The 65,481-nt window shown below is 42.7% G+C and overlaps 1 protein-coding gene across 1 annotated transcript; it reads left to right on the plus strand.

The window, feature by feature from the left end:
• The first annotated feature begins 29,133 nt into the window (after positions 1-29,133).
• Positions 29,134-60,691, plus strand: FRMD1 (FERM domain containing 1). Its single transcript, XM_026085100.1, has 13 exons — positions 29,134-29,229; positions 35,279-35,369; positions 45,033-45,112; positions 47,164-47,240; positions 49,182-49,368; positions 51,901-52,056; positions 54,010-54,075; positions 54,280-54,348; positions 54,539-54,713; positions 57,089-57,424; positions 57,564-57,692; positions 58,424-58,503; positions 60,404-60,691. The coding sequence occupies exons 1-13, from the start codon at positions 29,134-29,136 to the stop codon at positions 60,689-60,691; spliced, it is 1,830 nt and encodes a 609-aa protein (XP_025940885.1).
• The last annotated feature ends 4,790 nt before the right edge of the window (positions 60,692-65,481 follow it).

Consider the following 65,481-nt stretch of genomic DNA (forward strand, 5'->3'; position numbering starts at 1 on the left):
CCCCCGGCAGAGGCCTGGCAGGAGCTCTGCGACGGGCAGGACCCAGATGTTGCTATCAGTATGTTATCCTACCTGCCTCACCCATGTGTCCCCACTGGGACCCCTGGGACACAATCAGATTTTTAGAGGCTTTTTTCAGAATATTTTTCATTTTTGTTATTTGAGTATGGGACTGGAGAGCCTGCTGTACAGCAAGAGAGAGGAACTATCCTTTCAGACCAGTAACCCAGCTCTGGACACAGTTGAATTCTTACCCATTGCCTTTCATAATTCAGCTAAGTCTACAGCACTGCATCCTCAAGAGACATGGCTTGATATTGATTAGAGGCTTTGGCTGCAGGGAGCCAAGACTTGGTGTAGATCTAATGCTGTGTTAATATTAAAAATACATTATTCTTGTCCCTGAAGCTTTGCCGGGTTCTACAGGTAATAAATACTGAGAGATGAGTTGGAGGTTTGCCATCAGCTTCAAAAAGAAAAAGCAATGTTGTTCTTACTTTTTAAAGTCCATTTATCAGTTGGCTCTCTAAACTCAGTTACATAAAATGCAAAAATAGGACATATCAGACTAATCAATTCCTTAACAACTGGAGTTTAATGAAAATCTCAGCATCAGACCACTCGCAATAACATGCCAGATTGATTGAGAAACAATGGAAATATGTTTGTTCTGCAAGCATAATTTCACTTCTGAACAAGAAATTGGTGGAGGTATGCAATGTTCAGACAATCATTACAGTGCACTTCGGTTTTGCAACAGCAAACCAACATATAATTCCAGCTAGCACAGTGAAAACTCCTGCCTGAGAACAGAAAGCACCCCAATTCTATACCTATTTGTAGACTGCACACAGCTTTAATACTGACATTTTGCCCTACTACTTTTTGGCCCAGTTTTTCAAAGATACATAGGGAGTTTGAAGATGCACGTAGGCATCTGTGAGTTTAAGTGTCTAACATTTTGGCGCGTGTTTCTCAGCCTGTATCCATCCACATCTTTAGGCATCCTGACTTTGTCAAATGATCTCAGACATTTCCTGTAGTACTTCCGAGAGGTAGGCAAGTCAAGTACAGCTGTGATGTTTTTACCCAGTGCAAAACTGATGTGCAAATGGCCTAGTATTTTGGTCATATATCAGTGTCAGTGAGAAAACTGGACCATGAAGCCCATGGATGCAGAAGGCAGAACTCCCTTTGATTTCAAGAGGGCCAGGGCTGAGGTGCTTCCTAGTTCACCTGCCATAAGGGAAGGTGATTTCAAGATTATGTAGTACTTCTGACAAGAATGAAAACTGAATTACTCTGTTTTGTGGATTTTAAAAAAATGAAACAACAGACAAACACAGGGTTGAAAGCCAAGAAATTCAAAGATAAACCCTTAAATTCAAAGACAAACTCTTAAAACGATCTTAAAATGTGGAATAGAAAGTGAATATAAAGCATATAACCTGAAGTCTGCCCATGTGTCCCCATCAAAATTGCAGCAGGAATGCTGCAATTCTTCTGCTATCTGCTTAACAGATAGCTTCTGCTTCAGCTATCCAGCTCCCAAAAAATGAAGCTGATGGGAAACTTCCTGACCTGCTCTAGTGAGACCCAATCCTCTTTCCCTTAAGGTTACACAAAGCTCCCATTACTTTCAGTGGGAACAGCTTAGCAGTTCTAGTAGCGTGAATGGATGCATTATAATGTCAGTAACAACAAATGTCATGCACATTCCATGATTAGCTAGAAAAAATGATTCTAGGGTTAAATAGGAATGTCTCATTCAGATGCATGTCACTGAGCCAGGCCCATCACCTAGGTACTGGATGCCATCTCTCCCTTTTTCTCCTTGTCCTATTGCTAAACAGGCTAATCCAGCGCAGCAACCAAACATCATTATTGCAGGCTTGTCCAAAAATTATGCAGAGACAATTAGCCTCATTGAAAAAGGTATCAAAGACCTCACAGTATTATTCATCTGTCCCTCAGTGCGCACGCACACCCACAGGCATCCAAGGGATTTTAAACATAGCTAAGGACAGTGTTTTCATTAGTTCACTGTGAATAGCAGTGACTTCATGCACTAAAAACTCTGCACCTCCCCCCGTGGTGTAATGCCTGTGCCCTGAGCTGAATGGCTTCGCTGCAGCTTTGTCCTGTAAGGCTAGGAGAGAGATACTCACCAGTCCCAAGAGAGATTGCAGCTGAACATGCTCTATTATGATCATGCTGGAGGAATCTATTGATTGCAAAAAGCAGGTGATAGCATCCCTGTCAAATTAAAAACAGGGATAAATCAAGCACTTCTAAGCAGCAGGCATGGAAAGTGGGAAACTTAGAAGAATGCCACTATTTTAGCTTCTGCTAGGGTATAAGTAGTCAGTAACTGTATGAATTTGTATTTCCAAACTGCTTTACTAATGCTAACAGTCATAGTGCTCCTGATGGGTAGAAATATCATCCTTTGTCCTTCTTCTTCATATGTTATAACTGTAAGGTAGAGAAGCATTCATAACAGTGTTCCCATATATAACTCCCAGCATTCCTACAGCATGTGGGGGACAGATGGGCTAAAAGTTAAGTAAGTGGATGCAATAAGGATCCAGATGTTTGCAGGAAACTGTGCAAGTGTGCTACGGCTGTAAGGTTTCTGCAGGGATTTCCATATGAACTGACATTAAATAAGTATTTTTCATTTAAAAATGCTATTTTAATATTGGTGTTTATGACTACAATGCATATATCCTATTGCCTATACTTGTTATATTCTTGCTCACAAGTGTACAGTGCATATTTAGTCCAAACGCTGTGATATGGCAATGAGACAGTGTTTAGACCATCACAGAGTGATATTGCAGTGAATCTGTATACTGAATGAAACACAAAACCTCTTCACACTTTATCTTTCAGAGAATTTGTAAACAGAGATGCGGAAGAAGCCCACAACTCTGGAAAAGCGATTACAATTGTAATTTTTATTAGAAGACTTGGCAGAACCACCACAGATCAACTAAGCTATGGGAGCTGAGCACCCAGGATCAGCTGATGATTCTCTGCAAACCTATTGAAGAGTCTCTGGGCCAAAAAGCTTGCTTGCTATTTCCAGCTCTAAGAGCTATTATTGCTCCCTAAAAGCATGTCTCTGAACCACTGAGGCTGCACCAACTTCAATGCTACTGTCTTCAGACCAGTGTCTTTCACAGAATTTATCAACAGCCTTATCTAAAATTGATGGCCATATAGAGAAGCACAGTCATTCTAAAAACTTAGCTCTTAAATTTGCTTGAAAATATAAACCGAAACTCTCCCAAATTTCCTTATTAAAAACATTTACATGCTATGAAATAATTTACAGACTACTACCCTCCCCCTAACAACTACTTTTTTAAGAGTCCACTAAACCACCCTGAAGCATACAGTGGCTGTGTACAGCCTTTAGGAACCTGCTGTTGTTAATAATTAAACTACACATGGTTTCCTAAAGGTGGTGCTGCAGCCAAAATGCAGTCCATAGGTAGGCAGCAGAAACCAAGGCAAAGTAACTGTTCTTCTAATAAAGAACGATTACTGCCTTCAAGCATAATGCTTTTGACAGGCTGGTCTAAACTCTTGTCGGGGTCACAAGGTTAATCTCACAGCAGCCACAGGCCCCCTTACTGCTGAGCGTGAACAATATGGTTAACATTTTTGGAACGGAGTTAAATTTCTTTGTCATTCCTAGCCTACACCTGACAGAAGCAGCCTTCTTCTCTGCTTTCATAAGCTGCCATCTGGAAGATAACAACTTCTTATCTAGCCTGTTGATCTTTTCTTCAATCACTATGATTGTTTCCCACTGCTGACCAAAAGACCAGAAAACAGAGGTTAGGCACCTGAAATAAACTCTGGGCTTTCCTGAGGCTAATTCCTTCAGATACCAATATGACTGCAAAATACAGGAATGTGTGACACAGCAAAGAGCTCTCAATAACAGCAACATTCCTCAGACTCATCACCACAACCATCACAGCTCTCATTCCTGGGCTACTGAGTAAATGCAAATAAATTTTGACATTGTCTTTGTTCACTACTTCGCTGTGTATTTGGCTTCACTCATCAGTTTATCCTAATGTAAGACTAAGAGTAGGTTAATACAGGATGGATGATGCCATTTTGCTTGTGTTCCAACAAAGAGTAGACTGCACTTTGCCTGAGCACCTATAGTGATGGCATAGTATTGTTACCTTTGGTAAATTAGTATCAACACAGAGTTACTGCAAATTTCAGTAAGGGATCCAGCTGTCCTCATGAGGACTTGTGTCCCGTGCAGGGGGAACTCTTTCAATCCAAGTATTCAGACTCAGTAGTGAGATCCCTAAACTGAGTCCTTGCAAGTGCTGTCCACAGCTCCAAGTCTTACCAAATGTACATGTGGGTCAGCATATCTTCTTGGACTCAGGCAGGCTTCTCCTTGTACCCCAAATTTCTGTCAGGAACTTGAAAGCTTCATGAACAGGGTCTCATATCCCACCCACAATTAACCAACAAACTCCAAATTTTCAGTGCTAGTAGCACAGACCAAATACTTAAGGGCCAGATCCACAAAACTGATGTTTTATTTAAATGACCAAATTTATTCACATCATCGAAGGTAGGTACCTACATAGTAATGGTGACCTGGACTACTGAGGGCTATTTATGCTGTCTGATTTTGGGCTAGGCAACCTATATAGTCACAGAAGGGAGACAGGCCTTCTAGGGCCAGTCAGAGGTAGGATTTTTGGTTTCCTTCTCAAACTGGCTTATGTGCCCCTTCCAGGGGAAGAGAAAAAAGAATGAGCTGGGGAAAGGAGGTATAGGTGAAACCCTCAAACTCTTCCAGAAAAGAAGAGGCATGGTAGGAAAAGTTTGAGAACCACCACTCTAAAGTAGCATCTCTGTTGACTCTGTTAGGAACGTAGACAGACTAACATAATTTCAGTTACCCTGGCTGTCCACTCCCATCCTCCTGCTTCACAGCAGATCTAGCAAGCATGCAATTGCTCAGCAATTTAAGCCTTTTCTTTCAGTGGGCTAGGTGCCACTGATTTAACAGTGGATTTCTGCTGAAAAGTTCATTTGCCACTGCAACATCTCTAACTGCAGGGTCCCTGCCCCATCCCTCCCCATATTCTGTTGGGTAGTCATCTTGAAGTGAGGTGCTCCAATTCAGCTGGCTCATCAGGAGAAAAATAGTTCATTTTTTCACAAGATTGTCTCCTGCTGGGTAGACAAATGGACCAATTCACTCTGCAGCTATAGGCTGCACACCAAAGAAGCAACAGAAGTGTACAACGGAGAAAGRAAGAGGAGCAGAGCATTCCTTTTGGCTAGATCAGCTTAGATGTAACCTGAAACCATACTGTAAATCAGGTGTCTAAACGCAGGTGGCAGGAATTTGCCCCCTTGCCACCCAGGAGCAATGCTTGGATCGTTTGGCAGTGACATGCTCAGCAGTAAGCTGTGCTGTTTGCCTCCTCAGCAGGTCATGACACCACTACTTTCAGATGATTTGTGGGCAACACCAAGGAGCAATCTTTATCATGGGTACCCCCAGTACATTGATATCAGTGGAGCTCCCCTTCTCTTCTGAGATGTAGGACATGCCTGGATGCATGCACATATGTATTCATGCATTTAGTAAAATGGGTGGATCGAGTCCAAATTATTTTGGAAAAACTTTTCTGTTTCACAGAGGTGAGCACAGGGGGAATAGTAAATAGCAAATCATAATCCATCTCATGGACTGATCATGCAGAATGTACAATTGCAAATAATCATACAGAAATGCAGTAGGTATCTGAAAGTACTTTACATGTGCTAGTTCAMGGACTCTGGTTGTCCCACACTTGGCATATGATTGAGGGGGTGACAAAGGTACCTGTATTTGCTTGAAAGTACTTAACCTACTTATCTTTATCCATATAAAGTTGCAATGTAGCAAATCAAAAACCTATGTGTACAGATTCACACAAATGGCATATGTCTCATAATTGGAAATTAATACCCATTTCTACCTTCCTTATAATTCTTTTCAACACAAAAACTGATGAAGAAAGTATTTGTTGTCTAAAACCAAGCCAAACAAGTGAAAAAATAGGGAGGTGGGGTTCAGTATGCATATATGCACCTTGCTCTGACATTTGTCAGTGACCAGGAAGAGGAGAGCCTGCAGCCTGAGATACCTGGCTGAACATGCTCTGACCTTCGCTGAAGATGACCTCTTTGAGCAGCTTGCTTACTTACTTGCCTCAGCCAAGCATTATGTTTGGGGCAGTGTTCAGAGCCCACTGCATTACATGAGAATGAGATGTGACCCCAAGGAATTCAGTTCTATCCGAGCAGGGTTTCCCTCTGCTAGAGGTCAGCTTTACCACAGGACTTGGTAAGGGATAACTCTAAAAATTGCATTACTTGCTAGGAGATGAGTATTTTCTTTGCCATTTCAATGGAAGAAATTGAACCAGCTATTTTAAAAAGCAGGACTAATCACTCAGTTCTTTATGGGATCATTTCCAAGAAGCTGTGGACATCTTACACAAAAAAAAAAGCCTCAACTTTGAACTAGAAGATAAAAAATAATTAGTACCAGTAAAAGTTTTTATGAGACATAAGCGATATATACAAAGAATTAGAGAAAACTTCTTACTTTTTAAAGTATTTAAATACATTTTCAAAACAACTCTAAGTGAACCTGGCTTATGTTATGACTTAGGTTTCTCATCTTTACTTGACGTATGAGGACAAAAGAAGATAACGTTGCTATTAAAGATAGCATGATTTATTCAAAACTGAAGTTTTGAAGTGAGACGTGTTTGCAGTCATTGCAGATCAGTCACCCCCGTGTGTACACTTTTTATTACCTCAGGCTTTTCTTCATTTCCCACCCTTCATCTCCAGCTTTTACCTCGTATTTGCCTGACTTGAAGTAATGTCCTTTCTAAAGGACAGAAACCAATCCTACAGAGGATAATGTTTCATAGCCACATTCTTTATTTACAAGGAGCTTTCAATGCTCAAGACCTCTTATATTTATGAGATAACTCACTTGTTTTTGTAACCCGATGAAATGTTTATAACGTGATGAAATGCCTTTCAATTCAGAAATCCTTTACAGAGGAAATTTGCAGCAGATATTTTAACACCTCCAGGCAGCCCCTAAAACAATTGCAGTATGGTGAAATGTGATTATATGTCTTGATGTAAGTTTCCAAATCAGCTCAGATTTTCTTCAGGAACAAGTCAGCTTTTCTTTTTTGGGAATCACAGGTTGAAACATTCAGTTCCAAGTAAATTGTTTCATTAAGGCACTATGGGACCCATCATCCCCTCCAGACCCAAGACAAAAACACAAATATGCGGGAGCCATTATTACAGGCAAGTGAGACTCTGACCTGAAAGGTGTTATTGGTGATGGAGAGAGGCAGAGCCCTGCAGGTGGGGAGGAGGAGAAATAAGAGGGAGGCTGTGTGGAGCTTGTGGAGCAAGTTTACCTCAGACCCCAATTTTCAGGGGTGAGAGCAAAGCCTGATTCACTGCACCCTGGAGCATCCCACCCAACTGGGTATGGGTACGAAAGAGGAAAAAGGCTTACTTGCCTCCTTTATTGATTTACTTCAAAGGATGCCCTCTGGCTGAACACACCCCATATTTAAGGCATTTCTGTCTCTGCTTACATAGCATCTTTCCTAATGTCACCTCCTCTATGGGCAGATACTATATAATACTCTTCCTGCTGACCTTTCTTGACTTTCCACAGGAGCTGGGAATTCATTTGAATCCCTTACTCAGTGCACAGGTAATGCGAGGAGGAAGGAATTGGATGGGACCTACACACCTTAGTAATTTTATCCCAAAGATATAGGAGAGAATGAAAGTATTTATGGAATTAATCTGTGCAGGAGAGATCAGAGTACAGCAGAGATCAGAGCACAGGAGAAGGTAGGGTTTTTTGTGAATTCCAATAGGTTTTTAAGTCATACAGGTACAGACAATGCCTTTTCTTCATGTTTGGAACTGTTTTGCCCCGAGCAACCCAAAAATTTGACACACACTTTACTTAAAGTTGCTACATTTGACCTACATTTGCATTGACATTGTTATGACTTCAAATTATTTCACTGTAGAATCTTAATTTACAAGAATATAACTGACTTTTAATTATTATTTATACAACCCTCTGTTTACAGATTTCACAGACTGTTTGCTGTGATATTATATTCCACTCCTGCTGCCCAATTCCAAAGCTATTGTTGCTTTGACACAGCATACCAGCATTAATACATAACTTATGCATTTACTAAATGCACAGGAGAGAAAAACGGATGAGCTAAAGCAGGGTAAGCAATTGACTAATTATCTGTGAATAGGCTTACGTTAGCAGTGATGATGGTAGAAATGGATTTCACACATCAGGCTAAATTCAAATCGTCTTAGTGCCATTATTTCAGGCAAATGTTCAGGCTAAATGTGGCATTTTTTCCCCTTTCATACCCATTTCTGATTTAGGGAGCAGAATAACACAGCACCTAGGGGTATTTATGCTCTTCCCTTAAAGCTGCAGTATAGTATCCTCATTATTGGCTTTCTCCTCACTTTTTGCAGTGTTTTCTCATCTGGGCACACCACTTCCAAAGGTGGGAGAATCTGAAAGCCCAGGGCATTTGCAAGCAATGGCCCCTCTTCAGACAATTGTTTCTTGTGTGTAGGGTTTTGGAGCTTGTGGAGCTGCTCCCAGGCACGTTCACCTCCTGATGCACTCCAAGCCCCCTCCCTATTCCCCCACCAGGAACACCAGCTCTCCTTTGTGCGAGGCACAAGGCGCTCTGCAGGCAAGAGACTGCATCAGCCTAGATTGCACGTCCTCCACATCCCCCCAATTGCTGAGAAGTGTATCGGAGGGAACACATAAAACTTTTTCAAAAAAAAGGGGGAAGGAAAAGGCAATGCTTTTGACACAAAAAAAACCTCAGCGATTTTGTAAAGAATGTCTCCTAGTGCTAGTGTTCTTTAGTAATACTCTAATAGTCGGTAATTGCAAACTCTTCGAATATTTGATCTAGGAAAGAACACAGAAATGTAGGTGAAAAATAAAATCTGTATTTGACATCAAAAAAAGCTTAATCAGGGAATATTGTTCCAAATGTTTCAAAAATCAGTTAGTTTTTGTAACTGAAACCTACCCATCATCTAGTATATACTTTTTTCCAATTAAAGTTAGCATACTAGAGACAATATTTTTTGGATTAAAAATATTTAAGTAAATCAAAGAGAAAAAGGGAAAAGCAAGAACATACTACAGAAAGTAACTCCAATCAGAGCAAAAATAAACAGATAACTTCAAGAACATAAAATCAAGAGTAAAGCCCCCATAAAATACATCATCTGTGGGAACAGATGCTGCAGGGGCTACAACTCCTTTGGGGGCTATGGGTTTGGTAGGATTGTCTTTGTTGTCCTTAGGGCCTGAGAGAGGAAAAGTTAGATGCATGGAACAGAAAGCTGGAAAGTTTTTTATTAAGCAGTTAACACTAATGTGAAGTATACATTTGCCATGCAGAGAACATATAATTCTGTTAATTATTTTAATGTTGTTATCAAAGCCCAGAACAACTGTGATAAGCACTGAGAAACCCTGGGTGGGAGGGAATTAACAGTTCTAGCATGGTTTTGAAGTTGTCTGAACGTAACCAGAACTTCACAGTTCAAACTACAGTGCATGGTTAGGTACGTGGACTCCTTCTGTGTCATTACTGTATTAATCATTCACAAACACAATTGCAGAAGATCTATTATAGATCTATAAAGTTTCATCTGATGAAGTATGGAGAAGTGACCCCAGAAGGAACTCATACCAAAGGCTTAGGTACTTTGTGTGTATTTAGTTACAGATACTGACGGCCTGAGCATGCATATAGGCAAATATATATTGAACAGATCCTATCAGAGATAATACAGTTTAACTCCTCATGACCAGCAGCCATGCCACCATTAGCTGTGATCTCAAGAGGCTGCATAATGTATATAGGTTTGGACTTGATTAGAGCTTGGGTTAGGAAATCTCTAAAGGAAGCACAAAGTGCAGCAAGAGGAGGCTATGGGAATTTGGTCAGAGTTATGTTAAAATCATGAGCCTATAAAGGTATTAAATGATTTGGTGCTACTGAAAGGCTCAATTTCTCTGTTTTGGTTTACAAGTAAAATGAAGTTTATTACATCTTAGTAATCACAGTCCCACAGAGACCCTGTGAAGGATAAGAGTTATAGTCTTTGTGTCCTAAGCCAAACTTGATTTATGAGTCCATTTTCCCTACCAGATTCCCCATATGGTTTCGAAAGGTTTGCAGAGTTACAGAGAACTGTTAAGCAGCTGCTCCCTTGCTACCTGGAAGGGTCTCTGTTTCAATGGCAAATGAAAAAAATTCTCATTGAGGAAGCACTTTAGGATTCTCTGGGATGAAATATATAATATATAATGCATATGAGGCATTAGATGCAATGTGGTATGATACAATGTTTCCTATATGGGCAGTCAAATAGCATATCCCTGGCACAGGAGCCATACTTGAATTGCCCACAAAACAATTTGTGGCTCCAGAGCTGTATCCTGGCCACACTTACGGCATAATGTGGTTGATGATCATCACAAACAGCATTTGACCTTTATTTAATGTAACTGATGTCTCAAAACTCATATATTATATCTATATATTATATACAGCTTTTGGTAGATTAATGAGTGATTACTAGTAATAATCAATATAACAAATACTGTTAATTAGCACATACGCTACCCTGCAATTTTATTGGTGGTGTTTATTGCTTACATGATGTTATAGATAAATGTGATACTTCACAGGCAAAAAAACCCACAGAGCTCAAACTCAAACTTGATTTTGCAACATGTTGTTAGTCATGAAAGTCCTACTTTCATGAACAGTCCCATGGAAGCCATCAATGATTTTCTTGGAATAAGAAAAGAGTCTGCAAAATCAAGCTCTAACATGCACTGAAAACATCACAAAATAAGATTTTGCTTCATCACATATGCTAACAGAAAGTAGATTATTATTGTTTCATGTGTAATAACTATGATGATTGTATGCACAAAGACAAATATACTCAAATACTTATTATTCCTGCAATAGCTGCATTAGGGTTGGAAGGTCTCAGTAACATGTGCAGCAGGGATCTGAATGATTTAAATGGAGAATGCAGAGTACTGTGCATAACCTTTCATGTAAGAGAGTCAAGTAATTTTTTTAAAGACTCCCTGACCGTCAACTCACTGCAGCCACAGCTAGTTCAAACTTTCTTTAGGATTCATTTCATGCCTTCTTTTCTGTTAATATCCCAAAGATCAACCCTTTCTCTAATGAATAGCTGACCTATTCTTCTTTGATTGGCCATTGATTTCCTCCGCTTACCTCCCAACCGCTTTGCCTGTTGACTAAATGCTAGACATAAGAATGCTTCAAATTTCTGACTTCTGAGTCATCCTCTCATGACTTGAACAGCTTGAAGTCAGCTTCAGCTCCCCAAGATCATTAGTGAAAACTCCCTTTGCTTCTCCACACAACAAACAACACATTTCTTCCTGAGTTTAGGTGCTGCTCATGAATTAGATAATGAACAGTAGTAACAAAATTATCTGCTATATGCATTTTTTAAATTATCATAAGAAAAAGGGGTATTTTTCCAAAATTCTGAAGGCAAACCCCAGCTCTCCCTTTTGTGTTGTAAATCTTTTTGTCTATATGCAATGCAGACAAGACCATGAGCAAAGATATCTGCTCATGCAAACTTTTACTTTTTGCACAGACTCCCTCTGACTGCAGCTGACTCTGCATGAGGCACAAATTTGCAAAATCAGTTATATTTTCTGGATCAAGACACTGTTTTATAAGAACCCTTCCACAAATCCCCCTTCTCCAGCTTCCAATCTACAGAGCAAACTGAATGAAATTGCTTAGCTGCACTGCAAGTTGCTGCAGTTGAAACTTTCAAAATGTGAAGCAGTATTTCCTTGGAACCCAGGTATCTTCAGCCTCTAACACCTTGACGTCTGCTTCAAAAACAAACAGGCTAACACCACCTCCATTTTCCTGCTGTTTTGACGTTTCTCAAAATACAGCTTGTTTTTCTCTAGGGTGACACACAAGGTCTACTAATCCTGGGACACCAGCTATGCAGGGTAATTACTATATTTCTAATTAAATTACAATACCTGACATATTGTAATATATTCCAATCTAACTCACCAACATAATGCTGGAATTTTCTGTCTTTTTAGTGAGTTAAATTAGCTCAGCAAAAAGTCTGAAAGTGCTCCAGAAAGGTGCTGCAGCTACGAGCAAAGACAGTGAAAGAAAGCAAGAGCTGAAGATGGGAATGAGCACAAGGGAAAGGAGAGTGAGACATCTTTCTGTGGGCAGAGGGAAGCCGTCATGCCAGCTCAGCTGCCTGTGAAACCACACCTTTAGGCACCTCAAAAAGGCATGTGAAACAGCCAGCACACTGAAAGAGTAACTGTGTAAATCAGGCTAGGCTTACCCAAAGAACAGGCCCCGAGAGACCTAACTCTGGCTGTGGGGAGTCACCTCTGTCCAACCACAGTCCCAGACCCATTCCTGAAATTAGGTGTCTACACTTTTGCTCAGGTAACGAAGCAGAAACCAATATTTTCTCTAAGACTGCTGTTGGAGGAGAAGGGTTTGGTGATGAGGTGCCCCCCAAGCTCACAGAGCAGCCTCGCAGTTAGAATCCGGTTGGGAAGAGGCAGATGTAAGTTGTCACCCACACTTGTAGAGTTGAGACTTTATCCAGTGTTTTATTCAACCTAAAATGCAGAAACAGGCTGGGAGCAAGAATCTGGACACCTGATCCTCTGCTTCCCTCCCCCTAACAGGTGGTCATGCTACACCCACATGCATGTCATGTCTTGTGCTCTGTCATGGACAAATTTCAACTCTTCTGCAGAGCAGTGCAACACTCTATGAAAATCTTCCCATCCACCTCCCTTTTATGGCTTGCAGTTATCCCGGTTCCTTTGCAGCCTGCACCCTCAAACACAGCTGGCTGTGGGGCTGCACCCTGGACTAGACCAAGCAGCTGATGGGCAGAGAAGAATTAACTGGGAAGGAAATAACTGTTTTTGTAGCATTAAGCTATAAACCTAGACTCTGATGTGGATTAAACTGCCATCTCCACCAGGATGTCTCAAAGGACCTGGGGCATCTAAAACGGCACCACACACCTACACGTAGGCACCTCAGCTATCCCAAAATGCCTGCTTTCAGCAGTGATCCAAGAGCGTTATTCCCCTCAACGGGAGTTTCAGCTGGCCTTCCTGTAAGCAGATGTCGTTATCCTTTATTCAGTCCTAACACCTACACCCCTTATGAAACACTTCACTATAAGTAATTAGACCTCATGACATTTCTATGGGATATTGTCATCCTCAGCTTCTTACTGGAGCAAAACAAGGCAAAGTAATTAACCCTATGGCAAAAATGGCTTTTCAGTATTGAAAGCAGAAAATAAAATTTGAGAGGTCTTGCCTGCTCCCTTTTTTATTGAACCCACAAAGTTGCACCTCTTTTTCAGTGTCTCTGGCTATTTGGGCAATTGAACCAATGGTCTACTTGTGAAAGTAAGCAGAGGAAGCTGTATCAAAGAACTTAAAATGATGTCAGCCTTCTGTTAGAATATTTTATTAAATTAAAATGCAAACTGTAACAGAAAGGGATGGGTAATGGTAGATTTGTATGTAACGTGAACGGAAACATAGCACCTTCTTTCTAAGTACATTCCTTTCTGCATCATCAGGTTCACAGACTGTGCAGAAAGCTAAGTTTTCTCTTTCTAAATCAGACACCGTCTCTTCAGCTCCATCTTTCACACTTTCTACTGCTTTTACCTCTGCCAGGACTGCCCAGCCAACCTGGTTATGGGAGAACGACCTGGAGTTAATTCTCATGCCTTGTTGTGATAAATAAAATTTCATCTACATAAACTTCATTACTGCCAGGAGAGAAGAGAGACTTGTTGGACTGCAAGATGATACTTAAAAACACCACCAAACCAAGACCAAACACCCTGCTAGTGCCCATTGGCCATGCCCCGTAGAGCTCTGCCCTCGCAGGGCCCCCACAGCGCAGGGCGCCGGAGCGGGCAGGCTCCCCGGGGCCGCGGCTCGCCGCAGACACCGCCGCAGGGCAACCCCCACTGCAGACTAGAGAAACCAGATTTCTCTCTTTTTTTTTTTTTCTTTTTTTCTCGCGGGGCAGCCCGGGCACCACCTGCCCTGCCCACGGCTTTAGAGCTGCGGGCCCGCCAGCCCCGCTCCCACCCCTGGCACCACCACAGCGACACCCCCAACGGCAGCCGTTATACGGCCCCGCCCCACCACTCCGGCCCTCAGGCTCGCCCGGCAGGGGGCGGACTGACAACCGCGTTCGCCAACCCGCAGCCGTACCGGGCGCAGGTCCCGCCCACTGCCCACGGGGCTCCGCCAATCCGCGGCGGCGGCGGCGCGCGGGGGTGGAGCGAGGGGGAGCCCCGCGCGGGGCTGTCGCGGGTGGCCGCGCGCCGCCGCTCCACGTGGGTGTGGCCGCGAGGGAAACAGCGGGGCGGGGGCGGGGCCTCGCAGGGCTGGGCTCCGCCCGCCGCCGGCCCCGGCCCCCCCCCTCCCCCCTCGGCTCCCCCCGCCGGGGCCCCGGCGTGCGCCTGCCGTTGGGTCCCGCCGCCCGCTGCTCCCGCCGCTGCCTCGCTCGGCGCAGCGCGGCGGCCGTTGGATGCTGCCCCAGAGGCGACGGCGGAGCCCGGCGCCCCCGGCCGCCCCGCGGTAAGTGAGCGCCCCCCCGGTGCGGGGCCCGGCGCCGCCGCGTTGTCCCCCGGGGACGGCGGCGGATCCCGCGCCGTCGAGGGAGCCGCGCCGGGGCGGGCCGGGCTGTGGAGAGCAGCACCTGCTTCCCTCCTCCTGCTCCTGCTCGGCGCCCGGCGTGCGCCTGCCCCGCCGCGGCGTCCCGCAGCGCCTTGCCCCGGCGTGCCACTGCCGCTGCGGGAGGGTTTTGGTACGAAGGGACAGCGGGGAACTGAAAATCGTTCAGGTGCCGTTTATTTAGGGCTTCTGTTTGTTTATTTTTTCCCCCAGGTGCTGCTTCACACCAGACTTAGCTTACAACTACTAGCTGTAAGTCTAGCTGCGTCGTTCAGTTTGTCTGCAAGGCAAGAGTGTCCTAAAATCCTGAAATATGCCTCTGTGTCCGAGCACGGAGCACTTGTTTTATTCAGCCTCCCTGTGAACAGGTGCAGATTCCTAATAGGACTGTGCTGCTGTTCGTATACCTTGCAGTATGTTTGCATTTCAGCGATTTTAAAGTCGAAGCTTTCTAAGAAAAGGATGTGGGTTGCCGACAAGCCGTGTTGACAGTGTCTCACCTTGTCAAGAGAAGGAGCTTTTGGTCTTGTCCCCTGTTCAGTCTTTGGTCTAAAGTTCTTAAAAATATGTTCAGTTCTACTGTTGTTTCTGTGGGTTTTTTAATTTCTCATTTAAACAATTTAATTCTGGTCAGATTCTTACGTAATGGTGCAATTCATACGTTCTCAGTTTGACTCACCATAGCAGATCATTTCCTGACCTTTGAGGTATCAGGTATCTAGTTAAAGTTGATGGTAGTGAGACTTAAAAAGCACTCAGCTGGTCCTGCAGGATGAATAAATGAGCCATTAGCACGGCAAACATGAAGGTATTTGGAAAGTCTCTTGGAATTTGAACTATATGAGATTCTTATATTTTTTTGTGTTGGTGTAAATATAAATTACTAACTGCAAAATACAGGTTCACAACTTGGTCAGTAAGAGGCCGTGGCCAGTTTAAGTTTCAGTTACGGCTAGACTATAAAAGCAATTTCTAGTTTTATTACATTATCGGTTAATTTTGCTGCTGAAGTAGCAGTGAGCCCAGATCTGAAAAATCTGTGTGCTGCCACGTGCACAGAGCTAAGACTCTCGGGGGGCCAGGGTCTTCAGAAGAGCACACCCTTGTGAAGGGCSTACCTAGGCTGGTCAAGGAGTAGAAGATAACACCTGGAAATAGAGGAGGGAATTGGACTCTGAAGTATCTTGAAGTTGTGGCAACTCTTCAAGCCCTCAATGTCATCCTCTATCAGTTGGTCTCACTGGTACACTGTGGCATCACCTAATTTCCTAGTATTCCCAGACTCTGCAGTACTAAACCATTTCTGCTGCTGCATTATTAGAGCAACTTTTGGCATGCCCCAAGGCAATTAAGCTTTCCTGAATGCCTCCCCAGCACTAATTTAGAAGATGGCATGGGTCTGGGACTGTTCCCAGTAGGCGCTTGCTTTGCCGCTGCCTTGTGTGCAGATGCTAAGGCAGGTCAGCGACGTGGCCGGTGCAGGCTGGCTTCGGGGCCTGGTGCTGTCCACTCAGGTCGGCGTCAGTGTTGTGCCGTAGTGAGGTCTGGTCACATCATGTTGTTGTTAAACAGCGCAGGCAGACGCCGAGGCTTAAAGGGCTGAGGAGGGGGCTTAAAGGGCTGAGGAGGGTGCGCAGTGAGGGGTAAGTAGCTAAGCACTGAGTCTTCATCTAGTGTCTTGTTTCATCTCCTCAGAGGCAGCATTAAGAGCGAGGGGGACTGGAAGGAGGTATGGAGGCAACCTCGAGTACTGCCAGGGCTGTTTTGGGTGGTCTGAGGTGAATGCTGTGACAGCCTTTTATCTACCAGCCCAAGAAGGGATGAGGGAAGGAGATGAGCATCCCAGGAGATATGTATACAAGGGAGAAGGGGGTGTCAGAAGTGTCTGTGTTTGATTGTTTCTCACCTATTTAGTTCTTTCTTGGCACTGATTTACATCAAAAGTCTCTGCATTTCCTATGCTGCTTGTATTGAGAAATCTTCATCCTCTGTATTGATAGATGTTCTCCTACTGGCTCTGCAATGCTGGACTCTTCAGGTTATCTCCCAGGTGGTATTTACAACGCACATCTGTTTTTCCACCACACCAGGAAACCAAAAGGTGCTGTTTGAACCTTGTCCCTTCTTCAGTGAACTATGGTGATACTCAGGCCTTGACAATAAATACCTCAAAAGCATAGGGAATGCTTACCTTTTAAGACTTTATCCAAAGAAAGCGAGGGTTTATTTCTATCACTGATTATTTCTGGGGAAATATTCAAAAAGAAACTTTTTGAATATTGTTCTCCTGTGCATTTGTTAGGCGTTTTTTTCTTATTTTGTTCCTGGAAAACTTGGAATGACAACAGAATATGTTGTCCTCACTTTTCTGTTTATTCTTCCCATTTAATTACTGTGCACTGTTAATCAGAATGTTCTGTTTTCAGCATCGGTGCTGTTAAGAATTTGTGTAGTAGCCAGTGTTTTGACTTCACATGAGGAATGTCAAACCAGAAGAAAATGGAATCCAAAGGGGAAAAAAATGTTTTTTTGCAGAGGTGACCTTTTAAGAAAAAGGATAAGCACAAACAAAAATAAATCTACAAAATGCTATTAAAGAACATAAGCTGTAGCAATTCTTTCCTGTCATTTACCAAGAAATACAGCCCGTACTCTTTGGACAGGGTTTTATTTTAAGGATTTTTGTTGTTGTTGTTTATGCCATATATATTAAAATATATTTAGTTATATACCAGTAATCAACAAATTTGTATAACTTTTTCTTAAAAAGTTTTAGGTTGTATTTACAGGTGTTTTTCTGATGTAATTTTAATCTTTGATGGTAGAGGAAGATTTCTGATAGCAGGTAGGGGCTGATCCTTCTTTGAAGCTATAGCACTCTCTTCATTTCCCAATGCTTCAGGTAAAAAGTGTACAAATCCAGTGATTAACTCCATATCAGTTAACTATTGTAATAAAGTAGCTGCCCTACTGCTAGACTAATTCAAGATAATGTAAATTACTTGCATGCCTACTGTGCTCCAGGGTTACAGTTCTTTTCTTGCAGAAATTCCTGTGCTACAGTGCTGCTCCTTGATTATCTTAGTATTGTTTAGCAGTAATACCTTAATTCTTACTGTTGTAGTTAGTAACCGAACATGGACAAACTGTGGACTCAGCCCAGAAGTCCTCTGACTAGTAGTAGTCACTCTTTTTTTTCCCTTAACCTTTTTCTCACAGTTAATTTGTCCTTCTTTTCTGCTGTCTCTTTCCTCTTTTTGCAAAATGCAGCATCACCACCACAAAAAGAGACTGTTCTTTCTAGAGCCGCTTGTTTTTGTTATTTTTATATGTTTTATGTTTCTGTTTTGAGCTTTGTCTTTCTATTTCCCCATCCTTGGCTAAAGTTAATTTCTAGCAGTACTATGTATAGTCTTTGAAGTTGCATCTAATCTTAAATACTCTGCTGTTTGTGTTAATTTTGTCAGAGTTTTGGCAGATTGGTGTTTTCACACTTGTAATGAAAGCAAACTGTGTTCCAGGCTATGTTATATCCATTCTTTCTGGAAGTCCCTCCATTTTACATGAACATATTCAGGACAGATAAGAATATTGATTCAAGACTAGCTGTACTTTTTAAAGGRGGGGAGGGGAGAGACTGATGCAGAATCTGAATAGTTGGTCTGAATATTTAGGCTGTGATTGAAATGCTATAAGATCACCAGTGGAAGTTTCTCTTTCCTTTGGGGAAGTTTGCTAAATTTTTTTTAACTAGTTAGTAACTGGTTAGTAGTTCCTAGTAACTGGTTAGTTTTAACTTGTTAGTATTCTTGCTCAGAAGAGTTCTTGATGTGATAAATTGATAAAAACATGTCTATTCTTATTCATCCTGCAACTCCAGGTATTGCCTGTAAAGTTATAATGATGCTTCTTTTTTTTTTTAATTGAGACTTACAGTCTAGTTACTTCTTGAGCTGATATAAGATATTAGTTGGTGAGGGTAGAAATGAAGGAATAATGCACCCACACATTTTTTGACAGCTCTGCAGAATACTTTGGGTAGTTTGGTGGTCTGTTCCAATTCAGTCTGGCCCAGCTCAAATATAAAAATATTTGATTTTTAGATCTCATTGTCATCACAGTGGAACAAATTCTGCAAAGTCAGTCTTGTAGAGGAGTGTCTCTCAGCTGTTGTAGGCAAGCCAAGAGTATAATAGATTTGTTTGGGAGAAATCTTGTTTATAGACTTGGTAGACTTGAAAAAAGGAATATGTTTCCAGTTGGAGAATTAGCCCATAGGCTTTTGGGTGATGGGATCTCATCCATTTCCAATTTACATGATACGGGAAGATGCCTCTCTCTTGAGCTGCTGGTAGCGAGGCCAGGTCCTTCTGTTTAGTGCTTTTCCTGCACTTCCTAAGCTTCCTTTCAGTTATAGTAGCAGGGAACGAAGCCTCCTTCTCCCCTATTTTAAAGACCTTGCTGTGACTCTCCATTCATGCTTTGCCTCTCCTGTTTCACATAAATGCAGAAGAAGAACAGTCTTTATTAAAGAAGGATTGCACTACTTGGCAGAAGTGCACAGACAGAGCACTGTAGTGCCAAACACAGAAGTATTTTCTGTTACTCTCCTTCACATTGAGGTATCAGACTGTGCCTAATGCTTTCTTCTGTACTGCACTCCTGGCTCCACATGTGTTTTCCTGTGCATGAGGTTTCTCTAAGGATCTGTACTGAAAGAGATGTGTCCATGTTTTTGATTAGAGGCAAGCTTGCTGTTATTGAATGGATATCCAAGCAATGGGCTTTTCTTAATCTAATGTGATACTGTCTTGGTCATCCAGCTGATAAACAGGAGCTTTGCATTTATGAGCAGACTTTCTTTGCAGCTGCTTTTGTACTGTGTAATGGACACCGAAGCAGCTTTGCACACTGTCCCATGTTTCTTTCTTATATGCTTCTGCACTTGCTTAAGTCAATCAGTATTTTCAATTGCCACTAAATCCTAAACTTCAGTTCATGTGTTTGATTTATGAAGTCTGAAGAAGTCCTATAAATGATTGTTAATCAGTAAAAGGAGTCCAGTTATAGATTGTATAGAAATAAATAAATTCATTATGGTGAAATACTTCATGTTGGTAGTTTGGCACACTGGGTGTAATGCTACTTTTACATTATCAATCAAGGGGAAGACAGGACCAGCTGATCCATTGCTCTTCAGGCCTTTGGCAGGAGGATGTTTGTCCTCCAAGGAAAGCATCATGCTGAAAGAGGAGGTGCATGCTGTAGCTGCAGGCTTCATTGTTTGGATATTGTTTCAAACATGTATATTGCTAAGTTTTGCATGTTTCTGGTAAAATAATGTATTTTAAAAGGCTGTATGTTTTTGTGTACAAAAATACAAAGTCACTCACTTAAAAGTGATGGGGAAAACCTAATGGTCCCTGTGAGATCTTAGTTTGTCCCTTTTTGCTTGGGGGCTTTAATGCTTGTTGTCTGTTTCTCTCAAAAGACTCCTGAATTCAGTTTTGGTTTCAGGGAAGGATTAAGTCCAGGTGATTCAKGCTGAGCTCCTCACCAGGAGTAAACTGCTGAGGAGCTGTTTCTCAGAGGGAGAGCCGGATGGAAGCGCAGCAGCCACCCTGTGCAGTCCTGCCCACACAGCCTCCTTGCTGCTGCTGCCATCCTGCTGTTGCACTTCCATGTGCTCCAGGAGCATGGCCTTTGCTGCTCCATGCTATGCTAAGCCTTTTCTCTCTCCTTGCAGCCTAGTTTGCAGCAGTAGGGTCTGATGTGTGTCCCAAACCACATGTCATTTTACTTGGCTACTAGAGAACACTGCATTATCACTGGGTAGGAAAGCTGTCGCACCTTTGAGCATAAGGTCTAGGGCTTCGTACAGATAAAGTAGCATAGCGGCATGGTCCCAGGTTGTGAGCTAGGGCCCCGGGGAATTTTGGGAGAATTCTTCTTTCGGAGCATTCTGGCCTTGTTGTAGGAGGCACAATGCAAAGCAGAAGAGTTACTAACCCTAAGTGTACCTCATGTTCCAGTATGTGTCCTTAGCTAAAGGCGCTGCTTTACTTGAGGCTGGAAGACTTTGCAGCATGTAGGCGGAGTGTAGGCAGTCATGCCTAAGAGCTGTGTCTAATCCTGCAATGAAGACTAACAACAAAGCATTTTCCTCTCTATTGTTAAAGCTCAGTGTCATCAGAGAGTTCTGTTTGTACAGGAAGAAAAGAAAAAGGATGTTGGTTGGCATTTAAGAGCAATGCTGAGCAATTCTCCAAGCTGTCCCAAAAGATATGAGGTGAAGACTAAGTCTGCTAGGGCTCCACAGTTCTGAAATTTTTGGAGGTGTTTCCCATTGCTCCTTTTGAAAATCCCAGAAGAAAGGGCCCACATCCCATCCCTGCAAAAGGAGTACACTAAGTTCTAACAGATGCTGATAGCAGATGGAGAAGGTTAGCTGCGGTTGCCTCTTCCACATCTGTGGACTGAAATCCAATTGTCTTTGCCAGTGTTACATCTGTCCTGTGGCTAACCAAGTTGCATCCTTTCTGGGATCCAGTCCTTCAGAACCCTAAAGTGACTGGGAGGTGGTCTTAGCATGCCTTGTTCTGTAAGTAGGTAACAATTGTGTATTCCAACCTGAAAGCAGCATATGGGTACTGAATGCAGTACATATCCACCTTGTGGTGTCCTTGCCCTTAGATGAGTAGTGCTAGTCTTGGGATGATGCAGAGGCAGATATGGTTGACAAATCAATGCATTCCTAGGAATTTGCTGCAGGACATGACTTAGTTGTTTTGGCTGTTGAAGAGAAGGTGGCATTTTTCACTTCTGCTGCAGCCATGGCATAAAGCTATCTAGCTTCAGTCTCACTTTCTACCACTGAAACACAATTTTTCTTCCCCTTCATATTACCAGAGAAATTTTCCTCATCTCTGAGAATGGTCAGAGGAGGTGTGTATGGTCTTAAGATCATGATGCTGGGAAAGGCTGATACATACCATCTGTACGTTTTTACTTGTTCAGGCCCTGTATTACTCTGTTTTACAGATAGCACTGGTGTCCTACAGTATGTCTCTGAGATGATAAATATGTAGGTGATGGAAGTTCCAGTTTTTAAGGCTGTTTCACGATCAGTGTAAGGCAGCCTAAATGTAGGCTGACCCCAAAATACAGGTTTGTTTCCAGATGGTTCCTCGATCTGTCTTGTTGCACAGCTGGCTTGATTAGAGCTGCTTAAGCTGTTTGCAAAACTGCAGCCTAAGAATGTAGTTGGCTCCAGCTTGTCCCGAAGAGTCTTAACAGTCCTGGATACTTCTTGACAGGACTCTGTAATACCTCTTCTGGCTAAAATTTACTGGTTTTGCTCAGGATGTTAAATGGGCCAATCTGGTAAGCCTTCCTCAGGAAGATTCTCAGTGTTCATTTTTTGTCACCTGTAGCAAAACCAGCTTTTCCAAGATGTTCTACTGTAATTAACTTTGCAAAGTGTTTTTCCAGGTTATGGATGCTTGAGAAACACAATTACTTGTGCTTTTTTTTTCTTAATATGAGAGGGGTTTATTTCATTTTGCTTCTTTGAGTTGGTAGATCATTGCTCTTTCATCAGTTTGCTTTATCCCCTGTAGATGTAGTTGTGGCAGTACCAAGAGGCTGAAGTCAGGATTAGGACCCATTTACAATGGGTGCTGGACTAATATAAAATACAACTGTACTTGTAATACAGCTTGAACCCAAATACTGTTTCAGATGGGCTAACCATGGTGTGGCCCCAAATTCAGCAAGGGGCAAGTCATTTTCATGCTGTTGTGTTATATAGGCTATTAGAGGTGGTTCAGTTAGCTTTCCTGCTAACATCCTGCAGTTAACAATCTTCTGGAATTGCCCAGTATCAGCTGTGGCTGAGAACTGTGAAGGGAGTCCCTGGGAGAGAGCAGCACCTGGAGAGACAAGGGTTGCTGCACTGCATTGGCTTAGCAATATTGTCGAGCCACCCCTTGGCAACTATTTTTAGCTTCCCTACCCCTTCTCTCAGGCTGCGGCTGGCATTTACATAACTCAGCAGTGTGCTCATTCAGGAAACTACGCTGAAAGAAAATTGTTCCATAGTAGGAGCAGTGTCCTGCTAGTTTAGCTCCCTGAACTGGCTCTCTGCAAGATCAGGTTAGCCCAAGTCCTCGTGCAAAGAAGAGCAAAACCACACAGCACTAGAGAACTGGGCTTAGCAGGAAAATAAAGGCACATCTGCAACCAACTTCACTGGTAACCACTGTCTGCAGGAACAGTTTCAGCTGGTATCAGCTGCGTGGCTGAATTGGCTCCAGTGCATGGTCTAGTTCTTTAAAACAGGTACAAGTTGGGAACCTGAGGTCACGATATATGAAGAGAGTAGTGTTACTTCCTGTGACTGATGAGTGGCTAAATAGAGGCTTGTTTTTTCAGGTGGCATTTATTTTGGGGAAAGAAGAGCCAGGTTTCAAATTTACCTGCAGAAGCGCAGTAACCTATCATCTCTAGGGGCAGCTGGAAAATTATTGGGTAAGTTGGTGGGCTGGCTGTTTGACCAGTAACTTGTGCACATAGGGAATGCAAATGTTCTGTAAATCTGAAATGACTGGCCAGGAAGAAGCTGTCAAAACGATCCCATAGGTAGGTATTCCTGAATTTCTTCTTTTCTCAGAAGACTCCAGTTGCTGAGGCAAACTTAAGCAATTCTTGTTTTTACCAAAGAAATGCTGTGTTTCTGTTAGGATTCTAGGAAGCAGCTTGTGAGGACATGGTGAGAGAAGAGGAAGACTAGCTTTTTTCTTAATTAGTTTTTATGACTGTGTTTGAGCTGCTTAAACAGAGGAGTCTTGAAATTAATGACAGACTTATTTTCCAAAGCTCCGGTGCATGTGTGTTTAGGTAAAGTAAAATAAAATAAACAGTGCTAAATAAACTGTGCTATCACTCTAGCCACTAATAAGACTCCTGACTGATACCAGAAGCATACAAATAAATAGCATCTTTGACTGTTTCACTGATAGACTGCAGGGACCTTTGACCAAGCATTACATCTCAAAATGCACTTCTCCAGGAGCTAAAACATGAAGTGATGTTATTTAAAAAACAAACAAACTGTAGAGTGTCCCAGAGGCAGATGATTGACTTCAGCTTTTATTAAATCATCTGCAGTGCATTTGCAGGAGCTTTTAGGGTTTAACTGAGGTTAAGAGGTTGGAATCCGTGGTAAACAAAAGAATGGCATATGGGCAGACTGAAATTGTGTATATTTAAGTAAGAGCATTCCTTCTGGCCACTTGTTTTCATTGGGCAGTTATTCTTGGCTCACAACTTAAACAAAAAGTGTAAACATCAATGCTAGCAAGTTAATGATTCATTACATTTTATCACATTCTAACATACCTCTAAAGAAGAGAAAGATGATCTAGGCTTGTGTTTGACCTCCCTCTTAAGATTAAGGACATTGCTTCTTTAACCTCTTACTTGCTGTTGCAGGGTTGAGGGGCTCATTTGTTGTTTTAAAACATAAAATGAATAACACCTCCCCATTCTTTCTCACTTTCTTTCTCCCACAATCTTTGTTSTCTTAAAAATTCAAATGGACAAAACAAATGTGAGATTATAGGAAGCTTTCCAGAAGCTTTATTTTATAGAGGCTGTGAGGAGCTGGGTTTCAGTTTCCTGAGTTGTCCAAAGAGCAGTATGTATGCGTGTTCTTAAGGCTGTTTCTTTAGCCTTATTTTCTGAACTGTGCCATAAGCTGTATGAATGCATTCGTTAGGCTACATCTCCTCTTGTGAATGAGACTGTGTAGCATCTACTGTCATAAGGCCTGAGTTCATACTCTGAGGTTTTTATGCTATTCATAAATTTTATAGCGCATATGACATCAGCTGACAATAACAACGGTGGCCTGTGGGCCTCAGGTCGTTCTGTAGGCATCTGTTATTTATGTACGGCTGCTAATAGTGTGTGGCCTAGAATCTAAGAGGACTCGTCAATATAATTATATTGATAAGAGAGGATAAATGAGAGATTTTCTCTTAATATTTCATCTGATAGGAGCTTTCATCTGTCATCTTCCAGGAAGTCTAATATGTCTTTTTTGCTTGCTTATAATTTAGAGCAATCTCCTTTTTAAAAGTCTTAGTTTTTAGACTAAAATTCTGAGTTTTGAAAAAACAAAACAAATAAAACCCAAGCCCTTTAGTGACTCCCTCTTTTCAGTAGCTGTAATGCATTAAATGCGATTTTTGTGTATTTATGTCTCATAAGAGAGATTCTATATAAAGAACTTGGATAAAAAATGCTTTATTAGGAAGTATTGTACATACCAGCGCAAGGAAGGAGGTGGATGGAACAGCTTTTGTATTTGCAAAATGACACTTACAGATCCTTACTTGTATTTGATGTTAAAAAATAATTATAATGTTTGCGCATAGAATTGAAGGGAGATGGGTAAAGTTTTTTTTTTCTGAACTGTACTTTGTCTTCCTTCTCCCATTTCCCATGCCAGAGTTTTTCCACTGTATTTTTCCCTCTGAAACAGGACAAAATGAATTTAAATACTGAAGCAACTTTAAACGCTTTGAAAACCTTTATATAATGCCTAAAACCCTTTATATAATGTCTGTGTGGGGGGCTCTGTGTCTATATATATATATWTTTTTTAATTTGTGACATCCTATGAGCGCTATTGGGAGTCTTTTTGTTTGACTTCTTTTTTGAAAGAAAGTGCTGGCTTCTCTAATTTGTCAACAAGATTAAAAATACCTTCTGTGAGTCTGAGGATATTATAAAGCAGAATGCTTATGACTGTGTGTTGAATTTAAGATAAATATAAATTAGATGCAAAATTTTCTTTTGAGAATGTTTGTTCTGTGGTGTATGTTCTCTGTGTTAGTATAAAATGACCTGCTTCCTTGCTGCTTGTGATCCTTTGTTATCCTTGAACCCATTTTGGAAGATGCTGAGGAAAAGTTATTGCATCACTTTATAACTCTTCCCCCCCAAAAAACGTACTGTGTGTCAGCAGTGAGCTGTGGGTGAGTGCCGTACTGCTGGTGTGCTGCTGCTTTGCTGGGATACGCACCTTCCCTGAGACGTGCTGCATGGGAGCTTTCTGGGCACATGCTAGGCAGCAGCACCTTCATTGTTGCACTAGTCAAGGGCATCTGCATTTTGTTGGCAGAAATAAGTTGTGTGTCAGAGTAACTTTATTCAGAGTGGCTGGGGTTTGCTGGCTGGCATCAAATCTTGTATATGGCAGAAGGTAATAAAGGTCGTCATGTTGTCATTGACCTCGGAGGTGTAGACCAGGTGTCAGAGAGACTCTTACTGACTTCTTTAAGAAACAGTATGCAACGGTTCAGGCATGAGGTAGTAGTGGCATTGCTTCCCCTGGGTCCAGAGGCAGGCTTAACCAGGCCAAGGACAGACGAAAAGGATGCCTATTGCTCCCTTCTGCTTTCTCTTAGCAACCTTCCATTTTGTCCTCTTCAGCTTCACTGGGGAGACCAGAAACACTGCCATTTTTCTCAGTAAGGTAGCCACCTGGAGAAGGAATAGTCCACAGAAAGCTAGTAGATGGCACATCCATGTCTCTGTGGACTGTCTGTAATGCTTGGTTTAGTAATCACTTGTTATTGTACTCCCTTCCCTGGCAAGATAGGCTCTGCTAGGGGGGATATATAATATCCCTTTCCTACCCATCCTTTGCATAATACTAATATGTTGGCAAGAGAAGGGGAGCCTTGCAGTATGCACTGAAGATGGGGCCCATCCTCTAGAAACAAGTTCTGCAAACTTAGATGCTGTCATAGAGGAAGAGTTAGCCCTCGGCAAGATACCTGCAGATTCTTGTGATCAGCTCCCTCCCCAAGGGATAGTAGGTGTTGTGGTAGGTAATGTGCTTACTGATGTAGGTACCTGCTGTAAAGGGCTGGTGAAGAGCTGTGAGCAGACGGGTTGGTTAGTGCCGCAGTTCTGCTGAGTGTGAGGCCATAGTTCGTCCTGCTTCGTACTGGACCAGTGCAGTGCCAGATCACCCACCGGTATTTTGACCAATTCAAGGAGGGAGCTAGGCTTTCATTTCTGTCAGATTTATCAAGGCACATGATAGGTTATGCTGACTGCTTTTCTGCTGGCTCTAAAGAGATAGGTGCTACCTTGCTTAACAGAAAGCCTGCTGATACAAAGTTAATGCACTCTGCTTTTCAAACCAATCTGARCTGTTAGGATGAGCTTTATGCTGGATTCATACTCTGTGTGGTCATGGTGGTTTGGGAGCCAGTAGTAAATGCCTTAAGTCTGGACTCTCTGTAGTTGTCTGATTTGCCCTGGAGCAGGTTCTGTGCAGAACAACCTCTGGAGCCTCGGCACCATGTCTGCTTTCAGCCTGCCTGTGGTGAATTGCACTCGTAGCCTCAGCAGGGAGACCAAGCTAGCCTGGCACTAAGATGGACCAAGAGCATGTATACAGTCTGCTGGAGGTTGTGTGTGACCTCTGGCAGAGAGGTGGTAACAGGCAGCTGGGAAAGCCATAATACCTTGAACTCCCATGGCCATTTCTGCTGTGAGCATCTACCTCTTGGCCTGGCTTGGAGTGCGCTCAAGAGTTAGAAGGCAGGACATGCTGGCTGAAGTCTTTCAAGCTATGCATTTCCTGGACTCCATAACTGGTTGGTGTCGTGCTAGTTCAGATCTCTGCCACCATTCGTCCATAACCTTCCCTCAAAGAGCCTCTTCCCTTCGTGCTGGACTTGCTTTGGCCATACATCTTCATGGAGGAGCTCAAGCTCCCTAAGACACCCTGATGTCTCTGTAACAGTGTCAGCTGCCTGAATGGAAAAGGATTTGGGGCTGGCTGTCGTCTCTTAGCTCTTGGTCTGTCAGCATACTGATATAGATACAACTGCCTCGTGTTCTGCTGTGAGGGAGTTTGTCAATTAGAGCTGTACAAATAAACCAGCCAAGTGGTGCATATGCATCTTCCATCTGCAGCTGCCAGGTGCGCTAGGATGTTTGCTTGAACTGGAGAGCATTGGGGTGGAGAGGGCTGCAAATAAATATCACAAATTGCTAAGGAAACTGTACTTAACCTAACTATAACGTGAAGATGATGTTGGCTTATGTGCATTTGGGCATGAATTGAATTTCTGGTCTCTTATTTTTGTAGTTGTTATTGTAACTTCAGCTCCAAGATATTTATGTAACTATTCCAGACTGCTGCATTTTTATGTCTGCAATTTCAGCAGCTTTTACACTTAACTGAAGAACATACAACTGTGCCACTTAGCCTCAACTTCCAGGAAGAAGCTGGCAGTATTTGTCTTGAAAAAATTATCAAACAGTGGCTCAACTTTTTCTCTCCTGCAAGTTTGCACGTTTTTTCCCTTTGAGTTTATGCATAGTCTCACAGTGGTTTCCCAGGGATAGGAGGGAGTGAGGGGAAAGATGATTCAAATAAAATCCGGAGTTCTCTTCACTGACATAGGCACGCTCTCTACTTTCACCAAGAGTGAGGTATCCCAGTTAAAGAATGGGCTGTTTTCCCCCCGTCCCCGTATGCTTTTTCAGGAAGTAGTCCGTTGTGTCATCTGTTTTATTACTTGTTTGTGTCTTGAAATCTCATTTCTGGTTTGGTATTCTAAGTCGATTTAATTGCTTTATGGCTCTTTCCTGTGATTCCTGTGTTATTTTAAAGGTTGCCTAGTTTACGCTGTGAGTTTGTTAGAAACATTAAGTGTGGGATGGTAAAATGAATGAGTCAGGAGATGAGAACTCATAGCAGGTGCCACCTGACAGCCCTATACAGGGATTCATTGTGAGAGGTTTTTTTGGTTTGTGTTCCCACCTCTAGGGCAACATGACTGCCCATAATCAATAAGTGGGCTGACTAATGCAGGCATAACCTGTGGCGATGACTCTGTATGCAGCCTTTTCAGATGCTTCTGTTTGTTTTTTTTTTTCCCCTTGTTTTTTCTTTTTTTTTTTTCCTTAAGAACAAAGAGGAAAGCATCTCATTAAATGTGGGCTGTGTGCTCTTACTGATGCTCTCAGCCTTCTTCCAAGGAGCGTGGCACTGAAGCTTTTACCTTTTCAGCAGGTACGTGGGATGAAGGGAGCCTGACCCCTGTGCGGAGAGGAGTTCCCTGGAGGCCTGCTGGCGTGGGCATGAGGAGCTGCCCATGATGAGCAAGGCGCTGCTGGCCAGCAGGATGCCACAGGAGTGTCGGAGCATGTGCGTCTTTCTGCCCAACAGAGAGCAGCTCAGCGTAACCGTTGGGGTGAGTGATTTGAAGTTCTTGCTGAGGTCTTGGCGTCAGTGCTGCAACTGCATTTGAATAGCCAGGGCTGTAGTTGGGCTGATTTTGCTAGCTTCTATTGTTTTCTCAAAGGCATCATGATAGTCTGCTGACCACAAGACTATTAGCCAGCTTAGTGTAATTGGTGCTCCATTTTCTAATTGAGCAGTTTCAAAACACACAGTTTCTTGAAAGTCCATCCTGGTTATGTTTTGGGATAGAGGGTCCCCTTTGCTCTTTTTTTAATCCTTTTTTGTTCTCTCTGAGTGTTTTTGCCACAAATAACAATCGAATGATTTTAAAATTGAACCTGAAATGCCTTGATTCTTAGGCTTGGCAAGTGTGCCTAATATGGAGCATGTCTCTGTTTGCTCTGGCATTTTAGCTGTTTTGGGGTTTAATACTTTGTAGATCTCTTCAAAGACTTTGAGGTAGGTGGACAGCCATTTACTTTTTTTTCTAAAGTATTTGTACACACACAAACCAGAGGTAAGTCATTTCATTTCTTTGATCGTAGCTTCAAACATGTAAGTACGTATACAGAAGTGATAGCAGAGCCAGGTCAGTTGGCTGCCAGTATGGCACAGTATCCACTACAATGCAGTGCCCCTTTGTGTATTACTGATTGCTCTTTAAACTTGTGAGGTACTGAACTCACAGAGCACACTTCAAATTCACATGACAAGCTGGCCTGAACGTTTAGTGCTCTCTTATGAGCGTGTGCATGCACTATGTGTGGGTTGGTGAGGTTTTGCTTTGTTTTTGTGTTTTTTTTTCCTGTGGAATGGGAAGAAGACAGATACAGTAAGCTGCTATTTTAAGCACATGATTGGAAATGTGGCTTTTGAAAGTATGCATGCTAATCTTTAAAATACATGCAGGAATTTTCCTACCTACTATGCTTAAATGTGGCATCACTAACAGAAATGGCCATAAGGACTGGGTAGAGCAAGTCTTTAACTGCAAAATCTGGGGCTCTGTGCTTCTAGATCACCAGTTCAAATTCAGTCCATGTGGAGACTCAGATTTTTGCAATCTGCTAGATTTTATGCAAGCCACAGTAATTAAGTTCTTGGAGGCAGGTGCCCAGGTCAGGGTAATGGTCCGTTGCAACTGACCCTAAATCTCAGCTGTTTATAGCTTTTATCAGAGAGGCTAAAGATCTCAGATAGTCGTGCCTGCCCTGCCTTGTTTAAGGTGCTGACTCACATGCAGAAGTGCAGGCACAGCTGATGCAGTCACTACTCTGTACTGTTTCCCTGGCTCTGTCCCCTCATCATGCATGTGTCTGAGCTGGGAATGCAACCGTTCATGAACTGCTTGGTCACGCTCCACCTTATTAAATTTAAATAGTGCTTAGTGCAAATGGTAAATCGTGAATAACTGCAGTTTATCATCCCTGAAGCAGGGATCTCCTCCTCAGTGCGGGGGAGGGCAGGATGGGAAGGGGAGACAGCTGGAGGCACTAACAGGTTCAGCCATCACCATCTGGTTTGGCTGGCATGAGTCAAGTGGTGACTGAACCAGAGACACCTGAAATACTTCCTGGTTTTGTTCCTTCTGTTTTGGCCCTGATGCATGCCCTTGGCTGGTGTTTTAAGTACAGTGTCATGCATCTGCTCCCATTGCAAGCTTAATGTTATTTCCAAAGGATGTGACAGGCATGGGTCTGTCCAAGCTCTAGGGTTTTGGACAGGCCTCCCCCTGTAGCTGAGACACGGCCAGTGAAGAGATCCTGTCCCTGGTTTCTGCCTTCTCTGTCAGGAAATACTCCTTTGCCATCCCTAATACTTGCATGAGCAGTTTATCCTTTCAATTTGTTATGGTCAGAATGAGTCAGGTTGGCAGAGACCTCCTGCTGGGGCTTTCTGAGCTAACCCCATGCCTTATAGCTGAAGATCATTGTGCGCTCACACAAGCAGCTGCCCTCGAATTTTGGGGAGAGTGGGATTTCCCAGACAGCTGGCTGGCAGGGGCAGGCAGGGATCAGTAATTGCTGCATTGGCAGCTGGGAGAGGCCCCTGCCCAGCCCTGGCAGGAGTGAGGAAGGACATTGTGTGCACTCACCTGTGTATGCAGGGTTACGACATCTTTGGCCAGCAGATCTATGTTTAAAAGTTACTTTGAAGCGCCTCAGGCTACAGCAGTTTAATAAGCGTAGAAGCAGTCTTTAGAGTTGAGCTTTACAACGCCAGTGGGAACGGAAGGAATGTGAGGTGTCTCTGCAGGCCGTTTCTGCCTGCTTTCCTGCAGCCTTTCTGAAGGGCTGCATGGTGGAAAAGTGGGAGGCTGCGTGGCCACTTTTATAGTTAAGTGTAGAGCTTTATATTTGGGCCTTGAGTGTTTCCTTTTTTTCTGTGAATGGATCCATAACATTGCATCTGTCAGTAGCTTTTTAAAGATATTTTTCCTTTTCACTTCTGTTTCCACTTGTTGTAGTGGCTAGAAAGATGGGAAAATATGTACTCGGACATGCACATGTGTGAAAGAGAATAGCTATCTAACTGAAAACATGAGTTCTCAAAACATGGTTCTGTACTAATTGCATAAAGAGTGAAACATGATCTGTTATAACTGGGCAAGTCACCAAAACTAGCTTTTCATTAGACTTCTTTCTTTACCCCACTGCCCCTTCAAAACAAAAACAAAAATTGAGATCTCACAGCTGTAAAGATCTTTTTAAAGGAACATCAAGGCAATTTTCTAGTAACATTAGTAGAATCTAAACTTAATTAGCACAACCACAGATGATACATACTCTTTGCCTTTATTACAATAATAATGCCACTACATAGGATTTTCAAAACATTTTAACCTCTGCAGTGTGGAATGCAAATACTGAATAATCTTGCTGCTCAGTGAGGTAGGTAAGAATCATTATTCTTCCAGCAGAATAAAGCATAGATCCTTCCTTTGATAAGCAAAGGATTTATGTACACAGTTCCTTTCTCCCCCTCCCATGWAAATTCCATCCTTCCAGATAAGAATTTTCCTATATGTGTTTTATGTGGTCAGGTTTAGATTGAAGTCTGTTCTTCAAAATGGATTTACTTCAAGCTCGTCACAGACATGAATGTTGAAGTGAGAAGAGTGGGAGCCATTTTGAAATCCCTTCACCCATTGTCAGATGTCTCTTGTTTAATTTTCGTGTCCATTATGCTGATTGTATAGATTATTTGAGGGAATGGTGAGCAGGAAAAAACAGTTTCCTAATTATCAGCCATGAACACTTAGAAAAGCAGAGCTGTGAGGAGTAGTGGGTGCTGCAGCTTACCAGCCACCCTGAGGACCTCAAAGTGAAATGGGAGGCTTCTGCTGGGGAGGATGAATTTTTCTGATATCCAGTTTATTCAGTTTTATTTATCTGTCATTGCTGCAGCTTATCTTTATCTCCCTCATGCTTTTGAACCTGTTGATCAATATCAACTGTTTTTTACAAGTATCGCCTAAATTTTTCCTTAAATTTTTTTGGTGGCTGTAGCTGAATAAAAGAATGAGACCTACCCTGGTAAAGGACAGGCTGCTTCATGAGTGGAGCAGTACAACCAGCCACCCTATCTGTGTTTGGGTAGCTCCAAATTGGTCACAAAAGATGTTGCTTCTTGCCAACCTGGTGAAAGAAAACTGGGAGTATGAGCAGAAACTTGGGAGGGGAAGTCTGGTGAGGTCCTTTAGGTTGGGGAGTGGCAGACATAAGTCTGAAATCTTCTTGTTGTTTTGTGAGCAGCAGAGTGGAGGTTTTAAAACATATGAACCAAGAAAAATATAAATAGGTGACCAATATGTATGAATATTTGCACATAAGGATGACTCTGGAGTAGCAGTTACCTTCTATAAACTTACACTTGATTTTACTTTGGACTAAACTTCATGTATAAAGAAGCCCCGAGTCTGACATGGATCAAAGCTGAGTGTCAGCCCTTGTCAAGGGAAGGAATGATTCATGGAATATTTGAGATGGAGCTTGATATAAGAACCATACCCAGAGGGAAGAAAGGCCAAAGAAACCACACAAAATAAAAATGCAAAAGGAAGTGTTTTGGACAGAGGTGAATGCAGGAAGACGGAACAGAGATTGCAAGTCTAATCAATATTTCATAGCCTTGAAAGCTGGGAATAAAACTTAATACAGAAGGAAAGTGCCAAAATGAGAATGGATTGGGTGGGGACTCCCATGCCTGCTGTCTGAGAAACCTGATTAAATTACTGCTTTAGAGTTAAGTGTCACAAAATCTTTAGGTGTTCACTTCTATAGAACTAAGTATCTTACAGCAGGTTTCTCTTCTCTGTGTTCTTTTGTATGTCAAAGTATGCCACTTATGAAATGCATCTGATTCTATAGCTTCTACATACAGTCCTGTGTTGCTAGTGACTGTTGTATGCATGTAATCATTTTGGTTGCTAGTAGGTTGCCTCTTTCTCAGTGAATGCTTTTTAGATAGGAGAACATACACATAACACTTACTTTCCCCCAAAATGGAGACAGATCTTAGTGTCTAACTTTTCCTTCCAATTGCATGTTGTTGGCAGCTAAGCAAATACTGCATTTAGGTGTGAGACTGAACACTTAAAGGTTTTGTTTCTTATCAAAACTGTGCATTATCTCTTCATCTGCCAAAGCACATGTGTGCACACGTGTATGTGCATTGGTGTAGTGCACCAGAAGCTCCTAGTAAAGTGATACTGGGTGGCTGACTAGTGATGCATTGTCAAGTGGAAAAACTGAGTAATTAAATGACCTCCAGTTTCCAGTTGTCCCTATCTAGTGATATGGTATATCCTGGGGCACAGAGGACAACGCAACTGGTTTCTGGGGGGTGTGGCATGTGTGCACTGAAAGGGTTGGAAAAATTAAGTTGGTGGTGTGAGTTCTGGGTAAGTGGGGTAATTGGCTTCTGCTCTGTTTTCTTTGCTGCTGTGAAGGTAGCACTGCACTTACCCCCCCAGGAAGGCTGCTACTGCTCAGCTTTGTCCAGTGGTAACAGCAAAATTTAGAAGATTGTGGCCTATTTCAAAGCTGGAGCTTGGCACACTCAGAGCTGAGCACAGATTGCTTGTGTCTGTGTTACTCTGTTCTCTGCACCTGCTCTTGCTCAAAATTCCTTTCTCACATGCCTCTAAGGGCTGGGGAGTTTGTCTTTTTTTTTTTCTTCTGCTTAGTCTGTTTGTCTTTGCTTCTCAGGTGATGTGATGGGGCAAGGGGAAATGAGGCTATAAGTGGGAGTACATTTAGTCGGGGAATTTTCAAAGCGTAGTACACATCCCTGTCTGCACATTCAGCTAGTCCTGCCCTAGCTGAGGAAGTTTCTGCTTCAAACAGCCCTGGTAGAAAAGGGTATTCAGTTACTCTAACATAATGCCACAACCCCTTTTTTTACCATGCACCATCCTTTCAAATGTCTGGATACCTAGCCTTTGGCCCCCTGCAATAGCATGTACTGGCATATTTGCCAGTGCTTCTTCAGTGCATGCACACTGTTGGGGGACACACTGAGGGGCAAAGATGCTGGAAGGTCTGAATGTGGTGTGGAAGTAGGCAAGAGCCCATAGGCCATACGTGGCAGCTTCTGAAAACTAAGTTTCAATTGCTCTGTGAGTGGAAGTCAGTGGGGGACCAAACAAGCTGCTCCATCTGGGTTGCGGGGAAACCTCCTCTGTACCCTGCAAGTACTTTCATTTCTGTGATTACAAACACACGCTCTTTAAGAGGACATATAAATTGCCTGGAAGGTACTGCATGAAACTAGTGCTCCAATCATGATCCAAACTCTGCTTATACAGGGATGCCAATAGATAGGAAGCCTTAAATTCAAATTCACATCTTACTGAGCCAAGCCACTTTGCAATGTAAAGGAGGGAGAATAACAATTTCATAATTCTTTTGTGATAGTAATATTAATACTGAAAACAAAGCTTGTTTTGGGTTGTTTTTTTTTTTGCTATGGTACCCAAAGAATCAATATAAGGAAGGAGAATTGCTTCATCCAGGTGTGTGAGCCCTCTGTAATGTTGGATTGGTTGTTTCTTTCAGGTCAAAGCCACTGGACAGGAGCTCTTTCAGCAAGTCTGTGATTTAGTGAAGATTAAAGAGCCTCACTTCTTTGGCCTCAGCATTGTTAAAAGTAAGCAAACTCAATGCACAGAGCAAATGACTTGGCAAACTTCCACAGACCCGCTTGTGTATTTACAGTGTGTGCATATATACACACTGGCCGTGCCTGCGGGGAATTTGATTGTAATAAGGTCACAAAGTGTGTAGATTATGCACAGCCTTCTCGGAGCTCTTTTGATCTTTGGTATGTGGGCAGACAAATTGGGAGAAGGGGGGCCTTTGTTCTCCTCCTTTGTTCTTATGTTCTACCTCTTTGTGGGGTTTTCTTTCTCTGCTGTAGCTAAGTTGCTAGCCAACATATTTGTCACTTTGAATTCAAAACTGCCAGTAGTTGAACAGGAGAGGAATTTTAGAAGGACTTTGGGGCTGAAAGTGTTACTTATCTTCTAAAGTCATAAGTAAAGAATGTGGCACTGGGGGGTGGAAACTTAAATGACTTGAGGGGACTGAAAGTGGGGGGGAACAGGGTTTTGAAATACTATGCGGGAAATACAGAACTTAAGTCCATGGGTAGAAGTCCAGTCTGCCTGGTGCTGTTCTTTGGTATTGACCAAGGGACAGTGTAAGGTGATGCCTTAAGGAAGGAGCAAACCAGTGTGAGATGAGATTCTAATGCTTCTAGAAGAGAGGGAGAGTGTGTGTGTGTGTGTGTGTGTGTGTGTGTGTGTGTGTGTGTGTGTGTGTTGGCACCTCCCCCCTCCCCCAGCTCTTACTAATTGGACGTTGATGTATTGTCCTTCTTATTCTCCTTTCCCACACCTTCAAATGTGTGGGAGGGACTTCTCTTCCCTCCAAAATGCTTCTTCAGTGTTTTAGTATTTACTACTGCAACTCTAGATACTGTTGTCATTGAGATGAGAATAGTCTTTCATGAACCCTTCTAAATAAGGTTTCTTTTTCCTCCTTATGAATTTTGCATTATGTGGGGGAAAATTGTTTCTTTTGTTAAGTTTTTTCTTTTTTTCTTTTCCTTTCTTCTCTCTGTATTCTGTAAGAATGTAAGGTTTGTGGGTTTGGGTGGTCTTTTTTGGTTTTTTTTGAACATAGCATTCAACCTAATGTCAGTGTAAGCTGTTTATCTCCATGAGGTTTGGAAGGTCTCCAAGAGATTCCATCAACATAACTAAACCAGTTAACAAGTAGATCTCTGGCTTTAAACCAGTGCAGTTTTATATGTGAAGATCTGAATGCTTTTAACCTTTTTCACAAACGTGCTGTGTTCGCTGTGAGTCTGCCCCCAGCCTTCTTTTGGCACCAGCTATTGCCTGTTCCACTTGTGGGACATCTCCTCATGAGAAATTCAAGTTCCTGTCCTCCCCTTTGAGACAGGATAATTTCATTCCCATTTTCTTTGAATTTGAAACGGGCTCTTCTCCTGTCTTTCTTTATGATTCTTCCATATCTTCCTATCATATCTTGCTTGTTTCACATTTTCAGCTCTCTGCTTTTCCCACATCCCCCTTTGTATGGAGCAGTTTCCCTCTCTCTCTCTCTCAAGCACAGGTGCTCTGACCCCAAAATGTCAGTTTGTGGCAGGTGCCTCTCTGTCTTCTGGAATACAGTATAACTGCTCCAACCCAACAAGTGTAATAAAATCACTGCTGTCTAGAGCCCCAAAGGTACAATAACTTGCCTACAGCTTTAAAAATAAATAATCTTCTCTCACTTCTTGTAAATGCTCCTCCATTTTGGAGGAGCTAATTCTTGATGAGACTCTTAAAAGATGAAGAAAAGGGTTCCAGGAGCCCAGAAGCCTGAACTGACCTCTCCTTTTTTCTGTTTTCATTTTCCCAACTATTCCTCACTTGCATTCAGTATAGCTCAGTTTGTAAAGCTGCTTAATTGGAGGCATGTTTACCCTGGTTCCTTATTCACAGAATCACAAAATGGTTGAGGTTGGAAGGGACCTCTGGAGATCGTCTAAGTCCAAACCCCCTGCTCAAGCAGGGTCACCTCTAACACATCTCACAGGATCGCATCCAGGCAGGTTTTGAATATCTCCAGAGAAGGAGACTCCACAACCTCTCTGGGCAACCTGTTCCAGTGCTCTGTCACCCTAACAGTAAAGAAGCTTTTCCTCATATTCCTGTATTTGTTTGTGCCCATTGCCTCTTGTTTTTACACTCACCTTCCTCCTCGCCCAGGTAAGATGTCAATGTTTTGGATGAGGAAGAAATTTTTTTGTATGTTTGTGCCCTTAAGGAACTGCTGACTAGCTACTGGAGCCAGATAACAGGAGGGAAAAAAATGCTGACAGTGAGTTTCTCAGCCTGAACAGTCACAGCCACCAGAAAGGTGGCATACAGTGCTTGGGAAAGGGAGTAATGTATAAGCAAASCTGGTCTGCTTGTCTGTGCTTACAGGGCTTTCACCACCTTTAGTGCACGAACAGTCCACTAAGCTGCTGACTGGAGTCTTGTTTTTTGTTTTTCTTAGGTCCAAGTTTATTACTGCAGAGCTATAGTAATAGATATCTTTTCATTTTCTGTTTCCCCATCTTGGCTTTTTTTTTCTTTTTCTCCCCCCCCCCCCTGCAAACAGGTGATAATCTCTGTTCCTGCCAGTGATAATTGAGGTCTTGCTTCCATTGCAAATGCAGCACTCTCCCTCTTTGGAGTTTGGAAGTAGCCTTTAAGGCATTGTCTGCTTTCAAGGACCAGCTTTTTAGGGATTTTAGTTTCATGGCAGACTATCACCTCAAGGAAGTGAAGCAGTCTGTTCAAGTCATGGGAAGGCCTGGGTAAATTTTGCATTGCCCAGGGTTGTCTTGTGGGTACTTCAGTCAACTGCCTTTACAGGCAGCAAGTTGAAGTGTACTTACTGCAGAGTTTGTGAATGGAAGGCACGCTGCCCTTCTGCAGAGAGTGGTGAGGGAGATTGAGATAGGAAAACTAGAGAGGGATCCTCTGTGTTTCAGAGCAAAATATACTTCTCTTCTGCATCACGTTTTTATGCCTTTATGTTGCTGCTCTAAGATGGTATTTTAATAAACCACCTCATAGTTTTAATAAGGATGTATTCTACTGTTTCTTAAAGTGTGTTTATTTTTGGCAGTCTGATACTGCCACATGCAGAACAAGGTATTCTAATCCACCCACATCCATTACCTTGCTCCTAATTTGTCAACAAAACCCTGACTGTCAGTGGTGGCAAGAGAATGAAAATTAAGGGATTTCTGCAGAATTGTAACCAATCACACTGTGCGGATTATCTGGATTAGGAGCACATTTGACCTGCAGATGTTGTACGGATTATCTGGATTAGGAGCACATTTGACCTGCAGATGTTGTACGGATATACTAATGCTCAGTTAGTCTTGTAGTAAAATATGTGTGTGTGTGAGGGGAAGAGGTTGAGCTCCTTAAACGAAAACAGAAATTTAATCCCTAAGTGTGGAAAAAAATGAAAATAGCACCACAAAGCACTGTGCAAGTTGCAAACCGTAAATGCTGTGAGATCTGAACTGTAGATCTTGAGGCAGCTCTTCTAGCAATCATTGCTTAAAGAATAAAAGAATTTGGGGCTTTCCTTCACTGCTGACTGTGACAAATGTGGAGGGTGAACTTCAGGATTTCAGATAACAGGAATGGTGAGAGGACAGTTTTTCACCTCTTGTGCTTTTTTCTTGTCAAAATGAGAAGCATTTCAGCCAACTGTATCAGAAGAGAGCTTGCATTTGTAAGAGGAATTCAATCCCTTTGCAAGTTAAGCTCAGGAGTGTACATTAGCGGGAAGCCACACTGGCCTGAAGCTTGGGACATGTTGCTCTTCTGGTTTTGTCACAGATCATCAAGCAGGCTATACCGCCTGTTCTGTTGCTGCTTAAGTGCATTTTTTTCTTGTACTCTGCTCAGTGAGAAGACCCTGTGACCCTGCCAGGTTCAACCTGGCTCCATGGGCTTCAGCAGCTGGGTCTTATATTGTGACTCCTCCTGCAGGGTCAATCTTATCTAGTGCTCTGCAGGAGTTTTCCCTCTTGTTATCAGAAAGTGTGTGCAGTGACACAATTCAGTCTTCTAAAGCAAAACTGATTGTCAGCAGACAAATAACAGTCAGGTCTCCTTTGTTATTGTAACCTGGATCTCTGCAGTCCTGAATCCTGAGCTTCTTTCTTCGGGGAAACCTTGCTCGACCCAAGCAGATGAAAGCTGTAGATTGGGAAGAAGCAAGCCTGCAGCTCCTACACCCTGCCACTCTTGTCTTTTGGTGTTCTCTTACCAGTTTCACAGGCTGGCTTTCTAATAAAACCAGATCCCTTTGCTTCAGCTCCCCTGTCTGAAGGATCATCCTTCTGTTATTACAGCTCTGACTGTTCACTTTGCCAGACCCAGGGAGGGATGCCTCCAAGTCCTAATTACTTGTGTACCTGGCAAAGATCTTGGTGGTTGACTCTATCAAGACCAATGTGTCTGCAGTTAACTTTTCTGTGTCTGCATAGCCTCCAGTACTGATGTTCATTTATAGAATATGCTACTCATTATTTTTATATTATGTGGGTATCTATTATGCCACACTGTCTTTTAAGACAGGTGACAACAGAATTTCTCCTCAAATACCCTCAGATGATTYGTACATCCTGGTCCTTCCCAACTATTTATACTTGCCCCTCTTCCTCCTCCCTCCAAATATCTGTTCAGATAGTTGCATTTCCTTTGTGAAAGAAAAGTGTCCATATGCTAACCTGAGAAGATAAAGCCCTATTACAAGGACTTGGTCACCCTGAGCAAGAGTTAAATGCAATGTAAGGAAAATGGGTGCAGAAACATGCCAGCTAGAGGGAATTGCAGGGGTTCAGGCATTCAAAAATTATATAATGCTCCTTAGCAGTACTTGCATGGTCTTTCCCTAGAAAAGCTTTTTTTTCCCCCCCCATATCTGCTGTAGGTTATTTCTCCTTCAGTATCAGTACAACATCCAGCCAGGTGCTCTACAGTCTGAGGACCACAAGGAGTTTGTTTGATCCTGGCTGAGCAGTGGTGGGAATGGTTCTGCAACTCTTCTTGTGCAGAAAAATCCCCTTTGACACTGTCAAAGGTCCGGAGAGTTTTGCCTGGGCGTGCTGTGTTGCTAACTGTAAGATACCAACATAAAATCCTGCAGTACTTAAAAATTCTCAGGAATGAGCGGGCCTTTATCTCAGTCTTCAGACTGGGACAGTTTGTAATAGCCATACTACCTTAAGCTTTTTGTTACCTCCTTTCATTCTTCCCTCCATGTACCTTCTGTCCATCCCAGTTAAACTACATCAGCCACCTGCCTCACCTTATTCCCAGCTATTGAGCATCAGGTAGTCCTGCAGAGGTGGTAGGAGCAGATGCCATGCACGGATTGAGATTCCCAGGCCACCAGCGCTTGGAAGCTTGGGGAGCTCCACTCGCAAAAGGAGTGTGTAGCCCACTTTGTTCAATAAATGAAAAACCCCATGCTGGCATTCAGGGAAGTTAAACAGCTTAGGTGAGGTCTGTGGTGTGCATTGTGAGGTACTTTTGCTTTGTTTTTACTTCAGCTCTCCCCTAACCCCACCATCCTCCTCTTTTGGTCTTGGTCTCTTTCCTGTTGCCTCTCCAGGGATGGATGTGCTTGGAGCAGTGGCAACATCTCCACTCAGCAAATAGCAGTGGTGGTGCTGTGAGTTTTTTTCAGCATCTGGGAGAAATTAGGTGCTGTAGCCAGGGACAATTCTTTCCTTCTATTTAAAGCAGTAAATGCATGCTATGTGGAAATTTGGCTTTGCACTAATTCGTATTTTATTTGAGTCCTAATCTCCTAGGCTGTCTGAATAGTTATAGTATTAAAATATATCTGACTGAACCAAGTGAGTTAATGGGATGTTCATGGCTGCCAACTCGGACAGAGTTCTCCCTTGTGGTAGGACTGGTGTATAACTTACCTCTGTGGAATTTCTTAGCACTCTTAGCCCAAAGTGAAAGGAGCAGGTCCCTGGAATTCACTATTCCTTAGTCGTTCTGCAGGGAACTAACCTTTCATAAAAACAAAATGGGGAGGCGCTGTTTAAAATAAAGGCATTTAAAGTAACAGTAACTCGCAATGTATTTGACCATGTATTACAGTCAGTATTTTCCATTCCTGTTTTCCCTGCATTGTAAATAATGCCTATAGCAAATCTGCACAACTCATTGGGACTGTGCCACTTTATTCTGATTGTAGATATGTCCCATTGTTTTTTGCAGCAATGCACATTCTGTATTTGCTTAAATACGTAAATGTGCTAGGCTAATTTTACAGAGTAGGAGCCCTTGAATGTTTACATTTCTGTTGACTGCTTAAGTTGAAATGAGACTTTTACACTGTGCGCTCTTTGCAATTCATCTGGGGGCTCTTACTAGCTGAGCTTGCAGCAAAGCAGTTTACACATTTCTCTCAAACTGGCTGCCTGTACACGTGGGTTTCTTGGGATTGCATTGCAGTACAGTGGTGTGTTTTGTCAGGTCTGTTACCTGTACACACATACATGAGGGAACCCTTCAAGAGAGGTTGGTATGATGTATTTGCAAGCTCACTACCAGTATTGAGACAAGATCCGTGAATGCAGTGTCAATAGTTGTTCATGGAGATGTACATATTTGCGTGTATGTGTGCTTCTAAGCCAGTTTCTGCTTTGGCCATTCAACAGAGGCCAGAGGAGCAATTATACCTGCTGAGTATCTCGCCCTGTTTAGAGCTGCAGGTTAGACAGGTTCTTCCCTGGAAGGGTGACCATTGTGCATTTCTATACAGTCCTTTACAATGCTGTTTTGAGGTGCTACAATTCAGTGCCTTCATCTCTGGTAAAGAGAAAAATTCTTTCAAACCAGAGACAGTTTCAGCATCTGACAAAGATCTCTAAGGGTCACCGCTAATCCAGTTTAAGAAAAAAAACAAACACTACCCACGTAGTGCTGAGGAGGGAAATACCTCTTTGCTTTTGCAGGTTGAGGCTTACGCTGCAGGTTGGCATTTCAGCAATATTAACTTCATTAAAGCAGGAATTTAACACTGCGTTTTTGCACTGAAGGGAGGATGGGGAAGGATGCTGGGCTGGACTGGGGGAGGAGCGGGACCACCAGGGAGAGCTGATGTATCAGAATGTCTTCTTCCTTCAGCCTGGCATATACACGGTGTTTATGTGCACCTCTCAGTCACCACGCTAATGACCTTGCCTTCGTGCTTGGTATCTGAGCCTTCCCAAGGTTGTCTTTCCAACCTAATTAATATGCACAGAAATAAATAGGGGCTGTGGAGTGTGGGCAACAGATGTCTTTACTACTGTGGAACTGCTCTGTTGTCCTTTTTTCCTCTTCTGTCCCAGCATGTGTCATCACAGGATGACTCAGAGTATCTCACCATGCTTGCTGTCACTGTCTTTCCTCACAGCTAACTCGCATATTTCCCTAAATGCCTCTGGGCAAGGGATCATTCCTGAGCAACAAGGGAAAACTGACCCTGCTAACTTGTTGCAAAGGTGAAGGTTCCCTACCTTCTTTACAAGATCACAGTTAAAGCTGCAGTATTGATAGAGCCGGTATGAGACTTTAACCATATCCGACCCAGTTGGAAACGCCACTGTGCGGTAGTGACCTGTCATGAGGAGCAGTCGAGGTCTGGCTGCAGGGAGCCTGTAATGGAGTGAGCACCTTGACCTGGGACTGCTGAAATCCACAAAGGGACTGTGTATCATGCTTGTATTATCCCATTCTTGTTGTTAGCTGTGCAACTGGTTCCTAAAAACAAACTTTTATTTACTTTTTAAGGAAAGCTTTATAGAGAGACACTTGTCAGCTTAGGACAAGGGACAGGGGCAAGTCTGAGGGAGGTAACCAAACCCATTCATCTCACTGGCCAGGTTTTCTAGCATACTTTTCAAGGCAGCATTTTCTGATGTAAATGGACTTACAGAAGCAAAGGTGGTTGGTGCCTGCATATCCCCACCTGCCACCCCACCTTGCACACATAAGTGAAAAGGGAAATACAAGATGCAGTCTCTCTGTGATGCTAAAACCTCTGCCTCTCTCCTTGACAAAATAGCAAAACAACTTCTATATCACATTGTGTGCTAAATCAGTTTAACACCCCTCACTAAAATTCAGGGCTTCTGTCCAACAATTTCAACAGTGCCATTGTACTGTGTATACTGTGCTGTATACATACCTATGATGTGTCAAACAAAGCAGTAACTGGAAATATAGTTATATTAAAATTACAGCTGTGATCARTACAGTGCAAGAAAGACTGTAGATGAGGAAACATGAGTTTTTTAGGGATTATGTCCTCTTTGTTTGTTACCAGTATTTTGCGCACAAGGCTTTGTGCTATTGTGGTGTGTGGAACAATTCTGGCTAGCGCCAGGTTTGATTTCTTTTACCTGAGGTGGAAGGAGATGGAAGTGATGTGTGGGGGATTGTTTTGCTTGTATGTTTGTTTTCTAAAAGCTTGCCTAAAAAGAAGTATTTGCTGTATCTGCACCTGTAAGGAGCTTTAATGTTTTGGGAAGATGGCTTTGAGGTGACTCAGAGCTCACTTGAATGCCTCTTCTAATGTTAGCCTATGCCAGTCCTTCATGCACAGTAGAAACACCACTGCAAGCTTTCACTCAGTTGTAATTTACATTAGGAAAATTTCACTTCTATTCTCCCCTTCCTCTTTTTTTTGTTTGACATCAGAAAGCAAAAGTCAAATTTCGAAGTCCAGACTCGTTTTGGGGGGCAGAAGTGTTTTTTTTTTTCTTTCTTTCTTTTTCCTGCTCCTTTTATATCTCTTAAGTAACAAGCTCTTCAACTTGGCACTTATGTCACCTGTCAAAACACTTTCCTGGGCAAGACCAAAGAATGGAGTTAATAGTCACATGAATGTGCTCAGCTGGCACTGCCTCTGAAGCCTGAAACACCCATAAGGTGTTTTTTTTTTTTTTCCTTTAAGAGACTTGAGAAGGCTCAGGGAAAATCTTTCACTGGCTGAGTTGTTTGACTTTGATAATTGGTAAGTAGTGTTACAAAACATTGGCTTTGAAAGCAGCACAAAGCTCTTTCAAGATGTGTGCTGTTCACACTGCCTCTTGTTCTCCTTCTCCCAAACCCAGGTGGAGAGCATTTCTGTAGTCTTTTGAGGTAGGCCAGGAAGTTTCTATTTCTTTCTTTCTTTCATCTTTTTGCCCTATAAAAGAAGTTGGATCTGAGTAGGAGACATCAAACTCTCTCTGAAGATGACATTTGGGTTTGATACTCCTCCTCCTCACCATTTCAGAGGTTCCCATTCATATACAGAGGATGAAACTGGTGAAATACTTGACTCTGTCCACTGTTTATGCCACTCTCAACAGTAGTGCTACATGATGGTGAAGCAGAAGTTTGGGTAGGGCTTGCTCATTAAAAAAATCTTAATAGTAAGCTTGTTGCTTCAGAAAGCAAGAACTCTGCATTTTTGGCTCAAGTGTTAGGAAACTCTAGCTCAGCATCTCTTCAAGTTAGGACACAGCTGGGTTTCCTTTCATGCTATCCAGACTAACATGCATGCTGCAGTCCAAATGACCACACTCTTTCTTGCCCTCTCTGTTTTGCAGTTCGGCTTTTGTTTTAGAGTGCATTGTTTGAAAACAATTGGTATATTCTTCTAAGTACTTCATGAATAAGAATTTTTATTTCTTTAATATTAAATGCTTTTTCCTCCTGTCTTTCAGATAATGAATATGTTTTTATAGACCTGGAGCAGAAGCTTAGCAAATACTTTTTGAAGGAATGGAAGAAAGAGACAAGCAAAGTAAGACAGACGTTTAATTTCAGAAGCTACTGCTTTGATGTTTGACTGCTCAGTAAAATGGAAGCTCTTAAACTGAGGTCCATAAAGCATTTCTTGAATGTGGTCTGCAGAATGCTGTTTGGTAGCAAGGTGCTTTGACTTGCTGGGCATGACTTRCTGGGCATAGTTAATACACTGAATTAAAAGGAGCTAAAATAACATCATCTACAATTTTACCTAGGCAAGTAGTCACGTGGTTGTTACTTAATTGCTGCAGGAGAGGAGAAGGTCAGTCAGTCTTCCATTTGAATGAAGCCCAGTCTATGAAAATCTGGAGGTCTCCAGTTGTACATGAGCAAAACAGGCTAAATGACCTTTTGTGACTTGAACCATCCCAGTTGACATGAGAGAGGGGCCTGGAGCTATGGATTCTTTCAAAGTATATGCAGAAAGACAGTGGAAAGAGAGAGGAAAGATATTTTGTTTGAGAAGAGTCCTAGTTCTCTAAGACTAGCCATCACAGTCAAAGGAGGGAAAAACTATGTGAAATAAAGACAAGCCTATATAACTGTCTAGTACTGGTCATTCAAACATGATAATGCCTGTTTTGCATGTGGTATTATTAAAGGAGCTGCAGTCTAGAATGAAGTGTTGTATCCAAATACATTCTGATATGCTTGCCAATTCTACTACTTAGGAAGTTTGGAGATGACTAGGGAAGTTCAGGGATCTCTCTTATCCACTTCTGCTTCTTCCAAACAAATAACAAGTACTTTAAATACAACTCCCAGTCACGTGGGAAGTCTGTCTATCCTGCCACCAAGGGTTTCTTCCAGGGTAGGTGTTTCACATAGCTCTGATCAGGGGTATGCTTTGCAGTTACTTTGGGACTTGCAACGTTTTTTAAGTCAGGATAAGTGTTGAATCTGTTGTGTGAGATGAATCATAAGAGGCTAAATGAATTGCCCTTGGCAGTACTGAAGTCTGGGGCTGAGTTAGGCTATTGAACTAAGAGGCTGGGAAACACGATTTAATACCTGTTGAAAGGTCTCAGCTGAAAAGCCCAGCTCTGCTGATGAAATAGGGTCACTATGCCCAGATTACAGAAATAAAATGTAAATATTTGCTTGATGATCAAGATTTTGCTGTCAGCATCAAAGATATGCATGGCATGCTGTGTACCTTCTCCCAGTGAGATGAATCTGATCCGCAAACTCTTGGAACTGCCCATGTGAGCAAAGATATCTGTACAAAAATTAAAGAAGTAGGAGGCAAAAGTAGACAAGACAAGAGAGTGAACTACTAAAGTGATAAGATGTCATCCCCCCATTTAAATACACCTGTAAGGCTGAAAGGAAGGCTATACTTAAAACAACAACAAAAAATCTTATTGGCTTTCTTTTAGCAAACATCTTAAACATGAAGCAGACATCAATGTCTCCTTTCAGTCTGTGGCTGTAGGAAGCTGTGAATAACTAAACATTAGCCCTGCCAAAAAAAAAGACGAATAGTTAGTATCACACTGGTGCACCTCAGCCGCTGGCAGTGAAGGCTGAATGTGTTACTCTTGCAGCAATGCGTGTGTCCCTGTTATATGATGTGGATAGTAGAATTAACTCTAGGTGTGTTCCGCAAATGGTATAGCAGTGCAAGTGTGGCATGCTGCCTGAACTGCTTTTCCTGGTACTTTCAGGAAGGTTATATTAAACTTGCTGTGTTCAGCATTAATATGCCTGCAGTGCTGCCAGGTGCTGAGCAAAGTAATATTGAGCTAGGCTGGGCATCCCCAGACTGTATTGGAACTCTTTTGTATCTACTCATCCTCCCAGTCCAAATTCTCCTGCTCTCCCTAGGATGTTTTGTCATTCATCCTGTCCGAATGTTTCGTGATGCTTCATTGATGGGAGCTTCAGTGATGATCAGATCCCCCAAAACCCTGCTGAACAGCTAGGTGTGGAGAATGAAGACAATATGGGGAATGAGCTTGGGGAGGGGAGTGTTACAAGAAGATAATAAGATGCTGCTGAATCTTTTTTTTTTTTTTTTTAACATGTCTTCTCCCTCTGCTCAAGGGAACAGAGAAATTTAGCCCTCCTTTTGTGGCATTCTTTAGAGTACAATACTACGTAGAAAACGGAAGGGTGATAAGGTAAGTTCCCTTCTGCAGTAGTTAACTGTGTTTTAAATTATTTGCTGTGTTCTTAAAAGCAGGAAAAATCACGGGKTTTTTTGGTGAGCTCATCTCTGTGTTTGTGAGAACCCAAAAAGAAGTCTATGGAAGAAGTCTATGGACACTTGCCCTAATGGTTCTGCCAGTATATTCTTCTCTGGAAAAATAAAGAAAATAAAACAGGAGTCARATGATGTGTCTTTTAACTAGTTGTCTAGGGTTTTATTTTCTCTGCAGCACATTGTTTTGAACCTGCCTTTTTCAGTTTTACATCCAAGTAACTTGAAAGCTGCAGTTATTGGATATTACTGGTTTGACAGACAGAAATTTCATGTTTGTTGTCTTCATACTTACTCTTTTTATATTCGATTCTAGCTGTTGCTTCTCTGTGCTACCCACAATGAATATGACAGCTTGATTTCTTTTTTTTTAAGGTCGTCCCAGCTGATCTCAATGCGGCCATGAATGTTTTCCCCTCCATACATGCTCCTTGTTATTCCTAGGAGAATTCTGAATGCTTCCTTACCTGTGTCTAGAGAGCAGGTTGAATGGTGACAGTATTGAAATACACTTAACAATCTTTTGATTGCATCTACAGCATGACAAGCATCAAATTAATATACAAAAAATAGCTATCTGTGCTTCAGAACACTTTATAATATTTTTGGTTCTTTCTTTTGTATCTGAGCAGTGCTCTCTGTAATCTGCTCCTGGAAGTGAATGGACTTTCGGAAGTGGGCAACAGAAATGATTTCATAAGTTAGGATTTTGCATTTGAGTGGGATCCATTCACATGGAATATGGGCTGCACTCAAAACACAATCACTCTTGCTGCACCATGCAGAACAAATGATGAGTTAGTTAAAATCTGTCAGGTGTTCATTTTTACATCAGCGCTACTGGTGTGGCTGTGACCCCAGGGCAGGCTAAGAGCTGAAAGCATTCAGGTGGATTAAAATAAAGCACAAGCTTTACTTAATATTTTGGCATTTGTCCTCATCTAGAAGAAAGCTTGTTGGTTTTTTGGTTTTTTTTTCTCTCCACAGTCTTTCTTTTTGGATGCAGGGGAGTTTTCTGGAGTCTGTTTGGCTGTTAGGTGTTGTTTGTTTAGTTTAGTGTTTTGGTACAAAGATAGCAAAGCTTAGCATTCTCGCAGCCCCTACATACTCAAACTCATTTGCACTAATAATTTAATTGGAGAGGTTTGTGGAGCCATACAGAATTAGGTATGTGACCCCCTTCAAACTACATACACTTTTACAAGAGGCTCTAGTGTCCAGCATTTCATCCATGTGAACCTGTCAGTGACCTGCTTTCCCTGTGCTCTCTTAATGGGGTGTGCATGCATTATTAATGGCATGCACTAGTTAGTATTATTAGGCTATCCCTGGTTTGTGGCTTGAGGAGGAGGACAAAAACAAGTGCAAGGCTCCTGCCTCCTTTGATCCACCTTGCAGGAACTAGCTGTTGAAAAGCACCTTGAGCCTAAGGCAAGGTGAAATGAAAAAGCAGTGCCAGGTTTAGAGGGGAAAGGAAGACAAGTGTGTAAGAGACACTGGGATTCAAGGTGGTTGATTCTCCTGATGACTGTGCTACAGGCTTTCCAGAAAAAACAAAGTGCTTGATGTAGTCAGCCTCTGAAACAGGTTTGATATGATTATCTTTCATCTACCTTCTGCACTAACTACTTAGATCTTATGCTCCTTAAGACAGAGGCTATCATTTCCCAAGTCTGTACAGAACCTAGAGTGAGAGGGCATTGATTATAGCTCCCTAAATGTGCTTAATTGTATCATGGTGACATTGGCACACATCAGGATGCCAAAGTTTAATTACTCCTCTTGCATGTATTTGAGAGACCTTGTCTGAGCCTGATCTTTTTTTCTCTTGCTCAAGCAAATCTGCCTTTGTATCTTGCAGTGACAAGGTGGCAAGGCAGCTCTACTACTGCCATCTCAAGGAGCAGGTACTGAGGTCTCGGTGCAACCACAAAGAAGAAATCTACTTCCTGCTGGCTGCCTACAGCTTACAGGCAGACTTGGGCAACTACAAGGAGGAAGTCCATGCTGGCAAATATTTTGAACCTCAGGCTTATTTCCCGCAATGGGTACGTTTGGGGGGGATCTTTCTGTTAATAGTTTGTGTAGACAGCAGGAGCTATGGAAAGGTGATACCTAATTGTAGCCATGCAACTTCCCTGGGGTCCTGCTCCAAAGGATGTGCAGAGTGGGTAGAGCTTTGGCCTGATTCTCACTCAGAAGCTATATCCCTCTCCCTCTTCACTGGATATAGCTGCCCAGTCCTCCTGGGCTCCTTCTGAGCGAGGTGGGTGGTACATGTTCTCCCTCAGTGAGGAAATGTGTTGGTATCAAATGAATGACTCTGACAGCATAGCTGTTTTTGTTTAAATCTCTGTGGCTTAAAAGTAGTATATCAGAAAGATCTGCACAGACTAAGATCTGTAGAAAACCTCAGGGCCATGAAGCTAAGTAAATTTCTCTTTGGTCTTAGCTCCTTAATGTTTACCTCTGGGATGGCTAGATCCAAACCCTAGGGGGTAGTACTGCCTTACAGTGCCTTTGGTGCTTGCTTTGCCATTCATCTAGGGCCCAATTGTAGTAAGAGAAAAGGGAAGGGCCTGGAAACATTTTTTCATGTTTGTTTATAACCATGTGCACATTGGTGTGTGCCCTCCAAAAGTAGCAAACAGCTTAGAAGGCCAAGAGTTGGTTTAGTCACTGAACCAAAGCAAATTAGCTGTGAATCAGGAGTTTAAAAAAATAGTCTCTCAGAACTGATTACTTGCAGAGAATTCTCTTCTTGTGGTGAAAAGATCAAGAAAACTGTCCATAAGCACTTCAGTGACCATAAAAATGGAAGGGGAAATGAGGTTTGTTATGGACGTGAGAACAGTGGTCACCCCTCAATGTCATCTGCTGGCGAAGGATGTTTCACAGGAACCAGACAGACTGTCTTGCAACCCAACTTAGTTTTGGAGCCCCTTTCTCTGCTCTGACAGCTGGTGTTAGGCCAGCTGGGGCCTTGGGATAGCTGCCAAAAAGCCTGGATTCCTCTGGTGATTGGATCTGTGTCCCTGGGCAGGTCACTTCTCCCCTGCAAAGCGGTACTGTCCCCCGGCTTCAGGGACAAAGTTCAGAGCAGTAGACAGGGGTTGTGTCAGGGAGGCAAGGCTGGTATACACACTTTTACATGAGTGTTAGCCTGCCTGCCTTACTATGCAAAAATGCTCCGTTCTCTCAGACAACAGACCTTCATCCCATGCCTTTCCTAGCTATCGGGTACCTGGCATTACGTAGCTTACAGAGGGCTGGAAAAGATGGGTGTGATATGCGCTGTTTATGAGGCAGTTAAAAGTCTTATCACAGAGCATTGCTCATCTGGCAAACATTGCAAACGCCGAGGCAGAGCCCAGCTCACCTGCACTGAGCCACAGCCCTAAGCAAATATGTGGGTGATTTATCATTATAAAGAGCGAAATCTGGCAGTCATGGGGACGCTTCTCTCCCTGCCCCCAGGCTCCCCTGGGGAGACACTGCGTGATCTCCTCCACAACACCAACACGTGCTTGAGATCATTTAGCCAAAGGCTGCCACAACCCTTGTTCGAGTAAGAGGCAGTGCTGCTCCAATGTGAGCAACCCAGCTTTGAACTGCAGAGTTGGCACTTCTCTTTGTGCTGATGTTGCACAGCTAATTGCATCAATGTTGTTCTTGACAGAGTCCAGCTTTCCTTGTGGGAGGATAACTAATCACGTGAGCTGGCATGCAGAAAAGGGTAGAGATGTTACAGGATAGAGTAAGGGAGGGACTTAAGTTAAAATGGAAGGGGGAACTGATTGATGAGGACTTGATAGTTTCAAGCTAGGACAGACTGCTTTTGGCAGGATGTTCTCAGATACCTGATGGGATCTAGTTTTAAATGTCCTGAATGATGGGGGTGGTTTATGAATAGAATCCAGCCAAAGTCCCACTTATCTCTCACTGCTGCTCCCAGCCTAGAAGGGGCCTCTCTCGTGCAGGAGCAGACTGGGCTGCACTGTAGTATTGCAGAGAGAGCACATGCAGCCACACATGGGGATTGGGTGCTCGCAGGACAAGGGCTAAAGGTCCAGTGTAGGATTCCCTGCTGCTTAGTGAAGTCATGTGTCTGCCAGCTGCTCCAGATGGGTACAAAATATCTTGAGGTAGGGTTTTTGTCCCTTTTGAGGATAGAAATGCTAAATAAGCCTAATGTGTTTCTGGTCTTAAAAACAAATCCCTAACCACCTAACATTTCTGCAGTGTTTGGAGACGTTGCTGCTGATGATCATGTGGGCGTTCGGAGCAGTATTAGTTATCTTCCCATAAGCCTTTAAGCTTAAGAATAAAAAGAGCTGACACAATCCCCATAGTCTCAGTCTGTTATGATTTTGCCCTCTAGGAGTCTGTCTGGAGACATCGGTATCATCTGGGCTGCTTTAAATGCTTTTTCTTCAGGAAGGTAGGGGTGAAGTTGAACTAACTTCTTGAGCAAACATTTGAATATCCTCCAGCTCCAGTCTAGCCCTTGCTGTTGATCACAGCTACCTCCCATGGGAATTATTGAAGTTGCTGACTTGTTTGTTTCCCTCATGGTTTAGATAATTGCAAAGAGGGGGAGTGACTACATCTTGAAACATGCCCCAGAGATGCATCAAGAACAGCAAGGCCTGACTGCTAAGGAAGCAGTGCTGAAGTTCATTAAGGAGTCCTGCTTGTTGGAAGATGTGCCTGTCCACTTCTACAGGCTGCAGAAGGTTAAAAAAAGCTTCTTATTTTAAACTTCTCTTCCTCTTTTAAATGGGTACACAGCTGTATTTTTCACTTTCTGTGTTTGTTTGAGGGATTGCTGCCTCTGGTGCTGAAAGGCCAAATGAGTCTAAAATTTTCAGCTTTTTCTTACTCAAGCTTGCTTAATGCACTTTATTTTTATGTGCTAAGAGAGTTTAGGTCTAGAAATAGGACTAAAGAGATGTTTTCTGTTTCACTTAGGTGAGTGAAACCTGCTCATGCAATTAGGATTTGCATGGACCTTTTCCCAAAAGGAGATAGTCCACTTCGTCAGACTTAAAATTAAGCTATTCAGCTGTTCATACTTGGTCAGAATCATGGGAGGTATCTGTGTCCTTTGACCAGATCTAAAAAAAGTTACTACAGAAACACAGAGAAGAAAGTCTCTTGTCTTCTGGAGGAAATAAGTTCCAGTTTGGTCTCTAATCCAGTGTTAGTTTAAATTCCTCACAAACCATAGCTTCCCCTCTTACCTCTCCTTTGTCCTCTCTGTTTTGATACGAATGCTATTAATGATGCAGTCATAAGAGAGTGTGGGTTACACTTGAAGGCTATAAGAAATCCAGCTGGCAGGACATAATACAATTTATGTCTGAAGGCACTGGGGGCGTGAAATGGGTTGCCCTTAATATCCAGATTCCTGACTTGAACTTATTTTAAGCATTGTTAACTCCTTCATGTGTTGTTCAATTCACAATGTGCTCTTCTACCTGCTGTATAGCATGCAGGAATGGTTAGATATCTTCCTCCTAGGTGATACCTGGGTCACAAAGCTCCTGATCAAATGCATAGAGGCGCTGGGGTGAAGTGCCAGTGCTTTAGCTGCCCTAAGATTTCAAGAGCTGTCACCTCTTGTTTCAAGCCATCTTCATGTCTCCTACTGAGGTTGTGAACTCTGAAAGAAAACACTGACTGCCCTGAGCCCTGCATTTTTCCTCCAGACCAAGTGTTGATTTATGAAAGCTCTTTGCCTTTAGAAGACAAACTATTTCTTAGTCACTTTAAACTGCGGTTCTACTGGACATGAGTAGTAACCGAGAGGGGGAAGAAGGTGAGGTAAATGTGATGACTTGACAAACCAGATGAGGAGAGAAAGTTCCAGTGTAAAATTTGAGGTCTGTGACTCCAGAACTTGTTCCTCAACAATTTTCTTCCTACTTTTCCTCCTGCCATGGCAGAAGAGAGAGACTGAGTGAACTAGTTTGGGATTTTTTCTTTTTTTTTTGTTCTTTAAGCAAAAAAATCTCCTTACTAGAGAGCAATTATGTTATACCAAGATACAGCATGAGGAAAAACAAGTCAGTATTCCAGCTAAGCCTTGAACATTTAAAACCATCTGCTGCCTACACTGAGACCAAAAGGTTAAAAAGAAGGTCCCTGTAACTGTGGGCATTGATTAGCTCCCTTCTGGCCAATGTACATCTGTGATCCAGCAAGCACCTGGATGGGAACAGGTGTGCTGTGGCAAGGGAAGGGAACAGAGATCCCTTCTATTTTGGACCCTCTGTCACCTGGAGAACCATGTGTATTCATGGGGATGGCAGAGGCAGCACATGGCAATAAGAGGGAATCTGTTACAAATTACCTCTGAGAGCAATAACTGTCCATACACTCAAATGACTGAAGCTACAGGATTCCCTGTCCAGGGCGGTCTGGAGTGTTGGGTGTTTGCTGTTGGCAAAATGCTTGAGACCCACAACATGGGGGGATTCATAGGTGTTTCTTATTGCAGAGAATTTTTCAAGAGCCAACAAGGTAATGTGCTTTTTAGAAGCACAATAAAAAGTAAATGAGCAGGATGAAATGCTGATGACATTTGCCTGGTGAGCAGTCCTGCTACCTCTGTTGCAGTAGGTGCCGAAACAGGAGTGTGGTTTTTGTAGATTAACCTTTGACTCCAGGCTCTTCTGTTCTCTTAGGATAAGAAGGAGGACCGCCCGACAGTTATCCTGGGCCTGACCCTTAGAGGAATGCACATCTATCAGGTAACAGACTGCCATGAAAGCCTTCTGGCGTAGTGTTTAACTCTGTGCAGCCCTCCTGTTCTTCCCCCCGCCACAACTCCTCTGCCTGTGTGCGCCAGGCTCTGCATATCTCACGTTCCTGATTGTTTGCAAATTCTTTGCACATCACTGACTCCACCCTGTAGCTTTCAATCCCTGTGTCACTCTGAGTTTGATGTGTTGCAGGAGGTGAATCACGTTCGTCAGCTCCTCTATGACTTTCCCTGGTCGCACATTGGGAAGCTAGCATTTCTGGTGAGTATGACAGAACGGAGGCCATCTGGCACGGGGCTATCAACCTGGGACCTGGCAAGGCTGTTGGCCTACCCAAATTGCCATGTCTAGTCCTGTTACTAGTATGCATAAGATTGCAGCTATCTCTGTCAGTTATGTGACTGAAAACATGTTCTTGTTCACTGCTCTGGTATCTCTCCTCTTTATGCAGGGAAAAAAATTTGAGATCCAGCCAGATGGTTTGCCCTCTGCACGGAAATTGGTTTATTACACAGGTTGCCCCTTCAGGTCACGGCACTTGCTGCAGCTCCTCAGCAATAGCCACCGACTCTTTCTGAATATCCAGCCAGTGTTGAAGCAAATCCAAAAACTGGAGGAGGCTGAAGGTATGTGACAGGAGAGCAGATGACTTTTGATAAGGGTAAGAGTATGGCATGTTAGTCTCTCTGCTGTGGCTTCACAGTGGCTGCTCTCTAATTGATGGTATTTCTGCCTTAACAGAAGACAGTGAGAAGAATAGAAGTCTTAGATTTGTTTCAAGTCAATTAGTGGGAAGTGGTTTTGGTCCTGCCTTGCTAGATTGTGATCAGAAAATGTGTGTGTGAGCAGTGAAGGGGGAATTTCTCCCTTTAAGAGGAGGTCTCTGCTCTCTGGGCTGTCAGTTTTTGCACATTTGACACATGCCTCTGAGATAATGTAATCTTGAATAAAAAGCTTTCAGCTGGGATAAGATTTTCCTTTGTTCAAGGAGCAGTACAAGTTGTGAGCCTGTGTCTTTTTTTTTTTTTTAGTGCCCCTTTACTAAACAGTGTTTGCAGTTTAGTCTATAATGTCAACCAGTTAGGAGCTGCAGGTGCCAGAAGCAATCTGAGAGCAGATAAAGGCTCCCAGAACTTATCTTCTCTGTAGGGATGGTGTTTGAACTCTGAGAGTCCCTGGTATCCTTCTAGGGAGACTTCAGTCATTTCATCCCCTTCCTGTTTGTTTCTTTCCATTTTTCTCCTCTCTGGAASCCTGGCTCTCATATAAACTTCTCAGCCCACCTCTCTCCCATGCCTGTTTCTGAATGCATTGCATAGGCCCTCTCTTGGAGGATTTTTCCCCTTTTTTATAGCCTTCCTCTGACTGCTTTTTGCCCCAGTTCTTTCCTGGCTGCTGTTCCCTGCGTTCTCCATTAATGTGTTCTCTATCTTCTGTGGGGTTTGTAAGACTTTTATCAGTAGCTTTAAGCCCATCAGGAAGCAGAAGTCAGTAGAAGTCAGCCAGCAGTAGTCATTCCTCTTGTATGAGGACTTAGCCTTGTTCCATCCAATGAGAAGTCAGGAAGAAACTCCTCTCTGTGGTGTAACTCAGTTATTGTCCATCTCAACTAATACTAAAGAATTTATATCTGTCTCTGAAGTGGTGGTTTCTTGTTGTGTGGAATCTGTGTACAGAACAAGGTGGCCATCTCATCTAACTTGGTCATTTTTCTGTCTCTTCCTTTAGTGGGGTTATACAAATGGCCTTAAGCTGTGTGAGTGCAGTCAGTGGTGCATGATACTCATCTGTACAAAGACTCACTAATCAAATGCCTGTGGGCAGAAGGCTTGAGAATTACCTTCACAAAACTTTCACGCTGTTTCGAAGGCCTCTTTTTGGTGATTCCCTGTAGTCCACTCTGGTTCCAGATAATAAAATGGTGGTGCTTGGGCAAAAATTGCAACTAAAGAGCTGCAGTATTAAAAATACTGTTCCTTATAAATGTTCAGAGTCAAAATGAGATCTACTTTTTTCTTACTTGGTATATATCCTGCCACCTGACTAGCTGCTATTTCTTTTCCCTTTTTCTAGTGGCCTCCATAGGGCTATCCTATGTGAGCACTCATTCCTCCTGGTCCAGTGGATATGTAAACATTCAGGCTTTCTTCTTTAATAGATAGATTCCCATCTTGTTGGAAGACTGAGGCATTGCAAACAGTGAGTCTTCCCTGGACTTGTACTAGAGCAGTTGCCCTGTCTTTGCTGGCATTTTGAACTCTTCTTTCCTTACCAAGCACTATTTCAGGAGAGCTCTGCTAACATTTATTGTCTACAGTGGGTCAGCACCTAAGTACAGGTCTTGCAACATTGTGGTAATACCTGGGGACATGGTTCAGTTGCCCAAACAGAAGTAGTCAAAGTGCCCTGGTGCATTTTCTCTGCCTTCTAGCTCCTGCTTTAGGGTGGGACAGGTTTTTTCCTAGGTTGTCCTGCATTGTCTGCTAGTGTCTCATGGATTTCTTGGCCACCCTTAGCACACCCCTCTTCAGGTAACACATACCAGCCCTGGAAGAAGTGATTAATAAGTGCCAACCAGGCACCCCCTGCACAACAGGGGATCCTGTTCTTGGCTGTCTCTACACATTGGTGACTGTTTTGAGGAACAAAGTACTCTGTTTTAAACACTAAGCGCTTAGGTTATCCAGGTAACGCAGGTCTTTTCCTTTATTCTGTAAGCTAATATTTTCTGTACTATAACTGTCTATACCTGCCTGTTCTAATTCATGAGATACTGGTCTTACTGTATCTATGACTAACTGTAATTCTGTTATAGCCAGCTGGGCATCCAGGTATCTGTTGAGCAAACAGAATTCAAAACTTCCTGTCTTTGTTCAGTAGCTGCAGTAATTGTTTCTTAACTGCCAAGTTTTGCCAGTACCAGAACTTACTGATTATTTTTTGCTGCCATTCCTTCTGTCTTGCTTAGCTTTCCCTGGTTTCTCATGTCTTTCTTTCTCAGAGAAGAAGCGCTACCGGGAGTCCTACATCAGTGACACGCTAGACATGGACCTGGACCCATCTGATAAGAACTCACATGGCAGCGGGAGCAGTGGAGGTAGCCGGAGGGATAACCATCTCTCACGCCAGTCCACAGGAAGTCATGGCAGCTCTCACACATCTGGCATCGAGGCTGACTCAAGGCACCGGGTATCTGTGGAAATGTCAGTGGATGAGCCCTTCAGCATTGATAGGATACATAGGAAAGAAAAATCCTGCAGCTCGACCATCAGCTATGGTAGCTCTGGCATTGACAGTGGCAGCAAAGGGAGGGCTGAAGATGACTCTCAAGACGATGGTAAGGAATTTGGAGATGTGGAGCAACTTTTAAGCATTCTGTTGTCTTCTCCTGCAGGAGAATGGGGAGTAAGAGAATGTGAAGCAGCTTGGAGCAGAAGTGTAATGCTAATCCTTCTCCTGTGGCTCTTTCCTGCTAGAGCTTGAGCTGGCAGTAGATGAGCCTGAGGAGATGCCTGTAGATGAGCCTTTAGAGGGAGACCAGTTAGAGGAGGCCACTGTGGGAGAATCTGTTGATTCCCTTCATCTAGATGCTGCTAGCTGCCAAGGTGAGATGGCTTTCTACTACTACTCAGTGCTTTTCTTTAGGCCGTAGCTATAGGGAAATGCATTTGGCAACCCAGGCATGAGCTAAAAGATCTAAGAAAGCTCTATCTTCACTGCTGTACTGCACCAGAATTTCAAGCCAGCTCCTCTGGAAGTTAAAGGCCTGCACTCTATACTGTGCGGTGCTCCTCTCCTGTTTGCTTCTCAGGGTCTCCCTTCTCCAAATTTACCAAGCTTATTTTATTTATATTCAGTTAACGACAAAAAGACAACCGAGGCAAACCTTTTGTAGTAAAGGAATTTAAATTAAAATCTTATATACCACAAAACAGCCAAAGGGTTCAACGACAGGTTAATGGGCCAGGCACAGGAATTAACAAGTGAAGTTCTGTGGCTCATGTTATAGGGAAGGCTAGACAGTAGGCTCACACAGAAGCTGTCTGGTCTTATGGGATGTGAATGACATGTAGCCCTTCTGGCAGAGCGAGATGAGTGAATATGGGCAAGCTGGTGAAAAGCTGTGGGTTTTGGGTGGGCGGAGTTTAATGTTGATCCTTAAGGGCAAAGAAGTACTTGTGAGCCAAACTCACAGAGCATTGGGAGTGCTTACTGATAGTTATATTATTAGAATAGCACTGCTTGAATGTAGCCTATGAGAATGACTTCCCTTTCTCCAGTAGCCAGTAAAAACTCCAACCTATAGTTCTCTTTGTTTCCTCCCTTTCCTTTGCAGCTATTAATCAGGAATCACTGTCTGTGGTGCAAGTCACACTAATAAAAATGAGAGGTCAGAGTGTGGAATCCCTTCATCAGGTAAGGAGAGATGCTTGGCAGGAGAGTTTGTATGTGGACATTTAACCAACTTCTAGTGTAATGGAGACAGCTGTAAATCAGGTGAACTTGGTTGGTCTGGATTTAACTGATTTAAATAGTGTAACTGAAAACAGCTGTTTCCCAGCTACTGTTATCAGGGATAGGATAACAGTAGCGTTTGAGTCCAGAATAGTATAAAGAGGTTTGGAGTGATCAACATGGAAATCTTGCAAGCCAGCTATTATCTCCCTTAGGCTTCCAGAGAGGAAATGGAGAATAAGCCACTTACACATTTTTAGTGCAACATAGAGCCAAGACCATCCATGCAGTTTGGATGTGGGTTCCAAAGTTGATCATTTTCCTGCTCCTGAAGCTGGAAGGAGCTCACATCGGAGCAAAACCAGACCCTCAAGTTCTAATTACTATCATTTCTGTGATTACACTATGTGTGCTGGACTCTCTGTTGTCAACATCTTCTTTTCATCAAACCCTTGAGAAAAAGGCAACTATGTATGGTAAAATATGTTATATCATAGGTTGTGGAAAAAGCTTATTTAGTTTTTTTAAAGGCCAAACATTATTACTTTTCAAAGTGGAGCTGTACCCACAGGGGTAGAAACATTTAAAAATGTCTCTACTGTTTCTTCTCTCACTGAATCCAAATCAGCCTTATCTGCTCAAAGAATTTTAAAAATCTGTTCATTCTTTTCCCCTTTACTCCCACTTCTTTTCTGATCAAGGACTTCAGTCACTACTTAGGACTTTTTTTTTTCTTCTCTTTTCATGCCTCCTACTGGACCCAGTCAAGAATGGTAAGGAATTTTCACTTAGCACTTAACAGACTATTTTGGTTTGTAATTGTTGGTTTATTTTTCCCCGAAGATGAAGACTGTGCCATACAAACTGTGATGAACTTATTTCTGTATTTCAGTGGAAGGACTGAAGTGTGCAAGGCAGAGAGTGAGCATCTTTTAAAGTGTGATTTTTAAGTTGTAACTAAACTGTACAGGACTGTGTTTCTCACTGTTGGCTGGATCATACTGTGTATGTCTGTTCCTGAGAGCACAGTTAGTCAACATAGGATTTCATCAGAGTATTTTTTTTAATTCCCATCCAGTGTGTAAGAGTAGTGGGACTGGGAGGCAGTTTTCTGTATTGCTCACAGAAGTGTTTTGGTTTAAATGTCATATTCTTGAAATCAGCCTCAAAACTAGCTTTTGAAAGCTAATTGTCAAGAGGCAGAACAAGAAAAACTAGCTGGGAAAGTTGGAAATTTATCAGGTGATTAGTAATTCCTCCATAAAGGCGAAGTTGCTACAGCTTGTGTAGAACAACACCTGCATCTGAGAATTACTGTTGGTTCGTTGCTTCTGTTTTCTTCATTTCTGAATAATGTTATGTAGATGGAACTGTATGTGGCACTTACTGAATTTTGGAGACCTTAACCTGTTCATTTGCATAGTTGCTTTCTGAACTTCTTTCAGCTCATGAGACTTTAATTAACCCATCTAGTGGGTTCAAGCACTTGGGATTTTTTTGTTTTGTTTTGTTTTTTAAATGTATGCTTTGCCCATGAGTGAGGCTGACTGCACAGTTCTGCCAAGAAGTGTCAGTTCATTAGATGTTATTTGTGTGAAGTGTTTAGTCCAGTGTATTGGACACTGAGGACATAGTGTACAAAGATCAGGATCTGGCTCAACATGGCAAGGCAGCTGAGTGCGCTTGTAATTTTTTAATTGTTCACAGCTTCTTCGTTAAGCCAGTGTCTTTCAAAAGGCCAAGAGGATGATGTGAAGGAATGGAAGAACAATTTTGGAAAGCTTAAGCATGCACAGCCATCATCCTTAGGCTGTGTCTGAGCTCATCATTTTTATTCGTGTGTGTCTTACTAAACTGACAGGTCAGACCGCCCAAAGGCAGGAGCTGCACAGACCAGCACAGCCAGAGTTTGGATGATATATGTCTTTACAAGCACCGGCATCCGCCACTAAGTGCCATGCTGTCTTCGGACACGTCTCACAGCTACACATTTGGCTGCACCCTGGAGGATAAGCTGGCTATCTACGGCTGTGTTTATTCCACAGCAGACTGCAAAACCAAGTCTGCCCTTTATGGGAAGCGATCCATGAACTGCCTCTCCTTGGATCTTCTGGGAGAGGACCAGCTCCCAGAGGAATTTGTGGTGTAATGAGATTGGAGCTCCTCCACATCAGGGGACATCTCATCATGGAAACAGAAGTGATTATATATACCTCATTAACACATGTGATGTCAGTCTGGTTCTTGCTGGAGATTTTAAGTATCTTTGTTACTCAGCTCCATAATCAGTAAGTGACATCACTTCTGCAGACCTGACTACAGGGCAAATTAACTGGAGTATAGCACTTAATTTGGCATTTGAAGTGTCGGTTTAGAAGAAAATGGAAGTGGCCTGCACCATTAGCAGTGATATAACTGATGTAAAACCCCCAAATAGTGGACCAAAACTGATACTGAGTTGTTAAAGAAAACATGTCAAAATGGATTTACCAGATAGAAATTAAATAGTCCATGTCAGTTTAGCTTTCTGCCTTTCTCTTATGATCCATTTATGTTAATGCTAGTACACAAATAGATTTGTTGCCTTGAGTCTGTGCTGCTTCAACCCTGCCAACAGCTGTCAGGCCAGGGTATACCCCGAGTATATTGGGAGGTATGTGTATGGAAAAGTCCAGCCTGTTCTCTTTGTAATGAACAAAAGTCGCCCGTTTGCTTTACTGGGCACAAGACCTGCTCTACTGTGAGTTTATTTCTAGGTGTTTTTGTTTTGTTTTAAGCATCCAGCCAAATATAGTGTGGATTTTCTGTTTTCCTTCGTTCTGTCTTTGTTTACCTTTTTTTTTTTTTTTTTTTTTAATGCAAGAAATGGAACTGTCAGCTGTCTACTACTTCCATGATTAGATTGGTAGGTAAATTCTTATATCCTATGAGAGATGGGGGAGAGGAGAAAAGAAGTGACTTGTCTTCTGTCCTCTTAGAAACAGCCAAGATGATAATGCTAATTGACTGGCTCTTAAAGATGGGAGTGTGACTGGAAAATTTGTCCAAGCATGATCACTCCTGACTCTGAATCATACTTTTTAGGTTGTTCTTTATTTTTAATAAATCTGTTCCTTAGAAATTTTTATCCTTTGCTTAGGAGGCAAGTATGGGCTGGAGAAAGTCGCTTTGGAAAGGCAAATCAGGTAGTTATTAGTGACTTTGTCCAATTTAGTCCATAGGGTGTGCAAGTGTGAGTGAATGATGCTGTAGGGCCCATGATGGTGGAAGTATAGTGGGGTTGTGTGTCAAGCCAGGAGAACATGTATGATGATTTTGAGTCCTACAGAGCTGGCTATGCTGGCTCTCACTGATACAATAGCTATGATTATGCTGTTTGATTAAAGCATTTGTTTGGTGTGAAAAACATCTTGTCACCTTCTAGCAGCCAAATAAAGGAATATTTATTTGATTTTCTTCCCTACCTCCCCTTCCTCCTCTCCCTCCTTCCCCCCGAGTTGATTCCCAACATTTTTTTCCATTATTCCAAGCAAAGCCAAAAATGCCACCACAAAATACTGAAGATATTTTTCCTGTATCCAAAATAAACTCTGCTAAATGGATCTAAATGTTTAAAGAGCATCTGTCTGCTCATGAACAGGCTAGTCTAGCCTCCTGCTACCTGGGGCCTGTTTGGCTGTATTCTATGGAGAGGGGCATATCCAAGACCCAGGAGGCTGGTGGCTGTACTGCATGGAACAACCTTGTTCTTCCACAGAATGAAACCAGCTGCAGCACTGGATAGATGAGTCTTACTCTGGTGCCCATATTTTAATGAAAAAGCAGGGTGTTCTGGTGTAACCTCTCTGCTTAACTGTTGCTCTCCCACACATGCTGATGTATAATTATTTGTGGTTCTGTCAACAGTCACTTACTGGAAAAAAGTTTGAAGTGGGAATAGCTGTTTGGAAAGCTGTTATAAAACATGTGATACATATGCTCATAGCCATTCACACTTGTTTTCTCAAAGGCAATCACATTCATACCTGCTTCAGCCTGACCAGCTTACCTGAAATGTTTATTACCATTAATCAGCTTGGTGTTTTCTTTCTAGTGTTACCAAGCATTAAATGGAATTGGTGAAAATGAGTGTGTGTTGAAGCTCTGGGTATTTCTATTTTTGCTAAGATGACATGAAAACCATATTTCTACATACACTTGAACTCTTGTTGCCACTATTCCAAAATGCTGTAATGTTAGTGTTGCTGGTTTACAAAATGTACCAATGCCTAAAAACAATGTAATTGGTTCTTGTATGTGCATTTATTGCTTCTGATGCCTGTATGTACTTGGAGGGGGGGAGGGAGGGTGTGTTTATTCATGGCTTATGGGGAAGGAAAACTCTCCAAGTTTGACTTCTTCTTTCAATTGTCTACACAGCTCCTTCCAGTACTATAAGTTACATATGTATATGAAGGGGAGACTGGACACTTTTTTTGTGTGTAGACTGAAAATGAATTAATGAATATCTTACAAGCACTGTGAATATCTGTTATGCAAGTTTTTGTATTCATATGAAAAAAACCTGTTCCCGGTAGTAACAGATTTTGTTGTCTTCAAACTTAGAAGGTCTCTTTTATTATTTTGGTTTTTATTAGTTTGGTAGAGGGTAATGTAAGCATTTATCAGCTGATGTTAGAAACTAGCTGCCAGTATTTGTACATATTTGTAATATACTCGTATAATCACTCTATTTTAATGGTAAACATTTCTCCTTTCTATGAAAGGAATTTCTTGTTTAAAATAAAATACAAATAATTATATGTACACCTGCAATAAAGTATGGATAGAAAAAGGTAATTGTGTGAATTTTTTTCAAGAGGTACATGTCAATGACATCTTCCGTTAGAGATAAATAGGTTGTGGAAATGAATTTGCTGCTAGATTGTAGCACGTGTGAGCTCAGATTGGAAGTCAAACCATAAGCACCATAGGCAGTGGAACAACTCCTTTTTCTCCTTGCCAGTCTCAGCAGTAAGCTGCCACACCAGTCTCTGTCATGCGTTAAGGACCCAGTCCAGCTGGTTGGAGTCAGCAGGACCACTAATGGGAGCTGAATCTAAATAAAGAGACAAGTTAGGCTGCTGTGGGAAAGAGAGACACACTCATGGTTAGTCAAGAAGACAGCATTTGGGCAATCCTGCATGGTGTAGAGAGATTCTGGCAGCATCCTGCTTGGGGCTGCATCTGAGGCTTGGCACACCAGCATGTGATTCAAAATGCTGCTGAAGAGCTGTCACCCACAAGTAATCTAACATGCTGACCTAGTATCTGGCATGCATGAAAAAATTTGCTTTTCTCAGGATATAAACATTTTCTTTCTTTTTTTTTTGCAAGTTACATAACTTGTATTTTATCTGAGGACAAATCTCTGAAAGAGTGCCATAGTAAACTACCTGCCTCTCCTCAGAGTAGCTTGTTGACTGGGATTCCCTCATAAGTTCATTTTCTTTTTTTTTTCTTCTGTGTTATGGACTACTAAAGTTAGTATTCAAAGGAAGGACAGATTTTTTTTTTAAATGTATTTAAATGTTGTACTGTTGCCCTTAATCTTGTGACCACCATAATTCACATTTTTGTCTAGTACCTGCTGTGTTTCTAGTATGTCAAGTCACAAAGACTTTAGTGACTCTCATACAATTCTGGGTCAGGGATGTGGGGAGGAAGAGGTTTGGTTCCAAATGCAGTTTTCTATGGAGATAAAATCATGATAGTGCCTTCTTGCCTGCTAGGATGAGTTTGTCTCTGAAGATGGGACTTCTCATGGTGCCAGAGAATCCCATGTGCATTCAATAAATGTGAGGCAGCCTGGGATGGGGGAGATCTTGTTACTGCACCTCATCCATAGTGAGGCATGTCAAACATGGGAGCTTGCATGGAGGTAACGTTTGAAGGTGTTTAAGCAGCATCTGTTTTGCTAAAGCTGACTGAGGGGGCATTTAAAAATGCCTTAAGAATTTTAGGTCAAATGAAAGCAGTTTCTCCATGGAGTTCTTGGCAGTAAGGTCTATGAAACTAAAGGCAGCCAGTTGTTTTAAGGGCCTGAACACATTCAAGCAAGAACTGGCTGCAAGGCCCCATGGGGGTGAGTGCGATCTCTGCCCTTGCTGCTTGCCTGCCCGCGGTGGCACTTCCCCTGCCCGGGCAAGGTGTCTCCTGGTCAGAGCCTCTTCTAACCTATCTGGGTTTCTTCTCCCTGCTGTCCCTGCCAGTGTATCCGGAGACCCCTACTGCTACTGCCCCCATTTTTGTACCGTGTCTGAAGCCTGCTCCTTCCCCGAAAGTCTTCCCAGGGCCCTTGTGCTCCTCCCACAAGCGGCCTGAGGACCAGACGGTGCCTTCATGGCCCTCCTGGAGGCCCACCCGTGGCGAGGAGGAGATGGGAAACAAAGATGTGCCATCAGCCTTTGCACGGACCTTGGCTGCAGCTGGGGAAGTCGAGGCACGGAAACACGCTCCTTTTGTTGTGCCAGGAGAGGGCTTGGGGAGAGCAGTCAATGTTTCCCACTTGGTGCCTCGCTGCAGGCATGCGCGCTGGGCCACGCAGCTCCCCAACCTCCTTTTCTTGCTTTACTCTCCCCATTATGCAGATTTGCTTCAGCATATTAAAAATGGGCGTTCTTAACCATTTACAGCGTGGCGGTACCTGTTCCTTCCCTTTCTGCAGGGCGCCAAAGGGCAGACTCGCAATGTGCCCTACAAAATGGCAAAGCCGTGGGGGGAGGCTGGGGGGCACCACCAGCGAGTCCTTCCCTGACGGACCCCAGGGGCAGCTGGGGACCCACGGCAGCACCGCAGGCTGCAGGGGAGGAGGGCAAGGGCTCAGCCTGACCAGAAATTGCTATTTTTTTTGGACAAAATAACAATTTAGGTGTTGAGAAAGTTTTAGTAAACCCTTCA

This window comes from Apteryx rowi, unplaced genomic scaffold (assembly GCF_003343035.1).
Source record: "Apteryx rowi isolate R43461 unplaced genomic scaffold, aptRow1 scaffold_66, whole genome shotgun sequence".
Taxonomy (NCBI): domain Eukaryota; kingdom Metazoa; phylum Chordata; class Aves; order Apterygiformes; family Apterygidae; genus Apteryx; species Apteryx rowi.

What these genes read in the sequence shown, in the direction of transcription:
- FRMD1 (XM_026085100.1), top strand. Translation starts at nt 29,134, where the DNA reads ATGAGCAAGGCGCTGCTGGCCAGCAGGATGCCACAGGAGTGTCGGAGC. An exon ending in AGCTCAGCGTAACCGTTGGG is followed by an intron (nt 29,230 to 35,278) that starts GTGAGTGATTTG and finishes TGTTTCTTTCAG; the next exon opens with GTCAAAGCCACTGGACAGGA. An exon ending in ACTTCTACAGGCTGCAGAAG is followed by an intron (nt 52,057 to 54,009) that starts GTTAAAAAAAGC and finishes CTGTTCTCTTAG; the next exon opens with GATAAGAAGGAGGACCGCCC.